Source organism: Bufo bufo, chromosome 2 (genome assembly GCF_905171765.1).
Source record: "Bufo bufo chromosome 2, aBufBuf1.1, whole genome shotgun sequence".
Taxonomy (NCBI): Eukaryota; Metazoa; Chordata; class Amphibia; order Anura; family Bufonidae; genus Bufo; species Bufo bufo.
In genome coordinates, this window is record NC_053390.1 from 641,239,587 (window position 1) to 641,311,675 (window position 72,089).

The 72,089-nt window shown below is 43.5% G+C and overlaps 1 protein-coding gene across 1 annotated transcript; it reads left to right on the forward strand.

Moving 5' to 3' along the window:
• The first annotated feature begins 14,823 nt into the window (after positions 1-14,823).
• On the forward strand, positions 14,824-57,772 carry USP38 (ubiquitin specific peptidase 38). Its single transcript, XM_040418494.1, has 11 exons — positions 14,824-14,974; positions 18,222-18,929; positions 21,199-21,334; positions 25,997-26,126; positions 39,509-39,610; positions 44,062-44,220; positions 48,729-48,922; positions 50,886-50,979; positions 51,715-51,821; positions 53,036-54,368; positions 57,423-57,772. Exons 2-11 carry the CDS (start codon positions 18,248-18,250, stop codon positions 57,582-57,584), a joined length of 3,099 nt encoding a protein of 1,032 aa, XP_040274428.1. The 5' UTR covers positions 14,824-14,974; positions 18,222-18,247; the 3' UTR covers positions 57,585-57,772.
• The last annotated feature ends 14,317 nt before the right edge of the window (positions 57,773-72,089 follow it).

The window sequence follows — 72,089 nt, forward strand, 5'->3', positions numbered from 1 at the left end:
GCAAAAATATAAATGGTTTATTATACAATAGTTTAGAATACAATCAAAGATTAATCAACGTAAATTATAATAATATACAATGATATGCAGTACCCAGAATTCGCCACTATATGGTGCCAACAAAACACTACTCAACCAACACAAAAATATTATGCAATACGGCTTTAAAATTGTGAGAGATATAAAATCAATGGATTAAATAACAGATATGAGCCCTTGCTCTGCCCAAAATGATGACCAATCTCAGATAATGGTAGTATTGCAATAAAACTTATAAATTATCGGCTTGATATCAAACTAGGGAATATAAAGATTCCCAACAGAGAGTTTCTCCAATATTCCCCTTTATTCAGTTATATGCATCGTAACTGAAAATCTGCGAAAATATTGATGTAGCAACTAACGTTACACGTCCGTAAATGAGCGGGTATCTGGCTAAGTATTAGGCCAATTAATTTATATCAGTAATACATATAAATAAAAATATACATTACCCAAGGGTCAAGTGTTGTGCAGAGTCTTGGGGCAGTCAGCTCTCAAGAGTTTTTCTGATAATCCAAATCTTTCTCCAGAGATCTCCCTTTCTTTCTTTTTTTCTCTTTCTGTCTTTTTTTTTTTTTTTTTGTATCTGGTTTCTTAACCCAAAACTTATCAGATGAACACACCTTCCTAGTTTGGAACTTTCTAATCATTGTTGGATAGGCGTGTGCATTGATAAGAAACGTGACGTCATAATACTACCCAGAATGCACTTTTGCTACTGGTGTAGTATTAACTGCTCATATCTAGGTGGCACTGTTGTATAAGCAATAAGCATCATACCATTGAGGGTTAACTCATACATGCCTGATATTTTCAATACTACACACCCATGACATCTGGAGGCCTTGTCTCAGAGCCGAGGGACAAACTGATACATGAATGTATACTTTGAGGAACATCTAGACAATTCTCACACTGTGGAATTCATGTTCAGATAAAAAAAACGATGAAGCCTCTAAATCTGCAGGTGTCGTGTATCCTCTGTTTAAATTTATAATAGATTGTTACAATAACACTAGCTCTTTGAACGGCACAGTAATCTTCCCATGGACTTACTTCGGCCTACATGAAAATCCATACAAAATAGTGAATATAAATCAGCATTGCTTTTAAAATAAGTAGATATAACTGTTTACACTTCTGAAAAAGCACAACATCGGTCAGGGAAGCTACACCACTGGCCGAACCTTCTGACAGCTGTCAAGCATGTAACCCGTGGCACCCGTGTGGATTTGGTGTTACCGCCACGGATTGCATGCAGGCCTGCCTCTTCTTCTCCTCCTCCTCCTCCATCCATCCTCCATCTCCTTCTGACTCCTCCTTTTCCAATGCTACCGCCTCTTCCGCTGCACCCCCCAAGCTCCTCAGAACCTATTCGACGTGCCAGGTGAGACATTGTCATGTTGTGTTGCGGCTGTTGTACCTGGAAGCCAAGAGCCACATCGGTCCTGCACTCCTTTCAGCTCTGCGGTCACAGGCCAATCAGTGGCTAACCCTGCTCAATTTGACAGTTGGTAAAGTGGTGTGCGACAACGGTGCCAATCTGCTGAGCACGCTGAAACAGGGCAAAATGACACACGTGCCGTGCATGGCACACGTCCTGAACTTAGACGTGCAGCGATTCGTTGCCAAATACCCCGGGGTCCAGGACGTCTTGCGGCAGGCAAGGAAAATCTCTGGCCATTTTAGAAGATCTTACACGGCCATGGTTCGCCTTGCTGACGTCTGATTTGTGACTGCCCGACGCGCTGGAACTACACCCTGTATATGCTTGATCAAGCAGAAACGTGCAGTTAACGACTACCTGTACGAACTCTGCGGCAGGACAGGTTCTGGGGAGCTTGTTTTTTTTTCACTGCGCCAGTGGCTGCTCATGCGCGACGCATGCAGACTTCTGCAGCCATTTGATGAGATCACCAAACTGGTCAGTCGCAGCCAGGGCGCCATCAGTGACATCCTACCTTACGCCTTCTTTCTGGAGCGTGCATTGCGTCGTGTCATTGATCAAGCCGTCGAGGAGCAGGAACAGGAAGATGAGGAAGTCGCAAAGCTGAATGAATTCCCAGGGGGGCTACTCCATCTGAGACAAGTCAACAGGAGTCTGAAGAGGAGTCAGAGGAGGATGGTGCCTGGGGGAAGGAGGAGGAGGAGCAAGAAGAGCAGGCTTTAAACTTTTATGGGATCCCTGGTGTTGTCCGTGGATGGGGGGAGGAGACCGAGGACGACATTCTCCTGGGCAATAAGCAGGACCCAGGCCGCTCCACCGATTACAATTTAGTGTTTGAAGAGGGACACCCATATAAAAAGCATAAAGGGCAAGGATCAGTACTGGGTGGCAACGTACTTAGACCCCCGGTACAAACACAAAATGGCAGACATGTTACCAGCATCACAGAGGGCTGTCAGAATGCAGCATTTCCAGGCCTTGCTTCGAGAGATGCTGCATTCTGCTGTTACAGGCGCTGGCAGAGGAATTTCCACTCACAGAGAAACAGTTGCGAGTACCAATCCTACAGCACATGCAAGAAGAGGGGGGTTTGAAGATGTGTTGGTCACTTCAAATATGAGATCATTCTTGCAGCCAACCAACCGACAGCCACCCTCCGTATCCAGCCTCAGGGAACGCCTAGACCGACAGGTGTCCAACTACATTGGGTTAACGGCTGATGTGGACTCTCTGAGAAGCGAGGAACCCCTGGACCTCGGAGGAATTCAACACCTGTGACGACCACGTGTTATCGAATTTCAACTATTATCATTTGTTTGTTTTTTAAGAGGGGGGATTTCGTTAGCCATGTTTTTAATCCAATTTTATATTTTTTGTTCTATTAAACATATGTATTTGACATGTATTTGTACTGGCCTGCAGTAAAATTAATATCCAATGACCGTCTAATATACCTCCGGCCACATAATCACTTGATCTTTTATGTATGGTGAATGCATAATTTTTGTGGCCTGTAATCTAACTGGTCAACAGTAAAATTGTTATACGGTGACCGCCTAATGTACCTCCAGCCACATTATCAATTGTTCTTTTCTGTACGGTGAATGAATCATTTTTGGGGCCTGTAGTCCACTGGCCTGCAGTAAAATTGATATCCATTGACCGTCTAATATACCTTCCGGCCACATAATCACTTGATCTTTTCTGTACGGTGAATGCATATTTTTGGGGCCTGTAATGTAACTGGCCAACAGTAAAATCGTTATACGATGAAAGCCTAATGTACCTCCAGCCACATTATCAATTGTTCTTTTCTGTACGGTGAATTAATAATTTTTGGGGCCTGTAGTCCACTGGCCTGCTATAAAATTGATATCCATTGACCGTCTAATATACCTCCGTCCACATAATCACTTGATCTTTTATGTACGGTGAATGCCTAATTTTCGGGGCCTGTAATCTAACTGGCCAACAGTAAAATTGCACCTCCAGCCACATTATTAATTGTTCTTTTTTGTACGGTGAATGAAAAATTTTTTGGACCTGTGCTGGCTGACAGTAAAATTTATATCTATTGACCGTCTAGTATACCTCCAGCCACATAATCACTTGATCTTTTCTGTCCGGTGAATGCCAAATTGTTGGGGCCTCGGAGGAATTAAACACCTGTGACGACCACGTGTTATCGAATGCAACCTATTATCATATAAATTTTATATTTTTAGTTCTTTTAAACATATGGATTTGACATGTATTTGTACTGGCCTACTGTAAAATTTATATCCAATGACCGTCTAATATACCTCCCGCCACTTAATTAATTGTTCTTTTCTGTACATTGAATGAATAATTTTGGGGGCCTGTACTCCACTGGCCTGCAGTAAAATTGATATCCAATGACCGTCTAATATACCTCCAGCCACATAATCACTTGGTGTTTTCTGTCTAGTGAATGCCTAATGTTTGGGGCCTGTACTCCCTTGGCCTAAAATAAATTTTTTCTAGGCTCCAGCATGGCACATTTTTGAGAGTTTCCCTTTAAAAATGGCCCTCTGATTAAAATACATATTTTTTGTGGGAATTTTTGCCATTGATCCCCCTCTGGTATGTCACTGTCCATGTTGTGGGACGATTTATGCACTTCTTGTATTTGGTGGCTGCAAATATGACCAGAAGGTTTTTCAGGTTCGCCTGCCTTTAAAGTGAATGCGGCCCTCCGTGAACTTGCGGTTTGCGAACATTTGATCGCGTTCGTGTGATCGCGAATCGTCCCGGCCGATGTTCGTCCATCAGTACTTGTGAATTGCCGAAGCTGACTGGAAAGGCGACGACCATGTTGCAGTTGGTATTCCACTACTGCCCTCTGCTGCTCACAAAGCCTTGCCAACATATGGAACGTGGAGTTCCAGCGTGTGCTCACATCGCACAACAGCCGGTGAGCTGGCAATTTCAAGCGCTGCTGCAGCGTTGACAGACCGGCTGAAGCTGTTGATGACTTGCGGAAATGGACACACGCGGCACACCTTCACCAGTAGCTCAGGCAACTTGGGGTAGGTTTTGATAATCTGCTGAACCACAAGGTTTAACACATGGGCTAGGCTTGGGATGTGTCTGAGCTTGCCGAGCTCCAAAGCCGCCACGAAGTTACGGCCATTATCAGACACAACCATGCATGGTTGTAGGTTGAGTGTCGAGAGCCACTGCTCAGTCTGGTCTCTTATCCCCTGCCACAGCTCTGCGGCAGTGTGCTGTTTGTCCCCTAAGCATATCAGCTTTAGCACGGCCTGTTGATGCTTCCCCACTGCAGTGCTACACTGCTTCCAGCTACCGACTGATGACTGACTGGTGCTGCACGCAAATAAATCAGAGGTGGAAGTGGAGGAGGAGAAGTGGGGTTTGGAGCCACTAACGTAAGTGCTGGCGGAAACCCTGATCGATGGGCTTGCAATCCTTGGCGTCGGTAGCACCTGTGCCATCCCAGGGTACGACTCGCTCCCGGCCTCTACAACATTAACCCAGTGTGTCGTCAGGGAACTCTAGTGTCCCTGGCCGAATGCACTTGTCCATGTGTCTGTGGTTAAGTGGACCTTCCCAATAACTCCATTGGTCAGGGCACGGGTGATGTTACGGGACACATGTTGGTGTAAGGCGGGTACGGCACACCTTGAAAAATAGTGGCGGCTGGGGACTGCATAATGTGGGACGGCCGCCAACATCAGGCTGCGGAAGGCCTCAGTGTCCACAAGCCTAAATGGCAACATTTCCAGGGCCAGTAATTTGGAAAGCTGCGCATTTAGTGCTATGACCTGTGGGTGGGTGGGTGGGTATTTTCGCTTGCATTCAATGGCCTAGGGTAAGGATATTTGGACGCTGCGCTGGGACACGGAAGTGGATGTGGTCGCTGATGGTGCTTGCGAAGGTCCAGGTGCCGGGCGGGAGGCATCCAGGCCTGCGCCTTCGACAGGGGATTGGCCAGCATGTAACAAATGGGAAGAGGAGGCAGTGGTGTGACCCGCAGACACAGATTGTGGACCCAGGCGTTCGTCCCACTTATTACGGTGCTTGGATGCCATGTGGCAGATCATGCTGGTGGTGGTGAGGTTGCTAGTGTTCACGCCCCGGCTCATTTTCGTATGGTACAGGTTGCAAACTACTATTCTTTTGTCGTCCGCACTTTCCTCAAAAAAGCAGCATACTGCGGAACATCTACCCCTTGGCAAGGAAGATTTCCGCAAGGGGGTGCTCCGTGGAACAGTTGCGGGCCTGTTTGGTGTCGCCCGCCTTCTCCTTTTTGCCACCCCACTACCTTTTCCAGCATGTTGTGGTGCTGCAGATCCCTCCCCCTCTGTACTGCTCTCCTCGCTCGGCTTTCCAACTTCCCAGGTTGGGTCAGTGACCTCATCGTCCACCACCTCCTCTTTCACTTCCTCACTCTGATCATCCTCCTGATTTGTTGACCTAACCACAATCTCAGTGATTGACAACTGTGTCTTATCATCATCCACCTCATTAAACACTAATTGCCGTTTCCCACCATCATGTTCTTGTGACTGTGGATGCTCAAGAGGTTGGGAATCAGAGCACAAGATCTCATGTCCCTTTTCAAGCGTGCTTGGCGAGAGGGCCAAATCAAGTAATGGCGATGAAAAGAGGTCCTCGGAATATCCGAGTGTGGGATCACTTGTTTGGCCAGACTGTACATGGTGGGAGGAAGGAGGATCAAGGTGAGGATTGTGTTGACCAGACTCCTGGCTACTGAGACTGGACTTGGTGGAAGACAGGATGGTGCTTAACCGACTGGAAGCATTATCTGCTGCAATCCAACCGACCACCTGTTCGCACTGGTCTGACTTCAAGAGTGGTTGCCTGCGTAACCCTGCAAACTGGGACATGAAGCTAGGTATCGTGGATGAGTGTGTTTCTTGTGCTTTGGCAGCAGGCACAGTTTTAATGTGCCCAGGGCCACGGCCTCTGCTTGCACCATCAGCATCACGGCCACTTCCCCGTCCATTACTGTTCGCCTTCTTCATTTTAAATGTGATATATGCTTGAAAGTATGTCACATGTACAGTAGCGTAGGATTTGGAAGTGTATGCTCAAAAAAATTTACAAAGGTACTTGTGATTAGGAAACGTTATACAGGACAGGTACCACAGGTAAGGTCAGGAGTGGAGGAGGAGAAGTGGGGTTTGGAGCCACTAACGTAAGTGCTGGCGGAAACCCTGATCGATGGGCTTGCAATCCTTGGCGTCAGTAGCACCTGTGCCATCCCAGGGTACGACTCGCTCCCGGCCTCTACAACATTAACCCAGTGTGTCGTCAGGGAACTCTAGTGTCCCTGGCCGAATGCACTTGTCCATGTGTCTGTGGTTAAGTGGACCTTCCCAATAACTCCAATGGTCAGGGCACGGGTGATGTTACGGGACACATGTTGGTGTAAGGCGGGTACGGCACACCTTGAAAAATAGTGGCGGCTGGGGACTGCATAATGTGGGACGGCCGCCGACATCAGGCTGCGGAAGGCCTCAGTGTCCACAAGCCTAAATGGCAACATTTCCAGGGCCAGTAATTTGGAAAGCTGCGCATTTAGTGCTATGACCTGTGGGTGGGTGGCTGGGTATTTTCGCTTGCATTCAAAGGCCTGGGGTAAGGATATTTGGACGCTGCGCTGGGACACGGAAGTGGATGTGGTCGCTGATGGTGCTTGCGAAGGTCCAGGTGCTGGGCGGGAGGCATCCAGGCCGGCGCCTTCATCAGGGGATTGGCCAGCATGTAACAAATGGGAAGAGGAGGCAGTGGTGTGACCCGCAGACACAGATTGTGGAACCAGGCGTTCGTCCCACTTATTACGGTGCTTGGATGCCATGTGGCAGATCATGCTGGTGGTGGTGAGGTTGCTAGTGTTCACGCCCCGGCTCATTTTCGTATGGTACAGGTTGCAAACTACTATTCTTTTGTCGTCCGCACTTTCCTCAAAAAAGCGGCATACTGCGGAACATCTACCCCTTGGCAAGGGAGATTTCTGCAAGGGGGTGCTCCGTGGAACAGTTGCGGGCCTGTTTGGTGTGGCCCGCCTTCTCCTTTTTGCCACCCCACTGCCTTTTCCAGCATGTTGTGGTGCTGCAGATCCCTCCCCCTCTGTACTGCTCTCCTCGCTCGGCTTTCCAACTTCCCAGGTTGGGTCAGTGACCTCATCGTCCACCACCTCCTCTTTCACTTCCTCACTCTGATCATCCTCCTGATTTGTTGACCTAACCACAACCTCAGTGATTGACAACTGTGTCTTATCATCATCCACCTCATTAAACACTAATTGCCGTTTCCCACCATCATGTTCTTGTGACTGTGGATGCTCAAGAGGTTGGGAATCAGAGCACAAGATCTCATGTCCCTTTTCAAGTGTGCTTGGCGAGAGGGCCAAATCAAGTAATGGCGATGAAAAGAGGTCCTCGGAATATCCGAGTGTGGGATCACTTGTTTGGCCAGACTGTACATGGTGGGAGGAAGGAGGATCAAGGTGAGGATTGTGTTGACCAGACTCCTGGCTACTGAGACTGGACATGGTGGAAGACAGGATGGTGCTTAACCGACTGGAAGCATTATCTGCTGCAATCCAACCGACCACCTGTTCGCACTGGTCTGACTTCAAGAGTGGTTGCCTGCGTCACCCTGCAAACTGGGACATGAAGCTAGGTATCGTGGATGAGTGTGTTTCTTGTGCTTTGGCAGCAGGCACAGTTTTAACGTGCCCAGGGCCACGGCCTCTGCTTGCACCATCAGCATCACGGCCACTTCCCCGTCCATTACTGTTCGCCTTCTTCATTTTAAATGTGATATATGCTTGAAAGTATATCACACGTTCAGTAGCGTAGGATTTGGAAGTGTATGCTCAAAAAAATTTACAAAGGTACTTGTGATTAGGAAACGTTATACAGGACAGGTACCACAGGTAAGGTCACTGTTCACAGTGTCTACGGAAAAAGGTACACTGGATGTCACAGATATTTTAGGGATGCGCACACTTTAAACAGGAGATGTGGCGTTGATAATTTAACTGTCCGCAGCGGACACCGTCTACGGAAAAAGTACACTGGATGTCACTGATATTTTATGGATGCGCACACTTTTCACAGGCGATGTGGTGCGAATAATTTAACTGTCCTCAGCGGACTATTACACGGTTTTTAGCGCAGGATGTGCTAAAAATATATATTGCTGCTGTCACACACAATAGTCCTTAAAAGGACTTTTGGGTCTCTGAAAAGTTTTTTGTACAAAAATTTTCCTATTACACTCATTACACTGTCTGTCCCTTCCTATGCACAGCTCTCCCTAAAACTGAGCAATTTAGCACAGGTTGCGCTACAAACATATATTGCTGCTGTCACACACAATAGTCCTTACAAGGACTTTTGGGTCTCTGAAACATTTTTGTACAAAACAAATATTCAATTTCACTCCCTAAACTCTCTGTCCCTTCCTATGCTCAGCTCTCCCTGACTACGAATGAGCCGAACATGCGTCATGGGGTACTATATAGCACCCGATGATGCGTTCCGGCCAGCCAATCACTGTAATGCCAGTAGCCAACATGGCTATTGGCATTACAGTGAGGGCAGTACTTACCTGCACGTTTTTTGGCTGCGTAGCAGCCAAGAAACGTGCGGGGAGGAGTCTCGAGCATGGCGCAAGGAGACCAAAACGAGCCCTGTGTGTCCAGAACCAGGATGGCGCTACCCCGACGCGCGTTTCGGCGTGCCTTCGTCAGGGTAGCGCCATCCTGGTTCTGGACACACGGGGCTCGTTTGGTAGGTCTCCTTCCATCAGCCATTTATACTAGTGTTACAGGTTTTGTGTTACCGTGCCTGTGTCTGTGTTTTCCAGAATACTTGCTGGGAATACCCTGCAGGCTTTATGCTTCAAATATACAGCCATGTAATGCATGAGACCCACCTTTATTTTAGTTATGTATTTATTATATACTGACAAGTAGCTGTTTATATCATAACATGTATGTGTAGCCAATGTCCCACCAGGATGGTGTTCCTTTCTGCTAACCTGTTTTTAAAGGGAGTCTGTCACCACAATTTGCCCTTATAGACCACTGTACATAGAACTGTAGCATAACTATAGATCAGTCAAATGGTACCTTTGTCTTTCTGTTTGGATGTTCACCAGGGGCAAAACCCGGCCTGTAAGCCTCTTACGTCATCCAGTGTACTGGCCGATATCCCGCCCGCTCATGCGCACTGCATGGAATGATGCTGCTGCCCACAATGGTCATCACAGTGCGCATGCGCCGGCGGGATATCGGCCAGTACACTGGATGATGTAAGAGGCTTACAGGGCAGGACAAGCAACAGGCTGGGGAGGGGTTATGTGAGAAGAAGGAAGAGTGGCCTGGGCACTTACAGCCCGAATGCCGCCCCTGGGCACTTGCGAGCCCTCATTTACATATGAATAAAACTCAGTTTTTGCCCCTGATGAACATCCAAACAAAAAGACAAAGGTACCATTTGACTGATCTATAGTTATACTACAGTGCTATGTACAGTGGGATGCGAAAGTTTGGGCAACCTTGTTAATTGTCATGATTTTCCTGTATAAATCGTTGGTTATGATAAAAAATGTCAGTTAAATATATCATATAGGAGACACACACAGTGATATTTGAGAAGTGAAATGAAGTTTATTGGATTTACAGAAAGTGTGCTATAATTGTTTAAACAAAATTAGGCAGGTGCATAAATTTGGGCACCACAAAAAAGAAATGAAATCAATATTTAGTAGATCCTCCTTTTGCAGAAATTACAGCCTCTAAACACTTCCTGTAGGTTCCAATGAGAGTCTGGATTCTGGTTGAAGGTATTTTGGACCATTCCTCTTTACAAAACATCTTTAGTTCATTCAGGTTTGATGGCTTCCGAGCAGGGGTCGAGTCGAGGGGGAACGCGTGGGAACGGCGTTCCTGCACTTTTTTCATGGCAGGAACGCCGTTCCCTTTCAGGGCAAAAGGACCAGGAGGGGAAGCGGTTAATTCAGATTCACAGGGGGCGGAGCGGAGGCGAGGCCCTGCGTGACTCGCACTGTGCAGGGCAGGCTAAGTGAGGAGGGAAGGGGAGCGGCTTCAGTTGAGGACGGAAGACTCACTGACTGACTGACTCCCCCCCCCCTCCTGGCTGAGAGCTCCCCTCCTCCTATCCTGAGCCTGCGACTGCCTAAAGCAGTGGCGTACCTACCATATAGGCAGACCACGCAGCTGCTATGGGGCCCGTGAGGAAGGGGGGGCTCTGCAGTGGAGGAGAGTCCCCGCCCCTGTCTATCTTCCTAACTGTCTCCCGTCTGCTAGCCCCGCCTCCTGCCTGTTAGCTCCGCCCCCGCCTGATTCCTCTGGATTGCCACAACCAGTAATGAAGTAAGTGACGACTTGTAGGTGAGGACAGTGCAGAGGTGTATGTGTGGAGGAAGGGGGAGGGGGTCACTCAGCTTTCCCAGGCTATTCCTCTGCACATATGCCATTCAGAACAGGAGGGAAGCTGGGTGTCACTACATTATGTAATGTGACTCAGCTTTCCTGATGTCCTGCATGGCACAAGTGCAGAGGCATGAGAAGATAGGAGGGTTGTGTTACTCAGCTTTCTCATGTCTCTCCACATGTGCCATGCAGGAGAGCAGAAAAGCTGGGTGCTATTACATCATGTAATGTCACTCAGATTTCCTGCTATCCTGCAAGGCATAAAAGCTATGGGGCCCAATGATTTCTGTGTACGCCCCTGCCTGACTGTCTGCTGAGGTGAGCGTGGCTGGACCATCCGACCGGACCGGGGTCCTGGTGGTCCGGTCCAGACCAGTCTAAGTGTCTGTGACTGTCCCTGAGTGAGTCCGGGGGCCCTAACCCGCCTGGTGGGAGCGCCGGTGGCCAGCAGCCCCAGACCAGACCAGTCAATACCCCCTCTTTTATCTCAGTCAGTACTCTCATCAGATGTGACTGCAGGCAGCACAGCAGCAGGCCAGAAGAGATCGATCAGCCAGGATTAATGTGCACAGCCTGGGTGGGAGGCCCCCCTTACCCTGGCCTTAGGCAAGTGACAAACTGCGCCCCCCCCCCCCCCCTCCTCAATCTTAGGCAAGTGACAAACTCAGCTCTGCTACATCTACAATGAGCAACTACAACAAATGTAATGCCAAACTGCAGTTCCTCTATGCGATTGTGATGCCTCAGATAGCTTCCACTGGACCCACAGCCTGTGGGTCCAGTGGAAGCTATCCAAGGCATCACATAGAGGAACTGCAGTTTGGCATTACATTTGTTGTAGTTGCTCATTGTAGATGTAGCAGAGCTGAGTTTGTCACTTGCCTAAGCGAGGCCTCCCACTGTGCACATTAATCCTGGCTGATCGATCGCTGCTGCTCTCACATCTGATGAGAGATTTCCTAAGGGGGTATTGACTGGCATTAGGGACGGGCTGGTGGATGAGGGCAGCCACCCGGTCCTGCCTATGGATCACCCAGTTTGCACTTAACTATGCCCAGGCCCCATGCCAGGGGGTCCCTGATGTATTAACTGACCAATAACATGGAGATCCCAGTGCCAGCTGCCTTGCTGGTGGACGATTGGCATATACTTATGCTGTGGGCTACAGCAGAAGTATATGCCAATCGTCCACCAGCAAGGCAGCTGGCACTGGGATCTCCATGTGTATTTCATGTTAATTTTGCAGTTGTTTGTGTAAACTGGCACTTTACAATAAATTTTGCACTGAATTTTCAGCGAAATATATATATATTTTTTTTTGGGGGGGGGGGGGGAGGGGGTTGCAGTGGATCTTGGGTAAGTTCCCACACTTTTTTCCCCAGGACTTGACCCCTGCTTCCGAGCATGGACAGCTCTCTTTAAGTCACACCACAGATTTTCAATTATATTCAGGTCTGGGGACTGAGATGGCCATTCCAGAACGTTGTACTTGTTCCTCTGCATAAATGCCTTAGTGGATTTTGAGCAGTGTTTAGGGTCGTTGTCTTGTTGAAAGATCCAGCCCCGGCGCAGCCTCAGCTTTGTCACTGATTCCTGGACATTGGTCTCCAGAATCTGCTGATACTAAGTGGAATCCATGCGTCCCTCAACTTTGACAAGATTCCCAGTCCCTGCACTGGCCACACAGCCCCACAGCATGATGGAACCACCACCATATTTTACTGTAGGTAGCAGGTGTTTTTCTTGGAATGCTGTGTTCTTTTTCCTCCATGCATAACGCCCCTTGTTATGGCCAAATAACTCAATTTTAGTTTCATCAGTCCACAGCACCTTATTCCAAAATGAAGCTGGCTTGTCCAAATGTGCTTTAGCCCACCTCACGCGGCACTTTTTGTGCTGTGGGCGGAGAAAAGGCTTCCTCTGCATCACTCTCACATACAGCATCTCCTTGTGTAAAGTGCGCCCAATGGTTGAACGATGCACAGTGACTCCATCTGCAGCAAGATGATGTTGTAGGTCTTTGGTGCTGGTCTGTGGGTTGACTCTGACTGTTCTCACTATTCGTCGCTTCTGTCTATCCGAGATTTTTCTTGGTCTGCCACTTCGAGCCTTAACTTGAACTGAGCCTGTGGTCTTCCATTTCCTCAATATGTTCCTAACTGTGGAAACAGACAGCTGAAATCTCTGAGACAGCTTTCTGTATCCTTCCCCTAAACCATGATGGTGAACAATCTTTGTCTTCAGGTCATTTGAGAGTTGTTTTGAGACCCCCGTGTTGCTACTCTTCAGAGAAAATTAAAAGAGGAGGGAAACTTACAATTGAACCCCTTAAATACTCTTTCTCATAATTGGATTCACCTGTCTATGTAGGTCAGGGGTCACTGAGCTTACCAAGCCAATTTGAGTTCCGATAATTAGTTCTAAAGGGTTTGGAATCAATAAAATGACAACAGTGCCCAAATTTATGCACCTGCCTAATTTTGTTTAAACAATTATAGCACACTTTCTGCAAATCCAATAAACTTCATTTCACTTCTCAAATATCACTGTGTGTGTCTCCTATATGATATATTTAACTGACATTTTTTATCGCAACAACCAACGATTTATACAGGAAAATCATGACGATTAACAAGGTTGCCCAAACTTTCGCATCCCACTGTAAGTGGTCTATAAGGGCAGATTGTGGTGACAAACTCCCTTTAATAGCAACATCGTTTATATATGTATTGTCATGACTTCAATAAAGTATTTATATTTTTGTACTGGTACATGGTGAGCTCCATTTTTGTAGGTTTTGTGTCCTACCTTTAGCAGGAGCTTGATCAGGATCAGCTATACCATGGCGAGCCGAATGCCCGTGAAGGTGTCTGGTTGTCATGGTAACCACCGGGACGCTGCCACAGCAGCCCGATGGGAGAGGGAGCTCCCTCTTCTAACCATTAAAGTATCGGGCCGCTGCCACAGCAGAACAGCAGCCCGATGCTTAGCCCCTCCATACAGCGGTCCCTAAGGACTGCGGCATGAAAGGGGATAAACGGCCGACATTGGTGCCAGCAAGTAGAGTGTCAACTGTGTGTTACACTGACATTCTGCTCACCACTGCCGCTTGAGGGGGTGATCTTGAACGGGGTGGGGGGGGTTTGGTTGGTGGCATAGGCGGCATTGGGCCCAATGGCTAGCCCCTTCCATACAGCGGCATGGAAGGGGTTATGTCTGCAGCTTGTTACAGCTGACAGTCTGCACCGCTCTGCCATCCTGAAGGAAGGGGTAGAGGAGAGAGACAGTGCGCGCTCCGGTGTGCACACAGGAGGCGTTACAGAAAATACGTCAGATGACGGATTCTCCGTAAACTCACAGAGAGCGGCCTGCTGTGCATAGGAAGCACAGCAGGTGGTGGACCCAAAACGAAGAGAGATAGATAAATAGAACCAATTGGAGAAATGATTTTCTCCACAAAATATATTAATTAGTGTAAAAAATATATATTTTTTTTTTTACAAAAGTGTCCATAACCTTTAACTCTGGAGGCTCTGCTCCTGGTTTTGCTCAGAAATAAACACTGATGGAAGTCACTGCCAAACACCAAGTGCAGCAGCTCTTATTCTATACTACATCATGGGAGTAAGCGCTCTACTACGTAACAAGCGTACAATGGCAGAGACGTTATCACCACACTTAATATGGCCACACAACCATCACGTCTTTCGATCACGTGACCCTTACGCCTAACCCGCAGCCCGAGTTGAGAGATGTTTATGGCAACAGTCGCAAGAGGGGCGTTCACCGATGACGTCATTGACGTGTACTCCAATCAGATAGGACATGACTACGCTCCTCCTCTTCAGCAAACCGGCCGGGAAAGAGCAATATGGCGGCGCTGTGTTTAGGAACAGTGAATAGGGGCGACCACCCGGAATAGATATCGTCTCTGCGCGACTTGTGCACGGCTGTGTGAGCCGCCGTCAGATGCTGGAGCTCCAGGCCCAGCTGTGCCGTGCCACTGACAGGTGAGAATAATGCCTGCCGCCTATTTACCCCTGCCGAGGGATTCTGCCCAGTCACGCTGAGGCTCCTGCCTGGCAGCACATAGGACCAGTGTGTACATCTCGGGATGTGTTCACACTGGCACCATGTCGTGGCAGTATGGAGGATCACATGACTGCAGTGTGAACTGAGACTTAGGAGTGAAAGGTTTGGCTGACAGCAGCATGCTAACCTCTACCCATGAGGTGTGTGACTACAACACTGCCACATATGTTGGCGCTCTATTAGTAACGCAGCGTTCGCCAGCCTTCACCTCTGTGATGTCACCGCCATAATGAATTGGATGGATTAGATATTCTGGGCCTGTGAGGGATGGTTACATGAGGCATCTTCCTGTTCAGGTTCCTTTATTTTCGGTCTAGGTGGCGTGGTGCCAGACGGGTTGTGTTATTCAGTCCCACATCACTGATGGAGTCACAGACATTGTGCAACTCATTGCACTGCTTAGATTAGAGATGTATGGTCGTGGGGCGGCATTTTCCACAGATCATGGGTCCATAATGACGCCGCGGGAACGTTCTATTTTGACCTGTGATTATGGATCCCTCACGCACGTTATAGTCAATGTGTCCATGGATACAACACGGGTGACATCTTTGGTTCACGGTTTTCCTGGATCGTTGGTAAGAGATGGTCTGGAAATCTAGCAGTGTAAGGCCGCGTGCATACAGCCGTTGTGTGGCCGTTCCGTGCATTGGGGACCACAATTGCGGTCCTCAATGCACGGGCAACATCCGTGCAGCGGGTTGGACCCATTCAACTTCAATGGGTCCGTGGTCTGTCCGCACCGCAAAAAAATTTGACCTGTCATATTTATTTGCGGTGCGGAACAACGGAAAGAAGCGCCGTGATTTTGTTTCGCATCTCTGGAATTGCGGACCCATTCAAGTGAATAGGTCCGCATCCATGATGCGTGGTGCACACAGCCGTCGGTCGTTGATTGCTGACCCGCTGTTTGTGGGCCGCCCAACGGCCGTGTGCATGAGGCCTTAGTGGAATATGGATGACACATGGAGCGAAAAAAAAACGGATACGTGAACCCAACACAGATTCTTCAGATGTCAATATAGACGTGTGAAAGAGACTTTAGTGTATTGTTGGCCCAACCCACCATGAATGGTCAGGGCTGGCCAACAATCTAATGTGTATGGGCGACCTTCCGACTGCTCCCCTGACAGATGGTGTCTCGGGGAGAGAAGGATTGGGTAACATTTTTCCTCCAATCCTTTTGTTCTACTGGGGGATAAGCCACATGATGTTCCTCTAACCTACGGTGATAGCGAGATGTGACTCTCGAGCCCCTGCACATGGTTCTCCAGCTAATACTGTTCACTAGGGCTGTCATAGCATTACTAGAACTTAGTACCAGGGCCAGAACCGTATCGTTAGCAGTTAGAGCCATATTACTAGAATGAGCAGACTCAAGGCAGAGGGTCTTGCTTTCCATTTGTAGCCCCCCAACCCCCCCCCCCCCCTTTCCTCCCTAGGTGGAGCCTGGCTGTACCTTTACCACAAGTACGAGCACCTTAGGAGTAGCTTAGGTTGAAGGGTTATCAGCTTTCATGATATTAATGATCTGTTCTCAGGATAAGTCATCAATATCACCCCCATGACCAGCTGTTTGAAGAGGAGACTGTGGTCCATGTGAGTCCTACATCCCCTTCAATGCTGTCCACACACCGCTACAGTCAAGGAGCCGCAGCGCTCTAATTGTAAAGTGGCCCCTGACTAGTAAAGGTGGGGGACATCTGATTTATATTTTCTTTTAGTCCTCTTGACTCATTCAATTGTAGTAGGGTTTTTGCAGTAGTTGGTTTCCTAGAACTTACACTGAAAATGCTTAGTTGTGTTTTTTGTTGTAATTTTGGCCTAAGGATACATTATTGAAACCACTGGCACCTATGTTTTTGGGTTGCTTTCAATAGAACTTCTTATTGACTGATTCCTGGGGTCTGTAGTAGTTTGTCCATATCCCCCTCCACACACAGTTTAGGGCCTATTTACCGGGAATGATTGGGTGCATTCAACCCCTCTATATGGAGATGAATGATCACTACTGCGATCGATCTCCCCCATTCATCCTCAGCAACACATGGCTGTTTACTATGACTGACTATGATTTTACGTGTTGCATAAACGACCGATAACCCAACATATAAATGCTTTCTTCGTTTGGCAGCACATTTACACAGGGAAATTTTTGGGAACGAGCGTTTGGAGGAATGTTCATTCCCGATCCTCAGCCCATGTAAACGTGTTCTCATCTGCATTGATTTTTTTTTTCCTTCATTCTGTCAAAGGTACAGTAAAGGGGGAAAAAACGGAACCGTTTTAAGGCCTCGTGCACACGACTGTATGTACTTTGCAGGTCCTCAAAGTGCGAATCTGCAAAATATGGATACCATCCGTGTTGTTGCCGCCGCATTTTTTGCAGGCCCATTGACTTCAAGGGGTGCATGGTCTATGTTTTGCAGACAAGTACAGGATATGTTCTATCTTTATGTGGAACGGACATACGGATGCGGAAAGCACATGGATGAATATGTCCGCAAAATGCCGACCATAGACCGATTGAAGTCGGTGGGTCTGCAAAAAAAAAATATGGACGGCACACTGACCGCATCCGTATTTTGAGGATTCACGGTTTGCGGAACACAAAACTGATAACAGTTGTGTGCATAAGGCCTAATCCTTTTTTTTTTTTTCTTTTTTTTTTCGAGGGGGGCTCTAGGCTAGGTTCACATCTCCTGTTCGACATTCCAGTAGTCTGTTGTGGCTGAGGAGCAGGATACAGGAATTAACATAGCCGGGGACACCACCAGATTCTATTATAGTCAATGGGGATCTGCTGGTTCCCGGCTTTACTGGGTACAGTAATGCTGGTGGTCGGCTCCTCTGCCAGAACTGCTGGAATGACAACGGAGATGTGAACATAACCTTGTTTTGACCGTCAGTTTCTGTCCGTTTTGTAAGGTTTTAGTTATTTTTGACAGGAGAAAATGTTCTTTCTGTACTGTTGCCATCATAGGAACATGACTCAAAGAAGTTTGCCAGTTTTATTTAACATTGAAGACCATGAATGCCAACTAGAGCAGAAGGTGTTCTGTTTGTAGTTGGAAAAGTTAACGCAGATGTGAATTAGCCTTGGCATAATCAGTCACATACTACTGCATCATTAACCATGTCTAAAAAATTTTATTTTATTTTTAGATTCAAGTCTTGCTTTTCAAGTCAAAATGGACAAAATTTTGGAAGGCTTAGTGACATCTTCTCATCCTTTAAACTTGAAGAAAGTCATTGTGAAAAAGGTTGTGGAATCTGCTGAGAACTCTGTCAATGAGGAGCAATGCAAAGCTATGTTCACCTTGACCACCCGATTGGTATTGGAGGGTGAGGACTGTTTTCAGAAGCAAGTTGGGCACCAAGTTTTGGAAGCATATGCAAGATATCACCGCGCAGAGTTTGAAAACTTTTTCAATCGAAACCTTGTCCTTAGCCTCCTACAGGAAGGCTATGGGTCTTTAGACCGAAGGGATGTAGCAATCATTGACTACATTCACAGTGGACTCAAGTTGATCATGAGTTGTCCTTCTGTTCTGGACATTTTTGCTGTCCTCCAGGTGGAGGTCCTGAGAGTAGTTTGTGAAAGACCTGAGCCATTATTGTGTGCTAGGTTGAGTGAGCTACTGAGTGACTTTGTACAATGCGTTCCAAAAGGTAAAATGTCCATCTCCTTTTGCCAGCAGCTTGTTAGGACCATTGGACATTTCCAATGTATTTCAACACTGGAGAAGGAACTACGAGAATATGTTTCTCAAGTCACCAAAGTCAGTAGCTTACTACAGAATATCTGGAAGGCCGAGCCATGCACTTTACTTCCATCCCTACAAGAAGTGTTTGCTATCATTTCTTCCACAGGTATGTCAGTATATGTCCTGTCTATATTCTCATTATGCTTAAGGAGAACCTGTCATGACTTGTTTTGTTAGAGTAAATACTCCTATGCAGTCTGTTGGGTGGGTGTCTTCACACACACACTGTCCAACGAGTAAGGCTAGTTTCACACTAGTGTTAAGTTCTTCCGGTAGTCAATGGGCTCCGGTGGGGAAAGATAGCATCCAGCTGTCTCCTGGCAGGCTGTTCCTCTGCTCGAACAGGCTGCCGGAAGAATTTACTGCTAGTGTGAAAAAAAACCTAACACCCAGTTGTCAATTTGCTCATACATTTCCAGGAGGAGAAGTTGAGAAGTCTGTAGAAGATGCTACATGGGAAATACTAGACAAGTCAGAAGAGGTGACAGGTCCTCTTGATATCATCAGCAGTGCATCTGTCCACAGATTGTGTCTGGTATTGCAGGGCAGCTAAACTGTGAATGGGGCCGATCTGTTGCACACACCCTGAGGCATCCCATTTTGTAATAAAGCAGCCATGTTTTTCTAATACTGGACACCCCCCTTTAACATGTTGACTTGTTTTGGGTTACTTTTATCAAAGTTCACAACTACCAGATGTCTTGTCGCATGAAGCCAAACCACTGGCACATATGAAAATTATGCTCGCACCATGGAAGTGTCCCTGTTAAGGCTGGTCATCAAAAGGAAGGTCCCCCTGCCCCAGGACCCCCTCCTATATACTAGTGGATAGCTGCTTCAAAGAGAGGACTACCATACCATGTATTACAGTCACCCGTTCACTGGAAATTAGTAGCCGAGAGTCGGCAGCAGGGCTGTCTTCATGTTGCTCACTGGTCCTCTTGGGCATATCTAGTGATGTTTTAGTACACCTCCTTTCTGTGTGGTGACAGGTTGGGCCTCATACGTCAGAACTGTCTATGAGAGTTTTTGTTGCTTTTAGCAACCTCTTAGTTTTCAATTCATCTTTCATTCTGAACTTCATTGGGAAAAAGAGATATAGACGGAGATTATCCATCCTCGTACTCCAGAAAGCTGTGGTTATAATGTCTCTAACTAATGTATTGTGATTTTTCCATATTGCCTCTTTTGCTGGCTTGATTTATTTTCCCATCACATTATGCACTGCTCGTTTTCAGGGGTTACGACCACCCTGCAATCCAGCAGTGGTGGCCGTGCTTGCACAGTATAGGAAAAACTCTATGCACATTGGTGTATAAGCTACAAACTAAACCAGTGATTCTCAACCCAATGATCTGGGTTAATGAGGCTCCAATGAACATGTTAGCGAACACTGGACTGAGCCCTGAAAATCTGAAACGTGCCAAATGATGATGGTTCATACACGACTTAAGCATTTGCGCCATTTAGGTATAGCCAGTTAGGGTACCTTAACACTTGCGGCAGGGGATTCCGGCAGGCAGTTCCGTTGCCGGAACTGCCTGCTGGATCCGGCAATCCGGACGCCAACTGATGGCATTTGTCGTCCGGAAAAACGGACTCGGCATTAATTTCTTTTGCATTTTTAAAGGTCTGCGCATGCGCAGACCGGAAAGCCGGATCTGTTTTGCCAGATCACTTAATGCTGGATGCGGTACTAATACACTTCAATGTAAATTAATGCCGGATCCGGCATTCCGGCAAGTGTTCAGTATTTTTGGCCAGAGAGAAAACTGCAGCATGCTGCGGTATTTTCTCCATCCAAAAAACGTAAGAGGGACTGAACTTATGCATACTGAACGAATCGTTCTCCATTCAGAATGCATTAGGATAAAACTGATCAGTTTTTTTCTGGTATTGAGCTCCTGTGACCAAACTCAATACCGGAAAACAAAAATGCTAGTGTGAAAGTACCCTTAAAAAAAAAAAAAAGTACCTTGGTTATTTCACACTTCTTGCCAACTTTTATTAAAATTGTTTTGTGAAGATGTAAAGAACCTCAAGTTCACTTTTGATCTTTCTACAACTTATAAACCTTAAACAAAATGACTTGGTTTTTACGCTTTACATTTCTACTTGACTTCCAATTTCCAGTGCAGTTCATATTCTCATATGTCCATGATAATAAATGTGCCATGTCATCCCACCGTGCTATCGGGGCACGATCACTGTGATGGAGACGCCTGGATCATGTCTGCGCCGCTTGTGCTGTAGACTGGTTGTCTGTTGAGAACACAGGTTATGTACATTGTGTGTCTTTTGCTTGTATTTTGCTGTGTTTGCATTACAAATGCTGTTACCTAATGTGTTTGTATTTGGGTACCTTTTCATTTCAGATGCTTCCTTTGAACCATCTGTTGCCTTGGCCAGCCTGGTACAGCATATTCCATTACAGATGATTACTGTCCTCATCAGAAGTTTGACCACAGATCCTAATGTAAAGGATGCAAGCATGACTCAAGCTCTCTGCAGGTACAGCACAGTCATCGCCCTCTTATACGATTGACTACAGTCCATGAAAGGGGTCGTCTGAGTGTTTAATATTGATGACCTATTTTCAGTATCTGGTCAACGGGGGTCTAACTCCTGGCACCCTCGCAATGCACCACAGCCTCTTCCTAGGCCAGTACTATCACATTCATGGGTCACATGGCATTGGCGCAGTTCAGTCCTTTTCAAGTGAATAGGGCTGAGCGGCAATACCAAGCACAGCGCTGTACAATGTACGGTGCGATGCTTGGTAAACTGCGAGGAGGTCACAGGAACTCTACGGCCTCTTCAAACAGGTGATCGGTGCGGAACCGGGTTTTGAATCTCCACCGATCAGATACTGATGACCTATCCTGAGTATTAAACACTAGGAAAACCCCTTTAATTCATTATGGCACAACTAAAATACATTAGTATATTTTGTAATTAGGTGATATAAAGCCGGGAAATACCCAAGGTCATTTTTCCCCCCAGTCCAACGAGGGTTCTGAGATATGGCCCTTTAGTAAATCTTCAGATTTACGTTTAGTAACCAAAGTCTAAGCAGTGCCAGAGACGTTTGAACGCTTAATTGAGGTCTAAGGTAATGAATGAGATATTTTCACACACATCAGATCTGAAATTGCAAGCCAGAACCTGGAGTGAGTCTTAAAACATGGAAGACATGCAGATCGGTCCATTATAGCTGCTTTTGTGTGCAGGTTCCTGTCCTAGTTTTGGCTTACAATACAATACTGAAGCAAAATGTCGACCAAACTAAGTACCATGTGAATAAGGATTTAGCCTTCACCGATCAGCGCACAAGCTCGGCTTTTCCAGGCATGTTATCCTAGCTTTGTGTTTAGGAATACACCAGCTGCCCAACACACAAAGGGGGTCATGCGTAAAATGTGTGAGTGGTGGGAAATGTCGTGATAAAGTCCTTCAAGAAAACCAGTCACACTGTGTGTCCAGTTTGGAGGCAACAACAAACAGATATTTCGTTTTATGGGAAAGGATTCAGTATAACCTGTAAAGTGTGGCCATTTTAAGGCTGGGGACACTGTTGGGGTATTTTTTATTTTTATTATTATTGCATTCTAATTATTTTTAACTAAAAATCATTTTTTACATTCTGTCTTTATTTAAAAAATAATAATTCTGTAGTTTGTCCTCTAGTCTACAGCCTTCCGTTTCACTCCATCTACAGAGTGTTCCTTCTCCTCTTTTGTAAGTCCGGCAGACTTGATCTCTATCCCTTTATCTAAACTTTACAGCTCATAATCACCCATTAAAATGCGGTTATCCGGGCTACTGATATTGATACTCGATCTATCTTATGGATAGGTTATCAGATCGACGGGTGTCCAACTCCTAACATCCCCACCAATCAACAGTTTAAAGGGGCTGTGGCACTTGTGTGAGCGCTGTGTCCACTTGAGTATTGACCAGTAAGATTTACTATTAAAGGGGTTGTCCGGGTTCAGAGCTGAACCCAGACATACCTCCATTTTCACCCCGGCAGCCCCCCTGACATGAGCATCGGAGCAGTTCATGCTCCGATGCTCTCCTTTGCCCTGCGCTAAATTGCGCAGGGCAAAGGCATTTTTAGGAGTTCCGGTGACGTACCGGGGCTCTTCATGGGGCTGACAGGAACCCCGGTGACGTCACCGGCACTGATGGGCGGGATTTAGCTCTGCCCTAGCCAGTAAAACGGCTAGGGCAGAGCTAAAGCCCGCCCCTCAGAGCCGGTGACGTCACTGAACACACTGCCGGGCGGAAGTTACCGCCCGGCAGTGTGTTATTGAAAACAAAAGAGCCCGTGCCCTGCAAGGTTTAGCGCAGGGCACGGGAGCGCATCGGAGCATGAGATGCTCGGATGCTAGGCTGAGGGATGCTGCCGGGGTGAAAATAAGGGTATGTCCGGGTTCAGCTCTAAACCCGGACAACCCCTTTAAGGTCTGTCATCAATATCTGTAGCCTGGACAACCCCTTTAATTGGAAGTCGTATCAGTTTGATGAAAAATTTTCTTGAATATTTTAGCAATTAAAGGGAGTCTGTCACCAGCATTTCACTTTTTTAACCCTTCCCACAGCTCCCTAGCATGCTTACAGTTACTAAAAACATTACCTCTGGCATCAATCCTGGACTTATAGAACCCTCCAAAACGATCTTTATAAGATATGCAAATGAGGGCTCGCAAGTGCCCAGGGGCGGCGTTACTCTCTTAGGTGCCCTGCTTGCTCAGCCTTTTCATTGCGTGCCCCTTCCTACCCTCCGCCCGCCCATCCTTTCCCTCTGACCGACTATCTACCAACTTATTTCGCCGATATCCCGCGCCTGCGCACTCATTCCTTTGGCCGGCGCATGTGCACTGCGATGCCCATTCCTTGTACGGCATCACAGTAATTAATGCGCATGCGCCGATGGACCGCCTCCTTTGTTGTGTTTTCGCGTAGTTAGCCGGCGCATGCGCAATACTTACTGTGATGCCGTACAAGGAATGGGCATCGCAGTGCTCATGCGCCGGCCAAAGGAATGAGTGCACAGGTGCGGGATATTGGCAGAATAACAAGTTGGTAGATAGGAGGTCAGAGGGAAAGGATGGGCGGGCGGAGGGTAGGAAAGGGCGGGGGGACGCAATGAAAAGGCTGAGCAAGCAGGGCACCTAAGAGAGTAACGCCGCCCTGGGCACTTGCGAGCCCTCATTTGCATATCTTATAAAGATCGTTTTTGAGGGTTCTATAAGTCCAGGATTGATGCCAGAGGTAAAGTTTTTATTAACTGTAAGCATGCTAGGGAGCTGTGGGAAGGGTTAAAAAAGTGAAATGCTGGTGACAGACTCCCTTTAAGCATGAATTACTAAATTAGCAGTTTTTTCTGAACCTTTTCCAGAAAACGATTTACCTGTCTGCTGTATAACATGCTGCCTGAGGTCTGCACTACTTTTTCAGTTTGACCGATTCCCTTTTAAAGGAAATCTGTCGGCTCCAAAACACCCCCTAAACTGGAGTAATTGGTGTGTAGTGTCAATGACGCGGAGTTCGATTATGTCCTCTTTATCTTCTTACTCGCTGGTATTCGGACACTGCGTGCACTGAGGGGGTCTCCCATGCTGACGCACATAATGCAGGACTCGAGCAGGAGTCCTCTCAATGCATTTTACTGCTGGTTTGTCGGAGCACAGTGTTGGAACGCAAGTGAGTATGAAGATAAATAATGACCTATTCAGACTCAATGACCTTTACACAATATAGTGCTTATGCTATTTGGGGGGGTCTTGGTGTTATCTATAAATCTCTTTAACATTAAAGTGATTTTGAGACAATCTGTGTATTTTAATGCCAGAGTTGCAAAAGGAATTTGAGAGATTTGAACTTCATTATTAAAAAAATAAAGCTAAAGTTGTGTCTTTAATGAAATTGTAAGAAATATCCATATTTGATTGCTCAGTCACAACATTATTTCAATTCCCACGTTAGGCTATTATCAGCTGGACCCACCATTTTTGGTAGGACCAGCCAACAGTCTAATGTGTATGGGGCCTCTGTCTCTCCCCCACCGATGTCTGGTGAGCAGAGGATATGGTGCTTTGAAATTCAACACTCAATCCTTTTTATTTTCCCAGGAGATAAGCCACCTCCAGAGGTTTCTGGCAGCGGGTATTCCCTATCTCCCCATTCTCATTTACTTTGGTAGTCTAAGGTTGACATCTACGGCACAGAAATCTAGCAGGCTGTTCTGGAGTTCTCTGGATCCAGCATTACTGGATAGTGCCACCTGCCCACCAAACCCCATTGATTATAATGGGATCCAATAGAGATCTGGCGCCTCCCCGGGAAAAATATGATGGGATTCAGCCGGAAAAAAATCGTTGCACTTAACGTTTTTTTGGTCTGGTCAGTTCCCAACATTCTCTGCCATAACAGCTCTAGACCAGTGATGGGGAACTTTTTAGAGACCAAGTGCCCAAACTGCAACCCCAAACCCACTTATTTATTGCAAAGTGCCAACACGGCAATTTAACCTGAATACTACAGTCCAATACAGTATATCTTCCATGTACTTTATCACTTAGCTATAACAGCCTGCCTACATTCAGTGCGCTGTACATAGTGCGCCCTGCGCTGCTCAAGGACAGGAAAAGTCTATATACACCATAGAATTTTTCCAGTGTGCGGGTGCCCACAGAGAGGGCTCTGAGTGCCGCCTGTGGCACCCGTGCTATAGGTTCGCCACCACTGCTCTAGACTCGGGGCAGAAAATGTACGTTTTGCCTACAGTGCTTCACTGTAACAAACCCTCAGAGAAGGAGGTATATATTTGTGTAGTGTGTTCACCGCACATATACATTTTTAAAAATTCTTTTAACTTATTTTATTTAGTTTTGATGTATCAGTAATCTCATTAGTATTGGTTCATTGCCACCTATTTTATCTAAACATTCAGTGACCACTTTTGTCCCTGGGTTCAAAGCCACTTGAGGCTTCTTTGCTTTAAAACGAATCGGTTCTTGGCTGGGCTCTCATTGTGCAGAACCGTGTTTACTTCCCCAGCCCGCCCCATTAGTACATCTATCATTAGACAAATCCTCTAATTAGAGTTATTGAATCTCTTGTGGCGAGAAGTTCAGTATTGAGCACATGCTGTCCCCTCTCTTTCAGGATGATTGACTGGCTTTCCTGGCCTCTAGCACAGCATGTGGAGACATGGGTGATCGCTCTGCTGAAGGGACTGGCTGCCGTCCAGAAATTTACTATTCTCATCGATGTCACATTGCACAAAATTGAATTGGTATGTAAACGAGTACATCTGTTTAATTTCAGCTTTTACATTTTAAGATTGAAATCTGTTTCATAAAATACAGACAGCAGTGCTGAGAAAGACGTGTATACAGAGTTTTATACAGGAAGGTCCGCCATATGTGACAAATGGCATTTATCATGTAGGGAAAGTTAACCCTTAGGATACTGGAGATTTTTTGGGGGTTTTTTTCTTCTCGTTTTTGTGTTTTCATTTTTCTCCCCTGTCTTTCTTGGAGTCATAACTTTTTTTAAAATTTTTCCGTTCACATATCCATATGAGGGTTTGTTTTTTTGCATGACAAATTTTCCTTTCAAATGCCTCCATTTAATATGGCATATAATGTAGTGGGAAGCCGGGAAAAAAGTTCCAGATGGGGTGGAATTGGAAAACAAACGCAATTCCTCCACAGTTTTACGGGTTTTGTCCCTACGGCGTTCCCTGTGTGGCCAAACAGACCCGTGCCCTTCATTCTCTGGGTCTGTATGATTACAACAATACCATATATATAATTAGTAGAAAAGACCGGCACTCGCTGTAGATGAATCTTTGTATTTATTCAGTCACATATCCTGTATATGTCACTGTATATGTGACTGAATAAATACAAAGATTCATCTACAGCGAGTGCCGGTCTTTTTATTTATTTATATATATATATATATATATATATATATAATGTGTGTTTTCTATATTTAAATACTGAAAACATAAATTAAAACTGAAATAATAATTTATTTTTTTATTTTTTTTCATTCCCATAATTATTTTTTATAGTTATGTCTACTGAGCTGTGTGGGAGCTTAATTTTTGACGGGACGATCTGTAGTTTTTATTGATACCACTTTGGAGTATGTGTCTTTTTGATCACATTTTATTAAATTTTTTACGGTAAGAGTAGCAATGAAAAAAATGGCAAATCAGACATTTTGATACTTTTTTCCATTACGCTAATTGCCTCATTGGGAAAATATTTTTATATTTTAATAGTATGGGTGTTTTCAGACACGGTGATCCCCATGATGATTATATATTTATTATTTATGTATTTTTGTATTCTAAGGAAAGGGGGGTGATTTAAATTTTCATATATTTTATTTTGTAGCCCCTCTAGGATGCTACAATGTTCACTAGTTTTTGTTTTTTTTAAGATTGTTAATATACTCCTTTTAGGAGTATAGTAAAATCTCTAATTGCTAATCTCCAATGTTAGCAGGCTGGCCAACATAGGAACAGCAGCTCTAATATGCTGGGTGTCTTCAGAAAGACTCAGTGTATTAGAATTAATGACTGGCATCCCTGATTGCTGCATGGGTACACCCGACCCACCACACACCACCTTTTTATGCCAATATGAATAGCATGCTGTGCTATCAACAAGCGTTGCATAAATCAATGATACCAGGAAATACAAGAAACTTTGTAATATATTTTTTTAGATCGTAAATGTTTTTGTCTGCACATATCAGCGACTTCTTCTACAACCCCCGACCCACCACACACCCGCCTGCTGAACTGATCAGTCACCATCTATTCACTACTAAAATCCATTGAGATAGCCGAGGTGGAATATCAGCTCATTAACGGGAGATCTTCGCTCTGTCTGCAATGTATGGGAGGCATCACAGCAGCTAGTCTGCACTTACTAGGTCAGGGAAAACTGACAGTTAGGGTGCTTTTACACATAGGTTTTTGGTGGTGTTTTTCAGCACTTTTGAGCTTTTAGTCACATTTTTCTAGCATTTTTTTTACTGCAAACACCTGATCCAGATTTTTGCTGGAGGTCTATAGAAGATAAGTGGCATTTTTATTTTTCTAAAGGAGAAAAATGGCAATCATAAAAACGCTAGTGGTGAGCTACACTGTCCGCAAAAATCGTCCAACAAATACCACAGCATAAATGCAGGTGCAAAAGAAACCTCCAAGCGCTTATTTGTTTCGGAGTTAAAAACGCCACAGCCAAATGATCAGATATGGAGCCTACAGAGAGGAAAATTGGTGAAAAATGCCATATACAAGCCAAAATAGTGCAATGAACACACACAACTGCTTATAGCAACCTGAAATGACATGTACACTTTAACCACTTTCAGACCGGGCTGTTTTAGGTGTAGAAAAAGGTCTAAATGTAACACAGTGAGGAAGCCGTCTTACATTTAGAACTGCCGCTGTAGGGGGCATGACCTGGTCGGGCATGTGAGAGGACGCTCCCGTCCTGCCTTCTGTAAATCATCCTCCATCCTCCTGCAGCGCTCGCTGACAGTTCTAAGGGCCTCTGGAAGACTGAAAAGTCACCGAATCCCAAGATATCCCTAGGAAGAATTGCTAGTTTAACATGGACATCACTGAGGGCAATTTTCTAAAACGTAACTTTAAGGCTAGGTCTACACGACGACATTTGTCGCGCGACAATAAGTTGCACGACAGATAGGGCACAACTACACTGCAACATTTTGTTGCACCAATGTCGCGCGACAATTTTTTTAATAGCAGTCTATGGTGTCGCACTGCAACATGCTGCGACACAACAGTTGCAGAAAAATCCATCTCGAATGGATTTTCTGTGACTGTTGTGTCGCTGTCGCAGCATGTTGCATGTTGCAGTGCGACACCATAGACTGCCATTATAAAAATTGTCGCGCGACATTGGTGCAACAAAATGTTGCGCTACAAATATTGCAGTGTAGTTGTGCCCTATTTGTAGCGCAACATTTTGTTGCACCAATGTCGCGCGACATGGTACGTCACCTGATCTTTTACCATGGTGATTCACCATGGTAAAAGATCATGTGACGTACCATGTGATGACTGGAGTGACGTCATCCCAGGTCCTTGAACTATAGTTAATGCTCACCACAGGTCCTATACAGTAAAAGAGACAGACGGAGATGCCGGCTACGCGAGCAAGTGGATTAAGGTGAGTTAAATGATTTATTTATTTTTTAACCCCTCCGGTGCTGTTTTACTATGCATTCTGTATTCAGAATGCTATTATTTTCCCTTATAACCATGTTATAAGGGAAAATAATAATGATCGGGTCTCCATCCCGATCATCTCCTAGCAACCGTGCGTGAAAATCACACCGCATCCGCACTTGCTTTCGGATGCTTGCGATTTTCACGCAACCCCATTCATTTCTATGGGGCCTGCGTTACGTGAAAAACGCACAAAGAGGAGCATGCTGCGATTTTCACGCAACGCAAAAGTGATGCGTGAAAATCACCGCTCGTGTGCACAGCCCCATAGAAATGAATGGGTCGGTATTCAGTGCGGGTGCAATGCGTTCACCTCCCGCATCGCATCCGCGCGGAATACTCGCTCGTGTGAAAGGGGGCCTAACTTAGAAAAATTTCTAAGTGTGAAAGTAGCCTGAACGGATCCGTCCAGACTTTACATTGAAAGTCAATGGGGGGCGGATCCGTTTGAAGATTGAGCCATATAGTGTCATCTTCAAACGGATCCGTCCCCATTGACTTACATTGTATGTCTGGACGGATCCACTTGCCTCCGCACGGCCAGGCGGACACCCGAACGCTGCAAGCAGCGTTCAGGTGTCCGCTCGCTGAGCGGAGCGGAGGCTGAACGCTGGCAGACTGATACATTCTCAGCGGATCCGCCTCCACTGAGAATGTATTACGTTCGGGGCTGCTTGTGAGCCCCTTCAAACGGAGCTCACGAGCGGACACCCGAACGCAGGTGTGAAAGTAGCCTTAAACTGTTATTGTTGATTGCATATTTTAGAAGTATAAGCTTTAAACATGCATAATGGAGTCTCCTGCCTTGAAATAAAATTGAAGATTTTCCTAGCTTTCAGTGAAGGAAAATATAGATTTTATGAAAGACAGGAGACGAACATTATGCTAATAAATCTTTCTTTTACTCCCAGCAGCAGAATAGTTAAACGTGTTACAGAAAAAAGAAATTTACATAAATATGCAAACAAGATGTAGTCAGTAGCCAATAGCAAGGTATCTCAAGTGATAAATGGCCTCTGCAATCATGTAACTCCCTTCTTTCTGGAGACAAATAAAGTAGATCCAAAATGAATTGAAGGTAACCAAGGAATGAACTCAATGAAGATGAATTTTCAGAACTTGAAGATGAAATTGGAAACTCCTCCAAACACATATGGAAGTATATTAGACTGAAAGAGAATAAGCAATACATGGGTGGGTTATTAGGGAGGGATAATGTTCGTCTTTCATAAAATCTATATTTTCCTTTACTGAAAGCTAGGAAAATCTTCAATTTTATTTCAAGGCAGGAGACTCCATTATACTTCTAAAATATGCAATCAACAATAAAGGTTTAAATAAGACAACATAAGACTAGTATCAGTCAAATGACACCATGGACACATGAGGGTTGGGGCGGAAATAAAAGGTTCTGAAGATAGATTCAGAAGCCCCAGTTGGCTGCCTTCAGAATATCAGTAAGAGAGCCTTCTGCCTGCCTGACTTTAGTGGACATAGTGCCCCTGGTGGAGTGGGCTTTAAAGATGGAAGTATCAATCCCAGCTAGGTACATAGTCTGAGATATCCATCGGGATAAAGTAGAAGCAGAAACCGGAGCATGGGGCTTTCAGTAGGAAATAAGGAGTTGTGAGCATGAAGGATTTCTAAGAGGAAGAGATCTCTCTTCGTAGGATTGTAAGCAGCGGACTACACACAATTTCTCTTGTTGGGGAAACATCCAGTAGAACACTGAAGAAATATTGGTCTTAGTTCGACGGACGATATAGAACTTTACTCCCTGAGATAAGTATTGTCTGTGAGCAATATCTAGGGCATGAACATCTGAAACTTGCTTAAGAGAAATTAGACATAGAAGCATAGCAAGTTTGAATGACAAAAATTTTAGGGATAGAGAATCATTATTCTCTCAGGAATTAAATAGATTTAGCATAAGACTGACATCCCATGTGGATTGATATCTAGAAAAAGGTCTACGGAATCTAATTCCTTTCATCAGTTTACAGACCAAGGGGTGTTTGCCCACAGGTAAAGATTAAATGGGAGAATGATAGAAAGAGATAACCGATCGATAGACGTTAATTGTTCGGTAGGCTTTCCCTGCTTCAAAAGAAGCGGAAAGAAAATTTAATATTTGGTTTAGAGGTGCATGTATGGGATCCAGATCCCGTTGATTGCACCAATCAGACCAAATTTTCCAGGCTGATCCGTAAGAAGATCGGGTACTTTGAGCCCAGGCGTCAGAGAGGATGCTCTGAGTAACGTGTGAAAAATCTAAGTTTGTTGGCCCGAGATGAGCCAGGCTACAAGAGACAAGGTATCTGCTAGAATCAGGGGGTGTGGATTCCCAAAGGGGTCCATGAGAATGGAAGGATGCGGGGAAAGTCTACCACCATCTCCAAGATCTGGGGAAACCAGGTCTGGGTCGGCCATAAAGGAGTGATCAACATCAGGGTTGCCTTTTGAATTTTTGTCAGAAGAATGACTCGCAGGATTAGGGCAAATGGAGGGAATGCATACAGAGTCCCCGAGGGCCAAATTTGGAGTAGAGCATCGGTGCCTATAGCTTCTGGATCTGGGCGCCAGCTGAAGAATTGACTGAGTTGCCGATTTAGACGGGACGCAAAAAGGTCCATCTTAAAAGGACACCAAAGAGATTGAAGATGTTTAAGGAGAGGATCCAGTCTCCAGTCGCTGTTGTCGACCAGGAAGCCGGAATTCCAGTCTGCAATAGAATTGGAAAGGCCCGGAAGATATTCTGCCTTGAGAATTTTATGTTCTTGTCTAGGCAAAAGTGCCAGAATGTTGGCAAGTGGCAATGTTGGCCAGACACTCTGATCTGGCGATTGACATATTGCACTGCTGAGATGTTGTCCATCCTCAGGAGAATGCAACAATGTGACTTGTCCCTCCTGAAACTCTTGAGGGCAAAGGATCCGACCAGAAGTTCGAGACAACCAGTGGAAAGGGAGCCGCAAGGAGCCCCCCCAGCCCTGGTGGCTGGCGTATGACTATTATCATGTCCGGGATTGAATTGAAGATAGCCTTCCCATTCCAGGCCTGGATATGTTGTAACCACCACAGAAGTTCTTCCTTGGTGTCTGGGATTAAGGTTATCTCGTCCGAATACATTAAACTTTCTTGTAAGTGGCGAGTCTTCAGACGTTGAAGAGCCCTGTAGTGTAGTGGTGCAGGAAATATGGCTTGGATTGAAGCTGACAACAGGCTCACTACCCGAGCAATAGCTCGCAGAGATACTAGTTTCTTGTTGAGTAGAGATCAGATTTCTCTCTGGATGATCTTCAACTTCCTGGATGGAAGGCTTAGGATAGCTGATCGAGTGTCGATCAGGAAACCCAAAAATTCTATCTCTTTTGAGGGATTCAAAATTTATTTTTCGTGCTTTTATAAGAAAACCCAGGTTCGTCAAGAGAGAGAGTCCATTGAACATGGAGTAGAATTAATGACCGAGAGAGCCATGATGAGAATGTCATCTAGGTAAATAATTAGACGAACACCTCAAGATCTAAGCATGGCGACCACTGGTTTTAATAGCTTTGTAAAGCACCAGGGGGCAGGAGAGAGACCAAATGGTAGACTTGAGAATTGGAATTTCTGACCTTCCCATATGAATTAGAGGTAAGGCTGGGATAGAGTGCGCATAGGCACCGTGAGGTAAGCATCTTTCAGGTCTACCTTGGCAAGCCAATCGTGTTGTATTAGGTCTCTCAATAGATGAATGCCCTCCATTTTGAAGTGGTGGTAGAAAACATAATCGTTGAGAGTTTTTAGGTTGATGACTGGTCTGTGATCGGCGTCCCTTTTTGATCAGAAAAATGTTGCTCAGATAACCCTGGGATTGCCAAGGGATTTGTGTAATTGTGTCTTTGGAACTCAGTTCCTTTATTTTCTATCTTACTAGATCTCTGTCTATTTTTGAGAAAAATATAGGATCGGGTCTCCGAGTTTGTACTGGTGGACATATGAATTCTATTTGATAACCCACCACAGTGTTTAGAATCCACGAGTCTGTGGTTATTGTAGCCTAAACGTGGATAAAATGAGCAATTCGTCCTCCCAAGGATAGATGGGAAGAAACTGAAAGAAGAAACTTGCTTACCTGTAGCGGGTCTGGACTTTGAGAAGCCCCTCTGTCCTCTTGCCCTCCATGGGCATCCTCTGATGGGGAAGAAAGGAGTTGTTGTATAGGAGGCAGATGGGATAGGGAATCTATCTGTACGGGGAGGGCCATGGTAATATTGACCTCCTTGGGATTGACGGCTGGCCCTGCCAAAAACACGTCCTTGAAATACATGTTTAAAAGATGTCTGAGCCTTTTCTAAAGACGAAAACAGACCCACATATTTGTTAATTTCTTTAACAAAGCTATCTCCAAAGAGAGCCATCTGATGGGGAGGAATCTCAGAAGTGGCCAGGTGGATCAATTGTGGATTGACCTCTTCCTTTCAGCGCAAATGGATGCATTGGCATTCCCTAGCAGACAAATTGCTCTTTGGGCCCATCCTTTAAGAGTCGGGAGATCAATAGATTCACCAGTGTTAAAGGCGGTCTCGGAGAGGTTGAAGATGTTTAACGGGCCTGTCACGTCAAGGACTCTATCTTGGATGGCTTTAAATGAACGATCCACCCCTTTTTTGGGTTTCTTCCCTGACTTTGAAAGAAATGTCACTAACGTTGGGTCCAACTCTGGGGTGTCTATTATATTTTGTGGGAGAGTGGGCCTGGGGCATTCGGAACGCAATTTTCTCCTTGCAGTTCTGTCCAACGGCTTTTTTAGCCACAAGTATAAAAATTTAGATACTTGTGGATGGGGGACCCATTCCCCAGATCTGGGATGTTTTATCATCCTGGAGTCGAAAAAAGGTGTACCAGACCCGTCCAAAAGTACAGGGTTGTCAGACCCTTCTTCCAAAAAGCCGTCATCGGAGATGTCCTCGTATAGTGAGTCAGTCTCTAGGTCCGAACCATCTGAATCAGTGTCAGAGTCATCTGGAGCAGGGTTGAAAGAATCAGGCTTGACCCTGAAAGCCTTTATTAGCCCGATTTACGTGTACCTCCTCAGGGGCAGAGGGTGCTAATAATAATGCTGCTTCTTCAGCAGAGTTATTGCTTTTTGAAAAAGCGGTAAGATTAACCTGATCCCCCCCCCCCCCCCCCCCCCCCTTTATTATGGCGTTTCAGGGATTTCACCGGCCGGGAATCGGTATTAAAATGTCGCCTTTTGTGAGAGGCTTTATCTTTTTTCATGCCTTCTATAAGATGGGAGGTAGAAGGACCTTTCTGAGGAGACTGAGTGGGTTGTGACTGAGCGATAGCTAGGGCCACGGACTTAGTAATGGCGTCTTGCATAGAGCTCATAGATGTACGGACAGCAATGTTAACAGATCTAGCAACAGATGTATCCACTAGGGATTGGAGTACGCTCTCATTCATTTCCACGCCTGGCATGCCAGGAGTCTTCAGGGTATCCTTTTTAGACATCGTAAAATATATAAGGTCCTATAGGAAATATATATTTCTATGGAACGATGATAATAATGCACATAAATAATAGAAATAACTAATTAATGAACAAAATAATTAATTACTAATTATTAGTGAAATAAAGAAATAATATTGGAATAATAGTGAAATAATAAAAAAAACAATTAATGAACAGATTTTACACACTATTGTAATCATTAGTAATGGCTGCTCAAACCATTGAGCCACAACCACAGCTAGCAGACCTGGGGATAGAAGAAATAGATAAAGCTAGGCGATACTGTAGGCATCTGAACACTAGAGGGGGCCAGAGGATGGCTGACTAGGCTAGTCAGAGCGGGGAAGAAGTACAGTTTGAAGAGGCCTGAACACCGGCTGACTGAAAACAAAGTCTGAGGTGACTAAAAAGCGCGTGTAGCTGTAGCACCAGCTCGGCGATGTTACCAGAGACCGTGAGGTAAGTAAGCAGTAGCGGTGATAGGATAGGGAAAAACAGACTGGGAATGGAGGGAAGAAAAACGGGGCTTGGGAAAGCTGGGTAGGTGAAGTAAAGCCACCTATTGATAGTGGACAGTAAGATAGAAGACTGGGTAGCACCGAAGGACTACAAATACCAGCAACAACATTATTATTATTATTATTATAATAAATAGACACGTATCTCCTGCGGGAGTCGCATGATTGCAGAGGCCATTTATCACCTGAGAGACCTTGCTATTGGCTACTGACTACACCTTGTTTGCATATTTATGTAAATTTCTTTTTTCTCTAACACGTTTAACTATTCTGCTGCTGGGAGTAAAAGAAAGATTTATTAGCAGCATGGAGTCTCCTGCCTTGAAATAAAATTGAACTGAAGGTGTCCATAGCCTTTAATGAAGCTTTTCATGTGGCTGGAGTATAAGGGTACATTCACACGACCGTATAATTTTATCTGCATCCGTTCCGCATTTTGCGGAATAGATGCGGATCCATTCATTTCTATGGGTGAATAAAATGTGCGGACAACGTTCAGTATGTTGTCCGCATCCGTGTTTCTGCATTTCTAGTCCGCAAAAATATGAAGCTTGTCCTACTATTGTCCGCACAGATCGGTCCGCAGACCCATTCAAGTCAATGGATCCACAAAATGCGGATGACATACGGAATAGTTTCCGTATGTCATCTGTTTTTTGCGGATCCGTTTCGGTATTTTTGAAGGCCTTAATTCATTTTTTTTTTTCTTCCATTTTTTGCGAACCGTAAAAAACTGAATACATACGGAACACAAACGGAAGTCATTTGTCCTCAAAATGCGGACACACGGTTCTGTTATTTGCGGCCCGCCAAACGGAAAGGATTACACACAGTTGTGTGAATGTACCCTTCTGCACATATCTGTGGATATGGTGCTTTATACAGACAGGCAGATTCCAGATGAGTGTCCTGTAGAACAGAATTGTGAATGCAGCTTTTGTTATAACTGAAGCATAAGATGTACTATTCCTGAATAACAATAGACCACACACAATGCCCTATGCCAGTTATCTCTAAGGTTCTGCAGCTTGAGATCTGTAAAGAGCAGTCCTTTGAATCCAGCCCTAGCTGTGACTGGAGTAGAAAACAGGATGGAGCCTCTGAAAGACCTGAACATTACATGTAGGCTGAATAAAAATGGTTGAAGCTTGCACTTTCCACATACTGAGGTCACATGCTGAAGTTCAGGCCTCTTGCACACGACCGTATAGCTTTTTCAATATTTTGCGGTACGTTTTTCACGGATCACTTATTCAGCTTTTTTGTTTCAGTAGTGTTTCCGCTTACGTTCCGTTCTGCCTTTCCGTTTGGGTTCCGTTTTGTGATCTGTTTTTTGAGGATCGGCAACGGAAGCATGCAATGTTTAAAAATTGGGCTGGGCAGAAAATTTTCAGTAGATGGTTCCGCAAAAACAGAACGGATATGGAAGACATATATGTTTTTTTTGTTGTTTTTTTTTCCCCCCGTAACCATTGACTTGAATAGAGCCACGGAACGGAAATACGGAAACGAAATGCATACGGAGTACGTTCCGTTGTTTTTGCAGACCCTTTGAAGTGCATGGGACCGCAAACGGAACACAAAAAATGGAATGCAATGGAATGGAAATGGAAAGAAAATACGTTCGTGTGCAAGAGGCCTCCCTGTGAGTTACGGCGGCAGATTGAACTTTCATGCCAATCGGGTCTCTGAAGTCAATGAAATGACACTGACTGAGTTCAGGCTGCTACTATAACTCACACTGAACCTCAGGGGGGTGTCCATACACAGGGTCCTACATAGAACCGATCTGGAGGTGAACTGCGTCCTGCCACTTCACCTCATCTTTCTACATCAGTCAGTGTTGGGTGATTGGTGGCACAGTTACACTGGCCAATTATCAGGAACGATCATTTGTCCCCGATAGTCTGCCCGTGTCAGTGGTCCTTTGGACTCCCACAACTCAATTTTATAATGCAGGATGTTGGCATTTACTAGCACAGTGGGGTTAATATTTTATCAAGCTGTTGTCCAGTACATATCACAGTAAGGGTCCATTCACACGTCCGCACTTCCGGGTCCACATTTCCGTTCCCGAAAAAAAAATAGAACATGTCCTATTCTTTTCCGCAATTGCAGACAAGAATAGGCATATTCTATTAGTGTCGGCGATGTGCGGTCTGCAAAATGCGGAACGCACATTGCCGCTGTCCGTGTTTTGCGGAGCCACAAAACACGTTGGACGTGTGAATGGAGCCTAAGGCTGGTTTCACACGGGCGTTGCGGGAAAAGGTGCTGGTGCGTTACAGGAACACCCGTGATTTTTCCACGCGAGTGCAAAACATTGTAATGCGTTTTGCACACGCGTGAGAGAAATCGCACATGGTTGGTACCCGAACTTCTTCACAGAATTTCGGGCTTGGGATCGGTGTTCTGTACATTGTATTATTTCCCCTTATAACATGGTTATAAGGGAAAATAATAGCATTCTGAATACAGAATGCATAGTAAAACATCGCTGGAGGGGTTAAAAAAAAAAATAAATAATAATTAAACTCACCTTAGTCCACTTGATCGCGTAGCCCGGCATCTCCTTCTGTCTCCTTTGTTGAACAGGACCTGTGGTGAGCATTCTTTACAGGTCAAGGACCTGTGGTGACGTCACTCCGGTCATCACTTGATCCATCACATGATTTTTTACCATGGTGATGGATCATGTGATGACCGGAGTGACGTCACCACAGGTCCTTGACCTGTAAAGAATGCTCACCACAGGTCCTGTTCAACAAAGGAGACAGAAGGAGATGCCGGGCTACGCGATCAAGTGGACGAAGGTGAGTTAAATATATATATATATTTTTTAACCCCTCCAGCAATGTTTTACTATGCATTCTGTATTCAGAATGCTATTATTTTCCCTTATAACCATGTTATAAGGGAAAATAATAATGATCGGGTCTCCATCCCGATCGTCTCCTAGCAACCGTGCGTGAAAATCGCACCGCATCAGCACTTGCTTGCGGATGCTTGTGATTTTCACGCAACCCCATTCACTTCTATGGGGCCTGCGTTGCGTGAAAAACGCACAATATAGATCTGAAAACTCAGATCCGACAGTATATTCTAACACAGAGGCGTTCCCATAGTGATGGGGACGCTTCTAGTTAGAATATACTACGAACTGTGTACATGACTGCCCCCTGCTGCCTGGCAGCACCCGATCTCTTACAGGGGGCTGTGATCCGCACAATTAACCCCTCAGGTGTTGCACCTAGAGGGTTAATTGTGCATATCATAGCCCCCTATAAGAGATCAGGGACTGCCAGGCAGCAGGGGGCAGACCCCCCTCCCTCCCCAGTTTTAATTTCATTGGTGGCCCCCCCTCCCTCCCTCCCTCTATTGTATTATTTTCATTGGTGGCACAGATCTGAATCCGATTGAAAATCTGTGGGGTTATCTGAAGGGGGCTGTGCACAGGAGATGCCCTCGCAATCTGACAGATTTGGAGTGTTTTTGCAAAGAAGAGTGGGCAAATCTTGCCAAGTCAAAATGTGCCATGCTGATAGACTCATACCCAAAAAGACTGAGTGCTGTAATAAAATCAAAAGGTGCTTCAACAAAGTATTAGTTTAAGAGTGTGCACACTTATGCAACCATATTATTTTATTTTTATATTTATTTATTTTTCTCCCCTCTACCTAAAAGATTTCAGTTTGTTTTTCAATTGAGTTGTACAGTTTATAGGTCACATTAAGGGTGGAAAAAGTTCTGAAATGATTAATCTTTGTCAAATTTTTTTTTACAGCACAGAAACCTGACATTTTAACAGGGGTGTGTAGACTTTTTATATCCACGGTATGTGCCCGCATTGCTGAAATTTTTTTTTTATTATATGTAAATGAGCCTCTAGGAGCACCAGGGGTGTTACTGTTACACCTAGAGGCTCTGCTGTCTCTGCAACTGCTGCGCCCTCTGCACTTTGATGGGCCAAGCATTAGATTCACACGGCCACACAGTAAAAACATCAATAAAAGTGCAGAGGACGCAGCAGTTGAAGAGAGAGGAGCCTCTAGGTTTAACAGCAATGCCCCCATTGTGCCTAGAGGCTGATTTGCATATATTAAAACATCATTTTTCTCAGCAATGCGGGCACATATGAACATGGGACCAACACAGATTTCTTCAGCTGCCAAGCACTCATGTAACGGGTCAGCCAGTTTCATAGGTACAAATCTGCTGACAGATGCCCTTTAAGGAGAACTACATAGTGTATGGAGCAGGGTACTTTCTTGGCAGGTTCAGCTTTTGGATGGACAGTTTCACAACTATTGATTTATTATTATTATTATTATTATTTATTTATTATATATTTTTTTTTTTTTTTTTTTTTTTTTTTTTAGGTGTTTAACAGACTCTGGTTCCCCTTGGTAAGGCCAGGAGCGTTGGCTGTACTTTCTCACATGTTGCTCAGCTTTCAACATTCTCCAGAGGCTTTTCACATGGTAAGTCCTTTTTAATAGTAGAGTCAATTTTAATGGTTTTCCTTGTCTCTAATAAACTTTCTGAAAAATGATTTAAATCACGTACTTTGTCTTGTTTGGATGGGGAAAACTACAAACGGTCATCATGTTGATCTCAAGGGTGCCATTTATGCTTATATACTCATTGACCAAAAAATAAAACCCAAAAAGGAATTGTTTAAAAGTGAATGTAATGATTATATATGTAAGTGATTACAATATTAGAGTGCCTTTAGCCTGTATACAAGATGCTATACGGTTGTGCATAGAGACATAGGAGTTCCGTATGATATCCTGTGGCACATCTGCCCACAGGTGTTCCAGCTGGGCCAGTAGATCCTGCACACTCGTAGGTTACCGAAGCTGGTGTCCCAGCTGGTCTCATAAATGCTCAATTGGCTATAAATGGAGCCTGAGCAGTCCAAGGAAGTGTGCAACCTTTACTGTATGTGGGCGAGCATTATCTGGCTGAAAAATGCCAGTTGGAAGTCCTGCCATGACATTGACATTTCTATCTGGGTATGTTATTTTATTTATTTTTGTCAATGAGTGTATGATAGCGGCTGGAGCAGAACTGTATTACACAGCCATGCTCCTGTCTCCGCTGCTAGGACTGGAGATTTCTTCAGTCTGGCCAGTTTAACACAAAGGTACTAATCCCCTTGGGTACAGAGGGGGTAAAACGTAACATTTAATAAGATAATAAAATGTCCGCGTTGTACCACGGTTAGAACCTACAGAATCAATAAATAGAACAGCCCAAGGTGGGCCTATACAAACATACTCTGAATGGTGCCTATATGTATATATAAAAAAAATTAAAAAAAACGCTCTCACCCATCAAAGGCTGTATGAGTTGGTGGTCAGATCTCTTCCAATGTGATGGGCTTCGAGGAGACGGATATCCTTAATATCATGGAGATGAAAAATCCCATAGATAGTGGTACCATTCAGGAAAATGCCAATGATCAACTTTAGCGTAGATAGGACACGGGAGAAAACGTCCATAATGCACCCTGTCCAGGAGGAAGGGACTGATATCACCCTGCATATCTATACGAAGTGCTTACCTCGCGAGGAGCTACCCCGTCCGGATACCTTCCCCTCACAGAAGTATTGGAAGGCATTGTAAAGGATCAGACCCCCAAAAGTTCAAGTCCCAAAGTGGGACAAAAAAGAATGTGAAAAAATAGTTTTCCCCCAAAAAAATTAAGTTTCAAGTAAAAATAAACAAAAACATTTTCCCCAAATAAAGTAAAAAAAATAGGGGGGGGGGGGGGGATAGATATATTAGGTATCGTCACGTTCGTATCGACCGGCTCTATAAACTTATCACATGACCTAACCCCTTGATCGCAGCTCCCTGTCATAGAGGTCGGGTGCCGGCTATTTGATTCCAGCACCCGCCTCCTGTATATGTATTAACAGGTCAGTTATCTTCATTGGTGGCGCAGTGCGCCTCCCCCCCCCCCCCTCCCCAGTATAATAAACATTGGTGGCGCAGTGCCCTCCTCCCCCAACACCCCAGTATAATAAACTGTGGGAAGTGCCAATGAGGGTTTTAAAAAAATAAAATTAAAATAACTCACCTCCTCCAATTGATCGCGTAGCTGCCGGTCTCCTGTTCTTTCTTCAGGACCTGTGGTGACATCACTGAGCTCATCACATGGTCCATTACCATGGTGATGGATCATGTGATGTACCATGTGATGAGCTCAGTGATGTCACCACAGGTCCTTTGACAGGTCCACCAATGTTTATTATACTGGGGTGTATATAATGTTTATTATATTGACCTTCTACTAAGCATTCTGTATTAAGGAACCATGTTATAAGTGAAAATAATACAGTGAATAGACTTTTATCCTAGCAACCATGCGTGAAAATCGCACTGCATCCGCACTTGCTTGCGGATGCTTGCGATTTTCACGCAGCCCCATTACTTCTATGGGGCCTGCGTTGCGTGAAAAATGCACAACATAGAGCATGCTGCGATTTTCACGCAACGCGCAAGTGATGCGTGAAAATCACCGCTCATGTGCACAGCCCCATAGAAATGAATGGGTCCGGATTCAGTGCGGGTGCAATGCGTTCACCTCACTCATTTCACCCGCGCAGAGATCTCGCCCCTGTGAAAGTGGCCTAAGGGTGAATAGGACAAGGGTTCCAGCCCCTAAGGGGGCTAATAGTAAGTAAAAAACAAACACTAAGGCTACTTTCACACTTGTGATCCGGCAAGCAGTGGGATCCGCCGATCTGGATGTGACTGAAAGCATTTGTGAGACGCATCCGGATGCGGATCCGTCTCTCAAATGCATTGCAAGAACGAATCCATCTCTCCGCTTGTCATGCAGACAGACGGATCCGTCTTGTATCTTTTTACACATTTTTACAGACCGGAAGGACTGATCCTGCATTCCGGTATTTTGAATACCGGATCTGGCACTAATACATTCCTGAGGGGAAAAATGCCGGATCCGGCATTCAGGCAAATCTTCAGTTTTTTTTCGCCAGAGATAAAACCGTAGCATGCTACCGTTTTTATCTTTTGCCTGATCAGTCAAAATGACTGAACTGAAGACGTCCTGATGCATCCTGAACGGATTTCTCTCTATTCAGAATGCATGGGGATAATATGCCTGATCAGTTCTTTTCTAGTATAGATCCCCTGTGACGGAACTCTATGCCGGAAATGAAAAATGCTAGTGTGAAAGTACCCTAAAATATTAAGGTTAAATCCCACCTTTCCCATATTTACATATACATTACAATAAATAAATATAAACAAAAGTCCAAACTATTAAATTATTAAAAAATATCTCCTATGCGGTGAGCATTCGTCATTTTTTTTGTCACCTTGTCACCCCAAAAAAAAGGATAGGACTGTTCTATTATGGGCCGAACGTTTCATAAAATGCAAAATGCACGCTGCTTTTTTTTGTGTTTTTTTTTTTTTTTTTTTTGTGCGGTATTGAGTATCGCAATACTTTTTTTTATGGTGACGAAAGCGAATCCAAATTTTGGTATCGAAACAACCCTACGCTGATCTGATCGGCGTAGCGTTGTCACGATACCAAAATTTTTACTCTGTTTCGATTTGGCGACTAAATTTTTCAGTTCAGGAGCCAATGGCTACTAGGTATTTTTTTTTTTGGTCTGGAGCACTGCATATATGGGGTGTTTCTGTAAACTACAGAATCGGGGCCATAAATATTGAGTTTTGTTTGGCTGTTAACCCTTGCTTTGTAACTGGAAAAAAATATTAAAATGGAAAATCTGCCAAAAAAGTGAAATTTTGAAATTGTATCTCTATTTTCCATTAATTCTTGTGGAACACCTAAAGGGTTAACAACGTTTGTAAAATCTGTTTTGAATACCTTGAGGGGTGTAGTTTCTAGAATGGGGTCATTTTTGGGTGGTTTCTATTATGTAAGCCTCACAAAGTGACTTCAGACCTGAACTGGTCCTTAAAAAGTTTTTTGAAAATTTCAGAGAAATTTCCAGATTTACTTATAAACTTCTAAGCCTTGTAACGTCCCCCAAAAATAAAATGTCATTCCCAAAATGATCCTAACATGAAGTAGACATATGGGGAATGTAAAGTAATAACTATTTTTGTAGGTATTACTATGTATTATAAAAGTAGAGAAATTTAAAATTGCAAATTTTTCTAAATTTTTTTTTTTTTTTTTTTTATAAATAATTTTTTTTTTTTTTTACTCCATTTTACCAGTCATGATGTACAATATGTGACGAAAAAACTATCTCAGAATGGCCTGGATAAGTCAAAGCGTTTTAAAGTTATCACCACTTAAAGTGACACTGGTCAGATTTGCAAAAAATGGCCTATTCCTGAAGGTGAAATAAGGCTGTGTTCTTAAGGAGTTAAAACCAAGATCAGGATTGTATCTCTAACTTTTGACTTTTTTTTTTTTTTTTTTTTTTTTTTAAAGAATGTCTCCGATCTGATGGCAGCAAGCACCACAATGTTTAAAAGCTTAAATTGTCCGCTTTCAAACAAGATCGTGGCTCAATTAGATTCTGAGATGTTAACATTTAAATCAGTCCTCTCCCTTTAGCCGGCTGTGATCTCAGCCAGCTTGGAGGAGGAGGTGGGGGACATGCTGCGGTGAAAAGATGGGACACAGGTTATAGCTACCAGCATAACTGTACATTACCCCAAGGGGAGGTTAACATGAACTACTATATATGTCAGTTCCTCCTACCCCATCAATCAGAGAGCATACTTCCCTGCTCATCTAATCACCCCTCTGTCTTATTCTCTAACCCTGCTTTTCCTGTTGAAAAGATGTTCATGCTCAGCTGTTGTGAGAAATGGAGATTTGGCTAAGTGGTGATATATAAAAAGTTCCATACAGAATGTAATAATGAAACTTTTGCTTTAAAGTAATTTTTATTTATTTTTTCTTCAGATTGTCCCCCATGTTGTTAACTTGTTTCAGTCCTTTAAGAGTGATGGTCTCCCGTCAAGTACAGCTTTCCTCATCCAGTTTTCGGAATTGATGCACTGCATGATCTATCATTATTCTGGGTTTCCAGACCTTTATGAGCCTATTTTGGAAGCCCTCAAGGTAATTTTTCTTCTCTTTACAGTTACAGACTAAATAATAAATTCTGTGTTCTGTCCTTTAGTTCAGTAATCCGATGAATTACTACTAGAACTGTCCTAAGTACATTTTGAAATTAATGAGCAAAACAATGTGGGTTGCTACTTAGTGATTGACAGCTGTGTATGACGTACAATTAAAGCTGTCAGTGACTAATTAGGACCTGGAATCCAAAGCATTACAAAACTTAAATGAGTAGATTACAAGTTTTCCTGAATTTTCCCCCTTAAAACTGTATATGAATGTGCTCAGTACCTCCTGATCTATTATAACTAGGGATGAGCGAATCGACTATGGATGAAACATCCAAAGTCGATTCGCATAAAACTTCATTTGAATATTGTACGGAGCGAGCGCTCCGTACAGTATTAGAATGTATTGGCTCAGATGAGCCGAAATGATTACTTTGCGAAGTCTCGCAAGACTTCGGGTAATGACTTCAAAAATTAATTTCTACCGGTAAAAACCTTTTTCCGAACTCTGGTTCGGTTCCAAGGTACCACTTGGAACTGAACCTGAGTTAGTGATTGTAAGTATTCTATGCTGGTGTGGGAGGAATGAAGAGCTGCTGAGGGGCGGAGATGCAGCAGATGACAATCTTCCTTCAGTCTCCGCTTGTAGTTTCCATCTACACAGGAAGGACAGAAACTGGCTTCCTTGGGAAGACCTAAGTATAAGGTCAGAATGGTTAGTCCAGTCTAAGTCACATTATCCGGTAACTGAAAATGAAGATGTGAATTCCTGTATAAACTAAGCATGTAATTTTATTAGTAAAGAAGGTTTAATATATATTTGAAATGCAAGTCTGGAAAAAAACCATGGGAGTGGTTCTTTAAATAAAACCCATAACATACAGCAGACTTGGATACAGAGCCTCAGCTGTACACTGTACATCAGGGGTGCACAACCTTTTCTGGTTGGCGGCCACTTTGTCAGCCTGAACCATTTCCAAGGGCTGAAAATAAAACTTAAAGGGCTATTACCAACTGAAATACTATGTTTACAGCATATTGAACATACAGGGCCAGATGTATCATTACTCTGACAGCTCACTCCACTTTCACATATGGCTAAAGTCAGTTTTAGCCAAGTCAGATTTATGATCGGCCCTTTTAGACTGTAATAAATGTGGTTTGACGGTAGCAGTTTATCCGTCAGTAAGCAGCTTTACAAAAGTCGCACATCTTTACGAAAAAGTCGCACGTTTTTATGAAAAAGTCGCATGTTCTATTAAAAAGTCTCATAAGATAAGCATGGTCCTCACTGGAGTGAAATTGGGACTTTTTTGCGACTTTTTTAAATAGTCCCAATAGTAAATCTGTCTAGAGATTCATTTACATAAGAAAACACGCCCACTTTCAGAAAACTGGCGAGCATAGTGCAGAGCAGAAAAAAGTCGCAAATTTGTGCGCAGTTTTAGCGTTTGGGACTTTTTTGGGACTTTTTCACTCCATTATTCTGACCTGAGCTAATGATAAATCTGGCCCACAGTGTATATCAGAAATGTCTAGTTACACTTCCAGGATTCCCATCTGATGGAAGAATACATGAGATACATGTGAGCAGCTACAAGACCTAGACATACATTTCTGTTACCAGAGGGTTGGGGCCGCACACCATGGTATCGAGGGCCGCATGTGGCCCCTGGGCCGCAGGTTGTGCACCCCTGCTGTACATGGATATACTTCAAAAGTACTACTCTGTATTATTTAGCGTTATGGTATAAATACAGACCTAAAATGTAAAGTATTATCACTATTCATGTTTCTATCATTCTGTTACTGACCAAAACCTACTTTATCAAGAACTATATAAGGGTCAAGTAATACTACCAGACCATGACTATGTATTACCATGAATTTCATCATACGGTTACTGAATAAAACACTCCGTATGGAGTCCAATATAACCAGTTACATGCTATGCTTTACAGGTGATGTTTTCTGATTAGAGTTGTTCAGTTTTCTTCCTCATCCGGCCACGGCTGCCATGCTGACGTCTCCTGGCAATGCCGCACAGATATTTCTGGATCCTCGCTTTTCCAGAACTTTCCCCACAAATTCCCTACACGCTTCATAAACTCCCAATCCCTAGTGCCCCAGACAGTAATAATACCACTTTTGGTGTCTTCCTTTTGTGTCACCTGTAGGCTCCACTTTGTGTCATGTGGACAGTAATAGTGCCCAATGTAGCACACACAGATTAATAGTGCTGAAACTATAATAGTACCTACTTTGATACCCTCCCAGAAATAATGACTTCTTTACACCTCTCTTGGTAATAATGCCCCTTTTTATGTTCCACTCAGTAGTACCGGTAGTTCCCCCTTAATGCACTTCTCAATAATTATCCCCACCACTGAGTAATAAGGCCCCCTTTTATGCCCTTCTCAGTAATAATGTATGCTTATGCCCTTCTAAGCATTAGAGCCCCATTTATGCCACGGTCAGTAATGATGCATCCTTTTATGCCTCTCATTAATATCTGCTCTCTTTATGCCCTTCTCGGTAATAATGCCCCCACTGAGTACAAGGGCCACCTTTACGCCCCTCTCGGTAATGGGACTCCCCGTATGCCCCTCTCGGTAATGGGGCTCCCTCATAACACTGCCCCCTTTCTCCCAACAAAAATTTAAAAAATGCTCCCATGACAATTTGGGACTTCTTGTCAGCTGCTGATGCAGGCATTACACTGCATCTTGGGTTTAATGACATTATCAGCATTTGTCCATTGTGTTGTAGGACGAGGGCCTAAATCAGCCTGCACGTGCAAGATGTATAAATGGTGTGGCCGGGAGCCAGTGACTCTCTGCTTCTCTATAGTTTTGCTCAGTGCTTGGGCTGCATTGAGGCTAATGGAATGGGACTTCTCTCTGAACACATGGCCGAACACATATCTGGGTTCCACTGATGCTGGCCCTGTATCAGGGTTGCCAACTGTACAAAAATCTCTGGACAGTCTGTAAAAGTAAGCAATTTGAGGCTGGTGGAATTTGATTATTTTGATGGTATTTATCATCATTTTACAGCTCCCAGTAAATGCTTGTAATGAGTTCTTATCCGTATATTGAGCTATAGACATGTATTACTTATCCTTATCATTCATTAGGGTTTTCCAATTTTTCTGTTAAAAATATTTTTAGGATAAATTGTCCAGAGAAAAAGAAAGATCCTGGTTGGCATCCCTGACCTGTATATGTGAAGCAGGCCTAAGATAGATGTAAAGGTGTGTGGAAAAATACATAAAAAATTAATGCAGAGCTAAAACGACAGCGTGATATGGATGATCGTTACCTAGTGAATAATCAAAGCCCAGTATTTTTATATACCCAGTGTATATAATGTTTCCTACAAGGAGCTTATGTTTCATTATCCTTTATTATGTGAGCATAAAAGCCCTGATTGGTATTTCAGCAGTTTACATCAGACAGCCTGCCAGGCTCCAAGCTCTCCACTGGTTTTATGACCAGAATAGTGACGCATCGGTTAGGTAAAAAAATGTAAAACGAGACTGACATCACATTGTTTACTGTGAAAGTTAAAGGGGTTGTCTGGGTTCAGAGCTGAACCCGGACATACCCATAATTTCACCCAGGCAGCCCCCCTGATGTTAGCATCGGAGCATTTCATGCTCCGATGCTCTGCTTTGTTGTGCGCTGGATTGCGAAGGGCAAGGGCTCTTTTATTTACAATAACACACTGCCAGGCGGAGGCTTCAGCCCGGCAGTGTGTTCGGTGACGTCACCGGCTCTGATGGGCGGGCTTTAGCGCTGCCTTAGCCGTTTTACAGGCTAGGGCAGCGCTAAAGCCCGCCCATCAGCGTCGGTGACGTCACCGGGCCCTCTGCTGGGCAGAAGCCTCCACCTGGCAGCCCTATGGAAAGCCCGGTACGTCACCGGAACTCCAGAAAATGCCTTTGCCCTGTGCGATTTAGCGCAGGGCAAAGGAGAGCATCGGAGCATGGGGGGCTGCTTTGGTGAAAATGGGGATATGTCCAGGTTCAGCTCTGAACCCGGACAACCCCTTTAAAGTATTGCCGCTTGTCTTATTTGCTTCAATGGAGATGCACTGCAGTACAAGACACAACCCATGGACAGGTGTTGAGCTGTTTTTGGAAGAAAGCAGCCATGTTTTTCTAATCCTGAACAACCCCTGTAACACATTTTCATTCTGTGCAATATACAAATATTTCATGCTGTCGTCATTAGTAGATCTGCTCATCGAGAACAACCTGTTGGTTGTATTTCAGTCTGCCTTTGCTTAAGGGCTAGCATAATCTTTCAAAGTTGCAGTATGTTTTTCTGGTTGTTTTTATGATTTGTTGAATTGTGGCCTCTTTAAATACACAAATCTGGAGGGAAAGGTGACTTGTTCCACCTTCAAAGAAGGGCTGTACGAGGAATTATTGATGGCAGTAGGTTCAAAGCTCTGTAGTGGAGTAGTTTATATTTTCTTCTCTTTGTTTTCATGCAGGACTTGCCCAAACCATCTGAAGAAAAGGTCAAACTTATTTTAAACCAAAGTGCCTGGACATCTCAATCCAATGCTTTAGCGTCCTGTTTACCCAGGCTGTCGGGGAAATCAGAAACTGGAAAAACTGGTCTAATTAACCTTGGAAATACTTGTTATATGAATAGTGTCTTGCAAGCACTTTTTATGGCCACAGAGTAAGTACCTAATGTACAGCAGTGGTGGTCACCTGTAACCAAAATGGCAGTAGTGGAAGATGGTGCCTTATATAGGGCAGACTTCAAGCTGTGTACAAAAGCATGGTATAGTTAATCTTCTAGCGTGATAATGGATGATCGTATTTAAGTTTATGAATCTGTCTCAATGTTAAACCTCTAAGTGCTAGCAGTAGCATCCTCTGGCACATGCTGCAAATATTCTATAGGTTCATACATTATTAGTGAATGCTTTGACATTGTCCTTAAAGGGAACCTGTCACCAGTTTTATGGTGTCCTAACTAAGGGCAACATAAATAAGTGACTGATTCTCTTAGCAAAATGCTGGGTCACTTTCTTTAATTGACCCAGTCAATCTGCCACCATCTTGTATTGAAAAGCTCCAGCTGATATTGATGAGTCATGAATATTCATGAGCTCCTGACTCTCCCCGCCCACCTGCTGCTGAATGACAGTTTGTTTCCATAGGAATCAGCAGCAGGTGGGCAGGGGAGTGGCTATAGCTCTGAATTAAATATACGCTGGACTCAATGACATCACGCTGGACTCCAATCAGCTCATTAGCATGCGGCATCTTTGTGTGTATATTATGAGGTAACCATCTGTCACACCAGTAAGTGAATACATCTAAGGCACTTTTTAGTAGTTAATGATTTTATATAATTAGTTAGATTATAATCAAATATCCACATGACAGGTTCCCTTTAAATATCCCTACTGATTCACAGAGTATCTTACAATGATAGATCACTGTCTTGATATTTGCCATTTCCCCCCTCTGACTTGGAAGCTCTAGCTACTTCTAAAAGCAATGGTCCACACTAGGGTTGGGCAATATCAAAAATATTCCCACGATTAACGATATTGAGAAATTTATCGCAATAAGGATATATATCGCGATAAATACTCATTGAGAAGAAAAAACACTCCAAGCATGTACTCGTGTTTCCTTGTTGCCCCCATACATTATAATGTCTCCTTGATGTACCCATACAGTATACAGTAATATCTCCTTGTTGCCCCAACAAGAACAGGGTTCCTGTTCCCCCCCCTCCCCCGGATATGATGGAGCGTCAGATCGGGCATTCGCCCTGCTGCTCCATTCATTCTCTAAGAGAGTACTGGAGATAGCAGCCATCAGTTATATCTGGCGCTCCCATGGAAAATGTGACATGCTAGCAGAAAACCCTGATAAATCTGTTGTTCAGAGTATGCCCATCATAAGTGCACAGTCAAAAAGGCCACGTTTTCATCGTAACCGTGCCTTTCAGTCAAATAAAACATTGGGGGTCATTTACTAAAGACCGTCCCGTCACATATGGATCTTAGTAAATATCCGCCTGGTGGAAGATCCAATCAGTTTATTTAGAGGCTCATGCACACCTCTTAATAAATGTGTTGCATCCTCAGCTGTTTGTGCGCCAGAACTGAAATCTACTCTGTGCAACTTATTTCATCACTGGCAAAACGTTCTCATAATTATTTACTGTTGTAAACAAAATGATAATCTGTCACCACATCTGTAAAATATTTTCTTGTTTATCACACAGTGAACGTCGTTAAAAAAATAATAATAAATTACAGTTGCTAGAATTGCTGTTTCTGGTCACCTTGCCCTCCTAAATAATGACATTGAAAGTGATGAAAAACTTGTATGTACCCCAAAATGGTACTAATAAAAACTATAGCTCAGCTTGCTTGTGTGAGCCTTTTTCGATGGAAAAATAAAAACATTATGGGTTTCAGAATATTACACAAAGCAAGGTTTTTATTTAATTTTGGAAAAATAGTATAAGCATAATTATGTAAAAAAAAATAAGTTTGATTTTGCAGTCCTTTATACCACAGAGTGAACACCCCAATTTTTATATTTTTTTTATTGCACCTGACAAAAAGGAAAAAGTGCATATACGTATCTAATCCTTTTTTTTTTTTTTTTTTTAGTTTTAGGAGGCATGTGCTATCACTTAATTTAAACGGGTGCAATTCGTTGATGAAGAAACTTCAGCACCTTTTTGCATTTTTGGCTCACACCCAGGTACTTCTAAGAATTCTGGTGTTTTCATTCTGATTCCTTATGTTTTCAGTCAACCGGTGGCTGAGAGGGTGGGGAATTAGACTAAGTGTCCACAGCATTTCACCACTAGGTTCATTTTATTCAGCAGGAAAAGTTCCTGATGTGTATGTTTAATGAATTTGTTGGCCTCCATTTAACCAACATAGGCAAAAAAGTGTTCTTTTGGCCTCTGTCGAAGGGGTATGCATTAGTATACCTTTCATTCAACTGCATATGGAAGCACAGCAGACTGATTTCCTATACAGAGGGACACAAAGTATATATATATATATAGCCCCTATTCCCTACATTGTAAGCTGTATCTTCACGGCGAGTGTTCTGTCCACCAAAAGAACCTACAGAGTGGGCCATATAGATAGATTTAGGGTCTGTCCCACGCAGTTTGTTTTGGTATAGGTGAAGCTTGGCGCTGATCACGTGGTGGGTCATCAGGTTTCAGGTACCTTAGTAGGAAAGTAGTATTTAGTATATTGTGTGGCTATTTTGTAGTTACGTAGTTTGTGGGAACCACATTAACTATCTGCAGCTCCCACTTGGAATGGTGAGTAGTGTCATACTTGTTTAGTTTGACACTATATTATTCCAGGTGGTGGTGTCTTGGGGTGGCTTGTCCACTCATGGTTGTTTTGTCACTCAAGATAAAAAATTGTTTATACTTTTTTATTTAACAGTGATTCTTTTTCTTTCCCCACACAGAGGGAAGCATATGCACCTCAGGTTTTCTTTGAGGCTTCTAGACCACCTTGGTTCACACCACGATCTCAGCAAGACTGCTCGGAGTATCTTCGATTTCTTTTAGACAGGTAAAGTAGAATTGCATAAAGCTAGGGTCACGCCATGTGTTTATACTTGTTGAAAGGTATTGTTCTGTATTTCTTTGAGAAAGCATTACGGCTTATGGATGTGGATGACACCCGGTAAGTATGGTGTGCGCAGACTAGCCGGGGACCTTCATTATGAAAGATGCAGGATAGTACAAAGTTATGCATCCTTCTATGGAGCATGCATGATTGTTTATGGCATTTGTGAAATGTCATTGTGAATTGTCCAACCTCTTTTTAAAGGAGTTTTATGATTTATTTTTTTTTCTAAAGGAAGGGAAGCTATCAGAATAATAATAAAAGTAAAATTATACTTGCTGTTCCAAACCCCCTCTGTTTCAGAGCCTTCACTCATTCCACAGCGCTGGCCTTTGTTTTCCTGGCTGCAGCAGTGATCATATTACTGCTGCAGCCAATCAAAGGCTTCAATGGTCTTGTGCCATGTACCTCTGAGGCTGTTGATTGGCTGTAGCAGTCATATGCGGTATACGGGCGCATCAGTGCTGCAGCCAAAACATTATGCCATGGCTGAAATGGCGAGAAGGAGTTGCAGCACAGAACTGGAGCTCAGGGTGGTAGGTATAACATTATTTAAATTATAGCTTCTCTTTCTTTAGAAAAATTTGGGCAACTCCTTTATGGACAAAATTGCCTACATTTTTAAGGGATTATGACATCCAAGAAAAAAAACCTTGGACATTTATCGAGACTGCTGTTCTAATACGTCAGTCTGGATCTCCCTGCACTGGAGGGAGATGCACCAAATTTATTAAGCGGTAGATGCGTCTTAGTAAAATAGGAAAAAGTCTGGTACCGTGCTAGCCAATAAGGCACATCACTGGACCTACATGCACCAGAAAGTTGTAGTAAATCTGGTGGTCTGTGATCGGCTCTGCCCCTTCGCTAAGCCCTACAGTTTTCCTGCCCCTTTACAAAAGTGGTGAGAAGCTCAAAATGTAGCAAATTATGGTGCAGATATGGGGTGCGCCTTAATTTGCGACTTCTTAACACCACTATGGCATATAAATTGTGTTACTTTAAATGTGCATTTCAGTTTTTGAATCATTAAAAATAGCCACATACTTCAGACAGATAATGTTTGAGGTTGTTATGGTGTGTACAGTTTATCACTTTTTTTTTGTCCATCCATCCAGATGTTTCCTCCCTTTGGTAATGAATTTTCTTTGGTCTCTTAGATTACATGAAGAGGAAAAGACTCTCCAAGCCCTGTCCTCAAGGAGTCTGGATTCTATGATCACAGATGGTAATATGCCACCGTCCTCTCCTTCAGGAGCAGAGGTCTTACCCCATCCAGAGAACACTGGCTGGAGATGTGACAATAAGACACTAATAGAAAGCATGTTTGGAGGAAAGCTCCAAACTAATATTTGCTGCCTAAACTGCAGGAGTACGTCACAGAAGATAGAAGCTTTTACAGACATTTCTTTAGCATTTTGTCCTTCTGCAGCTGACAAACCTGCACAAAACATGATCTGCTCCCTCACAGAAAAAAATGATGATTGTATAGAGATTGATGTTGCACCTGAAACAGAATCGCAAAGCGTCGCTCTTCCTTCAGCTGACAAAGACTCCACCAAGCTAAAATCTGCTGGGAATGAAATTCAGGCTAATGGTTCCTGTGCACTGGACACCCCTACATTTGAAAGTACAGTAGAGCGTGCTAGTGACTCGTGTAAAAACAGTGGACGAGATAAACCCCTGTCTGTAACAGACTTGTTGAACTATTTCTTAGCTCCTGAGATCCTTGATGGAGAAAATCGTTATCATTGTGAAAAGTGTTCTTCCCTCCAGAATGCTGAAAAGACTATGCAAATCCTAGAAGAGCCAGAATACCTCATATTAACTCTCTTGAGATTTTCATATGATCCAAAATGTCATGTAAGGCGTAAAATTCTGGATAATGTGTCCATTCCACTGGTACTTGAGTTGCCAGTAGAAAGTACTACCTCAGTGGCTTCTCCTGTAGATTGGAATCAAGATGTTGACATTCCCGAGGTCGGAGAAAACTTGGCCAAAAAGCTGAAACCATCTGGCACTGAAGATATGAGCTGCACACAACTTATACCTTATGTTTTAAGTTCAATTGTGGTCCATTCGGGCACCTCTTCAGAAAGTGGCCATTATTACTCATATGCAAGGAATGTCACAAATTCAACAAGGTGTATCCAACCTGAGAAGACCACCTTGATTTCTCATCAAAGTCAGATAGTAGGCAAGGAGAGCAACAACTCTATTGTTGGGAATGAGAAACCGGGCAATGACATGTCAAAAGAATGGTTTCTGTTTAATGACAGTAGAGTGACTTTTACATCATTTCAGTCCGTTTTAAATATAACAAGTCGATTTCCAAAGGACACTGCTTATGTGCTGATATATAAAAAGCACAACTCTGGTGATCTAGAGAATGTGCAGTCTAATTCTGCACATGGACTATGGGTGAATGGAGAGCCCCCGCTTCAGAAGGAGCTCATGGATGCTATTACGAAGGATAATAAGCTCTATTTACAGGTATGGGCTGATAACTACCCTATGGATTTCAGTAACTAATAAATCTGATCTATACAATAGATACCTATTATTACTTTTTAGTGTTCCTGGAAAGTTAAAGGCAGTGCATCTTCAAAAAAAAATTACCTACTGTTCAAATCAAGTTTTTATGTCCATCATATTTTCTAAGAATTTTATGGCTTTTAAAAGAATTTTTTGCATGTTATCTTTATAAAAAAAAAAAAATATCTTGCAGTTATCAAAATGACCACTTCTTGTACTGTGGAGATCACTTTTCAGCACTCATCGCATTATCATCACAGGCAGGATTACAATGACAAATAACATCTCTGTATAGAGGACAGAGGATTGCAACATTCACAAGAGGTGATGCAACAGCTTGTCCAGTGCACAGGTCACTGAACATGCCTAGAAAACTCTCTCATAGAAATCAGTGGACATCTCATGTCCATTGTGTCTGTGGTTCATGTAGCTGCTGTAAATCTACAATTAGAAAATAAAAAAAAGATTAGAAAAAATGGAATCACTTTCTGGCTTTACTTTACTCACTTTTGCAACTTTTTTTATACAGTCTATGCCAACAATCCCTGGATTAGTGATAGGCATGCAGTAACCTGTTTTGTAAATGGAACTGTGGCATTTTTGTTAAAAGGGCTCTCTGAGATTTTTTTTTAACTGATGACCTATCTGGTGGGGGTCCGAAACCTGGGACCCCTGCCAATAAGTAATTTGATAAGGCTCCAGCAGTCGCAATAGCCACAGCACTGCAGCCTTCTTTCAGCATTCCCTGAGCTGAGCCTAAGGCCTCATGCACACGACCGTATGTATTTTGAAGTCTGTAAAAAAAGGATCCGCAAAAAATATGGATGACATCCGTGTGCATTCCGTATTTTGCGGAACGGAACAGCTGGCCCCTAATAGAACAGTCCTTTCCTTGTCCGTAATGCGGACAATAAAAGGACATGTTCTATTTTTTTGCGGAACGGAAACAGAATGCACACAGAGTACATTCCGGTTTTTTTGCGGGCCCATTAAGATGAATGCTTCCGTATACAGTCCGCAAAAAAAAAACGGAACGGACATGGAATGAAAATACATTTGTGTGCATGAGCCCTAAGCTGTATGATGTCACATGGCCTAGGCTCAGCTCAGCCCTATTGAAGAGAATGGGGCTGAGCTGCGATATCAAGTACAGCTGCTATCAAATGGACGTTGCTGTTCTTGGTGAGCTGAGAGAAGGCCGTGGCACTACTGCACGCGCCGGTGCCTTCTCAAACAGCTGATCGGTGGAGGTTCCTCATGTTGGATCAGGATCAGATCTATGAAGAAGTGAGGGGAGGAGGAGTGAGCTGCAGTGAAAGAGACAGACACGACAAAGATACTGCTGGACCTAATGGCAAGTGTTCCATATTCACATACTATTCAGTGTCTCTATAATGGACTATGAGTATTCTATGGGAAGACATTATACTAGCTAGCCTCCCCACGCCCCAGTTCAAGAACAAGTAAGAAATAGAGATGAAGCCTGCAAAAAACTGCCACATACAGTTCAGTCAGATATAATGCCATCTTATATGGCAGCTTATTCTGCAAATTTATCTGAAACTGTAGTTATGCTTTAAATCTGTACTACGTGTAAAAAGAGAGAAATTTTTCCATGGCAAAGAGCGCCAATCGACAGTATAGCATCACTGATCACTTAAGGGCAAAATAATGGCCACATTAATGATTGATCACTACTTAAGTTCACTCGTGCGGCCTTTCGTTGTCAGCAGCACATCCCCTGCGTACATGGGGAGATGTGCTACCAAAAAATAATATTTACAGCCACATGAAAGATATATGGTCAGCCAAAGAATGAGCGATAAGCTGTATAGTCAGACTTTGACTCGTAGGGAGCCACTTCCAGAAGGTGGTGCTAGCGAGATGGTGTTATTTCCCTGAAAGATACCTCTTTTTTTTTTTTTTTTTTTTTCTTCTTCTTATTTATTTTCACCATGGAGCATTGCTAAAATGTCTCCATACACAGCTGGTCTCTTTAAAGGAGTATTCCCATCTCAAACAATGGGGGTATATCGCTATGATATGCTCCCATTGTCTGATGGGTGCCCCCTACAACGAGAACGGAGCGGGGAGCGCTATGGCTGTAGGACCCCGGGGTCCGTCCACCACTAAGCGCTGCTCCCATAGAAGTGAATGGAAGCGCACCGCGCACGCGTGACCCGTGCTCCCATTCATCTCTATGGGGCAGAGGGAAATAGCTGAGCCAGCGCTCGGCTATTTTCGACGGCCCCATAGAAATTAATGGAGGGCACATGCGCAGTGCTCCCTCCGTTCATTTCCCTGCTCTGTTCTCATTGTAGTTGCGGGTCCCAGCGGTGGTTCCCACACCTATCGGACAATGGGGGCATACCTTAGCAAATATGCCCCCATTGTCTGGGATGGGAAAACCCCTTTTAAGGAGAACCAGCACCTTGCCTAAGCTGTGTTCAAGACATCGCACTCATCCAGCCAGAATCCTACTCTGTACAGATGAAGAGCACACTCCGAAACAGCTGTCTACAGACTGATATCTGAGGGTACCTTCACACTAGCTTTTTCTTTTCCGGTATTGAGTTCCATTACAGGGGCTCAATGCCGGAAAAAAACTGATCAGTTTTATCATAATGCATTCTGAATGGAGAGCATTCCGTTCAGGATGCATCAGTTCAGTCCCTCTTATGTTTTTTGGCCGGAGAAAATACCTCAGTACCCGCAGCTATTTTCCCTTGCCATGTCCCAAGGCTTGTTAAAAAGTTGGACTTTGACTCATATGGAGCCACTTCCACAAGGTGGCACTAGCGAGATGGTTCTCTTTCTCTGGGAGAAACCACTTTGCATATTGATGAGCTGTTGAATCCTAACATTACAATTCTGCAAAGATTCATCTTCACCAACTGGGCATAGATTTTATATATACAGATTTTGTGTCGAAAAATGTATATATGTTTTCCTTTTAAGTAATGAATACCGCATTTATATTTTTAAAAAAAAAAATTATTTTGCCTCCTTTAGGAGCAAGAACTCAGTGCACGCACACGGGCTCTACAAGCAGCATCTGCTTCCTGCTCTTTTCGACCTAATGGTTTTGATGACAATGACCCACCTGGGAGCTGTGGTCCTACTGGAGGTGGTGGAGAAGGAGGGTTCAGCACCATCGGCAGACTTGTCTTCTGAATAAGACAGAATATCTATACGTTGTCCAATATGCACTGATGACAGGACCACACTGGCCAATGACTGTGTAGCCCAGTCTCTGACTGTGACACGTCACATTTTACTACACATAAACCAGTTAAATTGACGGGCAGCTTCAAGAATTATCTACACTTGAATGGATATACATCAGTGTGTTCCTCTTTAAGGAAAAAAAAGAAATGCTGCCTATATATACAGTTCTTCTTTAAATACCAATGTAAAAGTGTAGCGATCTGTTTTTTCACTACTCATTGTTTTATGTTACATTTTCCTGAAATAGTGAAAGCTTTATGGTGCATCCAAGGCCGAAAGCAATAATGGTTTGCATTTTGTTCCAGTTCAGGGTATTTTCCACTAAAATATCATAAAGCATCAGAGAATATGTATATAAATCGGTGAAATCACTTTTTATGAAAATGCATGATCTTCTACAAACCGTTTTTTTTAAATCTAGACCATAAATGCTAACTTTATAGTATTTTCTAAATTGTTTTCAGAATTTTTAAAAATTCTACTTCAGGGAGTACATCTGCTGTGTAAGTGAGGGAAAGTTCTGTATGTGCCTTGCAGTACTGTAAATCAAAGATACCTTTTTGGATTGTCTTGTGTGATAAGTATTCTATATTGTTATAATTTGCGGCTTAAAGTTACTTTATTGCTGGAGTAAAACAGTGGTTCCACAAATGTTCTTATGGTCTTGCTGATTTCAAAAAAAAAAAAAAAAAGTTTGTTTTTACCGTACATGTGGATGGGGTTTTGAAATCGGCATTGAGATATAGAGGAAAAATGAGCATGGATTTGAAAATCCCCAGCATGCTGGAATGCTGCAGATTTTCATCACAGATTTCAAAGTATAGAGTAAAATCCACATGTCTTACAGCTACGTTGTTGAAAAGGTTGAAAGCAGACATTGGTCAATCAAGTCCAAGTCAAAAATCCTGTGTTGATCCATTAAGTATAAAAATAGGTTTTAGGCAGCTGCTGAATAGTAAGCAAGGAGCAACTGACACGATTTAAACTTCCAGTAGTTCATAGCCTGAACCTTATGTTTTAGGCTGGGGCTACACACAGATGGAGATTTATCAAAACTGATGTAAAAAGCTGGCTTAGGTGCCCATAGCAACCAATCAGATTCCACCTTTCATTTTTTTCAGAGCTACTTTGGAAAATGAAAGGTGGAATCTGATTGCTTGCTACGGGCAGTTTTTTTCTTTAAACCAGTTTTGATAAACCTCACCCACAGACTTCTAATGCAACAGCTCTAATTTCAACTTTAAAGACATTTTGTAGGTGACTTTTTTTTCTTTGTGTGTGTGTGTGTGTGTGTGTATGTATGTATGTGTATATATATATATATATATATATATATATATATATATATATATATATATATTAGTATTGTGCAAAAGTGTTAGGCTGTTGTGGGAAAATGCTGCAAAGTAAGGCTACTTTCACACTTGGACTTTCCCTTTCTGTTATTGAGATCAGTCATAGGATCTCAATAGCAGGGGGGGGGGGGGGGGGTTGGGGGGGAGGCCTCCGTTTTTTCCCCATTCATTGTCAATGGGGACAGAACTGAACTGAATGAAACGGAATGCACCAGAATGCATTACTTTCCGTTTTCTATTGCGTTCCTATCGCGGACAGAATAACGATGCAGCGTTTTTCTGTCCGCAATGTGGTGCAGAGCAAGAAGGATCAGTCCTGACACACAATGTAAGTCAATGGGGACGGATCTGTTTTCTCAGACACAATATTTTAGCTATTTTAACGATAATATAGATAAAAATAGTGTTAGTTTATTTTTTGTAAGTTGACAAAATGCAACGTGAATGAACAAAAGAGAAATCTAAATTAAACCAATATTTGGTGTGATCACCCTTTGGTGTCAAAACAGCATCAATTCTTCGGGGTGCACATCATTTTTGAAGGAATTTGACAAGGAGGTTGTTCTAAACATCTTGGAGAACTAAACTTGGATCTACTGTGGATGTAGGCCCACTCAGATCCCTTCTGTCTCTTGATGTAATCCCAGACAGATTTAATGATGTTGACATCGGGTCTCTGTGAAGGCCATATCCTCAGTTCCAAGACTTCTTCTATTCACTGAAGATAGTTTTTAATTACATTGGCTGTATGTTTTAGGGTCATTTCCTGCTGCAGAATAAGTTTGGAGCCAGTTCTGAGCTAATGGCCCTGCTGAACATCATCCGATTTTGAAGGAAAGTAAGCATGATGTGTCTTTCATCTACTGCAATAACTTTCCACAAATGGACTTGAGGATTTGGTCAGGATTAATTATGTCCCCAGTGCTAATAAATACAGGCAGATACTTATCTATCATGCAATACCATTAGGGAGTGGCTCCAAATTTATTTTGCAGCAGGGCAACAACCTCAAACAGACAGCCAATGTCATTAAGAATTATCTTTATTGTAAAGAACAAGGAGTCCTAAAAGTTATGATATGGCCCCCAAAGAGCCCTAATCTCAACATCAGGATTTCATGAAGAGACAGAAGGATTTGAGCAAGCCTAGATCCACAAAATATCTGTGGTTACTTTTCCAAGATGTTTGGAACAACCTTCCTGCCGAGTTTCTTCTAAAACTGTGTTCAAGTGTACCTAGAATTGTTGCTGTTATGAAAGCAAAGGCTGGTCAAACCAAATACTGATGTAATTTAGATTTCTCTTTTGTTCATTAACCTTGCATTTTGTTAATTGTATTTTTACCAACACTTCTAATTTTCGAAAGATTTCTTAACGGTATTTTTTCTCATCTGCCTAAAATGTACACTGTGTGTGTGTATATGTATGTATATGTGTGTGCAGTTTGTGATATTTCTTCCCTTCTAGATATTTCATGATCAAAGACCATGTAAAGTTACAGAGCATAGTTGGCGAGTACTGTAGTGCACCAGCCCCTAACACTTTCTTGACTCATATATGCTGAGTTCGAAACCTCCTATGGCATTAACATCAGCACAAAAACTGTGCGCCGGATGTTTCATAACAGGGATTTCCATGACCAAGAAGCTGCATGCAAACCTTACATCCCCCAAACCACTCCACCAAGTGTTGGACAGAGTTGTGTAAAGCACACTTATGCTGTGGGCTGTTTTTCAGGGATTAGCCTAATCCCTTTAGTGCCAGTGAAAAGAAATCCTAATGTTTCAGCATACCAAGACATCTTAAACAATTGTACGCTTTCAACATTGGAGGAACAGTTTGGAGAAGGCCAATTTCTGTTCCAGGATGACTATGCCCTATTGAACAAACTAGATATGGGTGAAATTTTAAGAAGTTGAACAAGATATTTGATTTGTTATGAATTAATTTGTCTTGAATCACTATAACTCAAGTATACCCAGGCCACTCTGCCTTAGGCCTTATGCACACGACCGTTGTTTTGGTCCGCATCCAAGCCGCAGTTTTTGCGGTTTGGATGCGCACCCATTCACTTCAATGGGGCCGCAAAAGATGCGGACAGCCCTCCGTGTGCTGTCCGCGTCCGTTGCTCCATTCCGTGGTCCACAAAAAAAAATATAACCTGTTCTTGTCCATTTTGCAGACAAGAATAGGCAGTTATATCAATGGCTGTCCCTGCCTTTCTGCAAATTGCGGAACTCACACTGACGCCAATCATGTTTTGCGGAGGGTTTGCAGCCATACTGCAGTGAAGAACTGTGCAGCCAATTAGCCCGAAGCTGCTTTGTATTTAATAATGAAGACCGCCCTGTAAAGTCGGTCTTCGTTAATAATGGCCGTGCAGCACCTTTAAACAGGGGCTGTACCCACTTCTCCAACCCCAGCGCTCTCGTGCCCTACAAGTGGGAGCCCTTCTTCTGCCATCTGCTTTTCCACATCATCTAATATCGATGAGAATATGTCATCAGGATCATCCAGCTCCTCCTCTCTTTGCACCTTACTGACTTTTCTAGGACATGGATACTTTGATGATTTGGAAGAAGTAAAGCCAGCAAAAAGATGAGGATGGTCATCATTAAGACCTGGCCCCTCCTAAGTGGAGCAGACTGGATGGTATTGATTGGCACGCTGGCATCGGAATAATAAAGCCTTCCATCTTATTGGTATTGAATTACATATTTTAGTTTACGGCTGAAGTAGGAATAAATAAAACTGACGCAAAATAAGTCTCTGTGCATTCTCCTTCCAATATTCTTCTATTAATCATTTTCTCATCACTGTCCCTAGTGCATGAGTGCTTGTCACATCTTTCCCTATGCTCAGCTCACAGGACAATGGGGGAGACTGTGCGGGATGGGTGTTTTATAGGGCTGTGACACAAGGGATGGCTGGCTGCACGGCATTCTAGGCTTGTCTCCTCTACATTTAGTTTCGCTTTCTGACGTGCAGCCACCTGATTCGTTACCACGAAGCACAAGGAAATTTGGATTCGTTGTGAATTGAAGTTTTCCTAAACTTCAGACCGAATTGCACTTTGAATGCTTCGCTCAACACTAGAACAAACCATAAAGGCATGATTGGGTGAGCTTTATGTGAAAGAACTTGACTGGCCCGCATAGAGCCCTGATCTTAAACCAATTGAACACCTTAGGAATGAAGGGAGATTGCGAATCAGGACCTTTTTTTTCCCCCCCAACATCAGTGTCTGACCTCACATAATTTGTTCTGGATGAATGGGGAAAAATTCTAACAGACACACTTCAAAGTCTTCTAGAAAGCCGTCATAGAAGAGTGGAAGCTGTTTTTGCTTCAAAGGAGGGACCAACTCCATATTAATGCCTATAGATTTAGAATAGATAACATAAAGGCTCCTGTAGATGTAATCTGCATGTGTCCCAGTACTTTTGTCCATATAGTGTGTATGTGTTCTGGACTTCACACACAGCATTTGCTTTTCCAGGGTACTCTTGATGTCTACACATTTTCAGATACCCCCAAGAAAATGGCAAACAGGAAATTAAACTGGTGCAAGATGGTGATGGTGAACAGAAATAAATTACATAGATAGAAACTGACCATAATCTGAATACTTGGCCAGTAAAAAAAACAAAAACAAGATCTAGAACCATGTGTCAATTTAAAAGAAAACTCAGCAAACTGACACAACACAAATGTACTAAATCAGGATACTAGCAATACAAGGATTCTAGAAACAAATGCACCGAGCTCACACGATACCCAGCAACTAAAGAACAGAAGGTCCCCAAACACATTTGTGTATTGTCAGCCTGCAGACAATGTTGTCTGTGGAGCTCCTGACTCTCCCTTAACAGATGATGTCTGGATAGAAATGGATAATGTGAAATGAGTTTTATCGCCTAATTTCTCTTTTCTTTTGTTCTCTCAGGAGATGGCAGAAGTGTCTATCGGCAGCTCTCTCCATATTGACCACAAATACACATTTGGCCGAACCGAACTTGTATGGGAAGTCAGAAGAGATAGCGGTCTGCCAAAGAATTGCTATCTCTTACTCTGTTCTAGACCTAGAAGAAAAATGTCCCTTGGAAATCAAGGCCCAGTCTATAAAAAGCACTGTTAATATTGTGTGCAGAAAGAACCGATGCCTCTGTGGACCAGATTTGTAAGGCTGCCATGTGGCCCAATAGCCACACCTTCTGTAAACATTATTGACTGAGCATTCTTTCTAACCAGGACTCAGCTTTTGAACTTGCAGTCATTTAGGCTGTAGAGCCCACCTCACTAAGGGTACTTTCACACTTACGTTGTTGGCGCATGCTCAGATTGGGAAACCGGATCCGGCATTACTACATTTCAATGTAAATTAATGCCCAATCCGGCATTCCGTCAAGTGTTCCGGAATTTTGGCCGGAGAAAATATAGCAGCATGCTGCTGTGTTTTCTCCGGCCAAATACCGTACGAGGGACTGAGCTGAAGACATCCTGATGCATACTGAACGGAATGCTTTCCATTCAGAATGCATTAGGATATAACTGAAGTGGTTTTTTTCCCGGTATTTAGCCCCTGTGACGGAACTCAATACTGGAAAACTTTAACGCTAGTGTGAAAGTACCCTAAGCCAAATTAATTGGTACCACTCTTGTGGTTCTGTCATGAGGGGTTTTCTGGAAAGTAGGAATTAGTCATATAGATAGTTGGTTTTAAAGTAGCCCTTCATGACAGCACCCTTATTTTTCTTCCCATGGCTGGTATTCTACTATGTAAATTTTGCATTTGCAGGGTTAATGATCTGATAAGTTTGTTGCCTCCATCCTGGTATAGTAAAAACTGGAAAATATGGATGGGCCTTTTAACCTCTATGTTCCTGTCCCTACAGAGGTCAAAAGAGCATCCTCCAGTGATGCTGTCATGATGAACTCCTTGAAAACCAATTACAAGCAGAACGAATTCCTAGTTCTTCAATGCCCCTGATTGGAACAGAGCAAATGATTTTTAGATGATTTTTTTTTTTTTTCAAACTGCAATGATCACTAAAACAGTCCTGATTTACTAATCTACGGTATATATGAAAAATCTCTTTATATGAAAACTGATGCAAAAGCATAGAAAAACATAGAATGTGTCGGCAGATAAGAACCATTTGGCCCATCTAGTCTGCCCAATATACTGAATACTATGAATAGCCCCTGGCTTTATCTTATATGAGGGATGGCCTTATGCCTATCCCATGCATGCTTAAACTCCTCCACTGTATTTGCAGCTACCACTTCTGCAGGAAGGCTATTCCATGCATCCACTACTCTCTCAGTAAAGTAATACTTCCTGATATTACTTTTAAACCTTTGCCCCTCTAATTTAAAACTATGTCCTCTTGTAGCAGTTTTTCTTCTTTTAAATATTCTCTCCTCTTTTACCTTGTTGATTCCCTTTATGTATTTAAAAGTTTCTATCATATCCCCTCTGTCTCGTCTTTCTTCCAAGCTATACATGTGAAGGTCCTTTAATCTTTCCTGGTAAGTTTTATCCTGCAATCCATGTACTAGTTTAGTAGCTCTTCTTTGATAGAAACATAGATTTCTAACATTTCTCATGAGATTTCTAACTATTTTTCATTATGTCTGATGCCAATTCTGTCTCTTGTAGGTTTCTGAGTAATAAATAATGTGCCTTGACAAGTTACATATTTCTCTACTTTCGGGCCAATAAATATAATACTAAATGGCATGTCACAACCCCCATAACAGTGCTTGAAGGATAACAGACTGTATGCGAAATTTGAAAAGTGTATCTTTGAAAAAACCCTCCTGGGTTACATTATCTCTGATCGTGGTATTGAAATGGATTCAGAGAAGTCTGCTGTCTTGGACTGGCCTTGTCCTACTGGCCTACAAGCTATACAGAGGTTACTGGACTTTGCCAATTATTACCGACAGTTTTACACTCTGACCGTTCCCATTTCTACTCTTATCCGAAAAGAAGGGAAGGCCAGGGAATGGACGCCTGAGGCGGAATCTGTATTTGATACTCTCAAGTGGGCCTTCTCTTTAGCTTCGACTTTGGGTCACCCTGATGTCTCAGTTCTTCCTGTGTCATCCATGGGAGTCAGAGCTGTCCTTACTCAGGAAAATTACTATGGAAAGATGGTCGCCTGTGGCTCCATGGGAGACAGGGAACTGCTAGCCATAAAATTCACGTACAGCAACAGTTTTTCCTCATCATCCTATGGAAGAGTGGGATATTTTGTCTCCCCTACATTCCACCCTAGAACCAGCTCACCATGAAAAACAACAAAATTAGCATACAGATCCTATAAATTCCCCCTCAGTACCAAGAGATACATGTTTTACTTTGTCCTTAATGTCACCTATATAGATTGCACCTGTGTTGTACTCCTTTAGTTTTATACTACAGGTTTTTGCCATGGATTTCTTTTGCCATGAGTAGTATCATGGGCATATCTGTATCTATGATGCATCTGTTCAGTATCTATGATGTGTAGTGTTTTCACAAGGGGATGTCCCTGATTGTATGACTTCAGTGATGTTGACAACTTAAACCCCTCTTCGATGGGGTGTTACTGGTGCAGAAGACCCTCTATCGATGTGCTATGGAAGGCTTTAGCAGAGCAGAGTGGGCACAGGCAGGAGTTTTGCATTGCACATCACTGCTCCTGCCTGTGCCCACTCCGCTAAAGCCTGGCACAGCCTACTGCAGCCCCACAGTGGAATCCGTACACCACTAACATTTCAGTGGTGTATGAGTGTACAGATTCCAAAGCACTATAGAAACTTGCAGTTTGGGTGCCTATTTTGTACGTAAAATGTTAAAAATTAATAAAGTATATTACAAAAATTAATTTTGTGGCATTTACAATAGTTTTTTAATAAAGTTCTTCAAATGTTTAGGTGCACTTTTTCTGTTTACCTATTGATTTTAATCCACATGAATGTCGACTGAATTTCTGAATACTTATGTTGAATTGTTTCTGAATTACTGCCTGTTTTAGTTTATATTTCCCTTCACAATTCTGCACGTTTTAGAGCTGAAATCTCCCACTTTGCTGGCATAGTTTAAAGGGCACATTTCTGATGGCACTATTCTTAGAGGGCAATGTGGCTGTAGTTATGGGGGTTGTGACATGCCATTTAGTATTATATTTGTTGGCTTGTATTACCGATTGTTAGATTATTGTATTAGTTAGCAAAAAACATATTTACAATATTTTTAGCTAAGTTCAAGGGGGCTTTTTAGGAAATCCAGCCTTCCTTCTGTCCTGTGGAAAAAGATAGTTTAGTTAGTACTTATGCCTCTGTTGCACCGCCGATGTTGCTGTCTCCCTGCACTAAAACATGCTGCGGGCTCCTCCAATCAGGTCCGGATGTGTACATTTAATATAACATTATATAATATAATAATATAATTACATAGTTCATACTGTTGAAAAAAGACATAAGTCCATCAAGTTAAAGGGAACCTGTCACCGGGATTTTGTGTATAGAGCTGAGGACATGGGTTGCTAGATCGCCGCTAGCACGTCCGCAATATCCAGTCCCCATAGCTCTGTGTGCTTTTATTGTGTAAAAAAACCGATTTGATACATATGCAAATTAACCTGAGATGAGTCCTGTCCCTGAGATGAGTCAAGGACAGGACTCATCTCAGGTTAATTTGCATATGTATCAAATCGGTATTCTGACACAATAAAAGCACACAGAGCTATGGGGACTGGGTATTGCGGATGTTCTAGCGGCCATCTAGCAACCCATATCCTCAGCTCTACACACAAAATCCCTGTGACAGGTTCCCTTTAAACCAAGGGATAGGTGGGGATGTGAATTTTGAAAAGGGGAGTGAGACCCAGACTTCTACACATTTTCATAAGTATTATTGTTATTTACTTTTAAAGGAAATGTGTCACCAAAAACTTTACCTGCTAATTAAAATCAGATAGTAAAAACATAAAAAAAGATGTGCTACTATCTGATTGTAGATTACTATTTTTTATTTCATGAACGTTATTATGGGTGCTGCCATCTTGCCTGAGCTGTTCTTAACAGCATTTAGAAAGCATAAAAATATGCTTTATGGCAGCCCCATGGGCCATAGACACAATGGACTGGAGGGGACCTTATTGACTTTTATGGGAGAGTTCTGTGCCCTGTGCAGAGGTTATTGTACAAGGAAAGAATGGATAATCGCTTACAATCACCTATTGTAAATGGTGGATCCTGTCTTATCTACACACAGAGGAGATATCATTACAGGCAGAATTAGAATGAGTTAACTGCAGTAAATTAATCGGTACAAACCAAGAAGTGGTTCCAATTATTGGACATCGTGGCCAGTTCAAAAACTGCAGGATTTGGTTTTAGTTTAAAATACAAAGTGACATGAAAAATTACAAATAACATCATCAAAAATTATTTAAAAATATGTTAAACATGCAGCAAACAGCAGGTCATTTTCTGATGACACATTCCCTTTAAGAATTCATCTAAGGGTACTTTCACACTTGCGTTAGAGGAATCCAGCAGGCAGTTCCGTTGGCAAATCCATGTGCAAACGGATACCATTTGTTTCCGGATCCGAATGCGGATCCGTCTGACAAATGCATTAAAATACCGGATCCGTATATCCGGTATCATCCGGAAAAACGGATCTGGTATTTATTTTTTTCACATTTTTAAAGGTCTGCGCATGCGCAGACCGGGAAGCCAGATCAGTTTTTCCGGAACACTTGGTACCAGATCCGGCATTAATACATTTCAATCCGGATCGGGCAATCAGGCAAATGTTACGGAATTTTGGCCGGAGAAAAGTGACTGAACTGAAGACATCCTGATGCATACTGAATGATTGCTTTCCATTCAGAATGCATTGGGATAAAACCGATGCGTTTTTTTCCGGTATTGAGCCCCTAGGACGGAACTCAATACCGGAAAACTTTAACGCTAGTGTGAAAGTACCCTAAGCCTTTTTTACAACTGTTCACTTTTCCTGCTGGGACCATGTCCTGAGGTAGACTGTTCCACAGATTTACAGTTCTTACAGTAAAGAAGCCTCTGGACACTGAACTTTTTCTTCTCTAAATGGAAGTTGTGTCCCCTTGTCTTTTGAGGAGATTTTACATGACACAGTTTTTATATATTTGTATAGGTCAGTGGTGGGCAAACTTTTTAGTCAACTGAGCCAAATTTTAACAAAACCGCGATTGAAATTTCTTTTAAGAGCCAAATTTTTTCCCTACCCGGGAACTTTCACTACCCTCGTCACTTCCTGTTGTGACGCAGCACGTTCCGACGTTTGGAAGAAGGAGGTTCCTAATAGTGGGAGGAAATATGGGTGATATAAGATGTACACACCCTCTCCAGCTTTGCTAGGTGAAATGGGGCCCTGGGGCGAAAAACAATAAGGGCCCCCCAATGCACATTTCTCCAGTCCAAACATAACCAGGGCGGCCGCGGCCCCGGCCCCATGGCACATTTCTCCAGCAGATCCAGTGCCAGCACATGCACAGACATCTCTCTCATGAATCGGAGATGTTTGTGCATGTGCTGGCACTGCTGGAGAAATGTGCCATGGGGCCGCCGTGGCTCTGTTTGGACTGGAGAAATGTGCATGGGGGGGGGGGGGGGTTGAATGACTCAGAGTCATGAGAGAGAAGTCTGTGCATGTGCTGGCACTGCTGGAGAAATGTGCCATGGGGCCGCCCTGGTTCTGTCACATCTCTCTCATGACTGAGTCATTCGCCCCCCCATGCACATTTCTCCAGTTCAAAAAGAACCAGGGTGGCCCCATGGCACATTTCTCCAGCAGTGCCAGCACATGCACAGACATCTCTCTCATGACTCCCCCCCCTCCCCCCCCCCCCCCCCCAATCCATTGCACATTTCTCCAGTCCAGTCCAAAAAACAGAACCAGGGCAGGCTAGTTACAGGAATGGGATCCAGTAACTAAGTTGTTATAACTAACCAACCTACCTACCAGTAACTGTTGGAACTTGGCTGCCTCCTGTCACAGTCCTTAAGTCTTCTGTGTGTGGGCGGCGGGCCTTCCCTGGCAGAGTCTGTGGGCTGTGGCTGGCTGCCGCTGGTTCTTCTTCTCTGTTCTGTGGGCGGAGCTGTGGCAACGTCAGACGAGGCACACTCATTCACAGCCACTGCTCGTCGAGTCTCTTAAAGAGGCAGGCAGAGCGGGGCTCAGAGCGGCCGCCGGCAGAGGGGCCCCCTCCTTTCCATATTAGTCCGGACCGCGCGCCGCCCAGGACTCCATGGGCAGCTGCGCTTAGCGGAGCGACAGTAGCGAAGTTACAAATCTTAGCAGCGCCGCCACACAGGTCACCTGTAAGAGCCGCATTCAAGGGGCTAAAGAGCCGCTTGTGGCTAGCGAGCCTATGTTTGCCGACCACTGGTATAGGTTAATCATGTCTCCGCTTAGACGTCTCTTCTCAAGACTAAATAACTGTAATTCTTTCCATCTGTCCTCATAACTAAGATCCTCCAAGCCGCTTATCAGTTTAGCTGCTCTTCTTTGTACTTTTTCCAACTCCAGGGCATGCTTTCTATGGACCTGTGCCTAGAACTGAACTGCATATTCCAGATAAGGCCACACCAAAGCTTTGTAAAGTGGTAATATTACATCCCTGCCCTGCAAGTCCAAGCCTCGTTTTATACATGACAATATCCTGCTAGCCCTAGAAGCAACTGACTGACATTGTATGCTGTTATTTAGTCTGTGATCTACAAGAACACCCAAATCCTTCCTCCCCCTTCTACTCAACTTCTGTCCTTGGTAATCCATGCTTGTTATCACTTATGATATAACACTCACATACTCCTGTATATAGCCCTTTGAGAGTCCTTCAAACATTTTTCCTACAACAGAAGTTAAGCTTACTGGTCTATAATATACATAATAGTAAATGCATGCAGTTGTATTTGTCTGGCCAAAAGATGGATCTCCTTTGGATCCCATTATAGTCAATGGGGATCTGGTAGTGTGCACTATGCTGGATAAGGTAACTCCGGCAGTCTGTTCCTCTGTCAGAAGAGACTTGTGCATTACCTTTAGTGCAGATATGAACGTAGCCTAAGCAATATTTTAATTTTGACATTAATTTCAACCGTAGGTTGGGTGGCCCAGGTGTCATCTTGTTCTGGCTGATAAGCTATCACTGAAAAAGTTTAAGTGTCGTTTTCTCTAAAACATACAAAAATATGATGGCAGGCAAGTAAAATGCAGAAAAAGTAAATTAGGCTACTTTCACATCTGTGCTGTCCTGTTTTGAGATATGGCACAAGCTCTCAAAACCGCAGCACAACGCTTCAGTTTTGTCTCCATTCATTGTCAATGGGGAAAAAACTGAACAAACCGGAACGGAGTGCACCAGAATGCATTCTGTTTCAGTTTGTTGCGTTCCCATACCGGACACAAAAAAACTGATGTAGTACCCATTGACTTACATAGTTTTAGTGCCAGATCCGGTTTCCTAATTATCAATATAATACAAGCGGATCCGTTCAGGACGAATGCAGCCGGTTGTATTATTATAACAGAAGCGTTTTGCTGTGGTTTTGAGATCCCATGCCAGATCTCAAAACCGAACAGAAAAAAGCGCAGATGTGAAAGTAGCCTTACATAAAGCAGAGCTTCACAAGTCCAAGAACAGCCTTTTCAAATAATTAAATTGTCCCAGTTGAAATACATTTTAGTTAAATTGCACAGAAGTCTTCATATCACAGTTCCAGTTCTCTTTACACTGAGAAAATGATGGTAATATTGTGCTGTAATACTGTATAAAACAGGGACAAGTACAGCAAGGATTGATGGATAAAGGAGGCTGTTTTCAGCTTACTTTGTATTACTACAATCATGCAAACTTAATACTGGTTGAAAAATGCAGGACAAGTTATCATTTCATGCGAGCAGTAGAATGGTGCAGCACATCAAAGCCTGCATGCACAATGGAGTAGAAGCATGTAGATTAGGGTTGTCCTGTTATTATGCATCACTTTGAGTGTTTCGTAATTACATACACGTTCTTACATTTGTATCAGAGAATAATAATAATCCACTCGCATCAAGACAATTTACGTTTGGCTTGCTAGTAGAGTGCATTATGAGTATGGAACATTGAATTTTCCCTTTCTGATGCAACGATCCACAGGGATTGTGACAGCAAAGGGGTTATCCAATCCCTGTAATGCCCTGGCCCCTCACACAGGTTGTACTTACCTTGCTCCCCAGCACTCGTGTCGCTTCTGATGCCCGCACGACCGCTGCTGCATCTCCCTGTCGCGCGGATCGAAACATCTGGCGATGGGGGGGGGGGGCAGCCAATAGCAGGCTGCAACGGAGACGAGCCTCCCTAGCATCACCCCCGATGCTAGGAAGGCTCATCTCTATCGTGGCCTGCTATTGGCTGCTCTTCCCCCCCATCAACAGATATTTTGGGGAGATGCAGCAGAGGCTGTGCGGGCATCAGAAGCGACCCCGGGTGCCAGGGGAGAAAGGGTAAGTACAATCTGTGAGGGGCCAGGACATTAAAGGGGGCATTATAGGGTTTGTATAATACATTTAATATCCTCAGCCTGCATTTCTGCCAGATTTTTAGGATACATCCACGTGGGACAGATATGCTGTTAAAACCTCACAGGGGAATAAAGTAGCAGCAAAGTGAACAAATCTCATCCATAGGCCCTATTCATACAACCATATTCATTTCAATGGGGCCGTTAAAAATGCAGACAGCACACTGTGGGCTGTCCGCATCCTTGGGTCCGTCCCGGACATAGGCATTGCTACAATGGGTCCACAAAAAAAGAAATCTGTATTTTTCCGGATTCGCATTTTGTGGACTGCGAAATACATCCGATTGTGTGAATGCACCCATAAACTAAGGATACTTGTTGCCCACAAATTGATCTTCATTGCAGATTTTTAAAATTTTCCCCACTTTCAATGTAGACGGGTGAAATCTGCTGCAAATTTTGCTGCAGATTATCACAGATTGGTGGTAGAATCTGCAACTTTATCCACAGATTTTTGCATTCCCTGTGTACACACCCTTAAAGATTCA

Coding starts and splice junctions, on each gene's coding strand:
- USP38 (XM_040418494.1), top strand. CDS start 18,248: ATGGACAAAATTTTGGAAGGCTTAGTGACATCTTCTCATCCTTTAAAC. Junction 18,930..21,198: donor TGCTATCATTTCTTCCACAG/GTATGTCAGTAT, acceptor TTTTCATTTCAG/ATGCTTCCTTTGAACCATCT. Junction 51,822..53,035: donor CTTCGATTTCTTTTAGACAG/GTAAAGTAGAAT, acceptor TTGGTCTCTTAG/ATTACATGAAGAGGAAAAGA.